Source organism: Salvelinus fontinalis, chromosome 6 (assembly GCF_029448725.1).
Source record: "Salvelinus fontinalis isolate EN_2023a chromosome 6, ASM2944872v1, whole genome shotgun sequence".
Taxonomy (NCBI): domain Eukaryota; kingdom Metazoa; phylum Chordata; class Actinopteri; order Salmoniformes; family Salmonidae; genus Salvelinus; species Salvelinus fontinalis.
Window position 1 is genome coordinate 75,121,185 of NC_074670.1, and position 71,560 is coordinate 75,192,744.

Sequence of the window (71,560 nt, forward strand, 5' to 3'; positions counted from 1 at the left end):
TAACCACTACCCTCTAACCACTACCCTCTAACCACTACCCTCTGGCCACTACCCTCTAACCCCTACCCTCTGACCACTACCCTCTAACCACTACCCTCTGGCCACTACCCTCTGACCACTACCCTCTAACCACTACCCTCTGACCACTACCCTCTAACCACTACCCTCTGGCCACTACCCTCTGGCCACTACCCTCTAACCACTACCCTCTAACCACTACCCTCTGGCCACTACCCTCTAACCACTACCCTCTGGCCACTACCCTCTAACCACTACCCTCTGGCCACTACCCTCTAACCACTACCCTCTGGCCACTACCCTCTAACCACTACCCTCTGGCCACTACCCTCTAACCACTACCCTCTAACCACTACCCTCTGGCCACTACCCTCTAACCACTACCCTCTGACCACTACCCTCTAACCACTACCCTCTAACCACTACCCTCTGGCCACTACCCTCTAACCACTACCCTCTGGCCACTACCCTCTAACCACTACCCTCTGGCCACTACCCTCTAACCACTACCCTCTGGCCACTACCCTCTAACCACTACCCTCTGGCCACTACCCTCTAACCACTACCCTCTGGCCACTACCCTCTAACCACTACCCTCTGGCCACTACCCTCTAACCACTACCCTCTGGCCACTACCCTCTAACCACTACCCTCTAACCACTACCCTCTGGCCACTACCCTCTAACCACTACCCTCTGACCACTACCCTCTAACCACTACCCTCTAACCACTACCCTCTGGCCACTACCCTCTAACCACTACCCTCTAACCACTACCCTCTAAACACTACCCTCTGACCACTACCCTCTAACCACTACCCTCTGGCCACTACCCTCTGACCACTACCCTCTAACCACTACCCTCTAACCACTACCCTCTAACCACTACCCTCTAACCACTACCCTCTAACCACTACCCTCTAACCACTACCCTCTGACCACTACCCTCTAACCACTACCCTCTGACCACTACCCTCTAACCACTACCCTCTGACCACTACCCTCTAACCACTACCCTCTGGCCACTACCCTCTAACCACTACCCTCTGACCACTACCCTCTGACCACTACCCTCTGACCACTACCCTCTAACCACTACCCTCTGACCACTACCCTCTAACCACTACCCTCTAACCACTACCCTCTAACCACTACCCTCTAACCACTACCCTCTGACCACTACCCTCTAACCACTACCCTCTGACCACTACCCTCTGACCACTACCCTCTGACCACTACCCTCTAACCACTACCCTCTGGCCACTACCCTCTGACCACTACCCTCTAACCACTACCCTCTAACCACTACCCTCTGACCACTACCCTCTAACCACTACCCTCTGACCACTACCCTCTGGCCACTACCCTCTGGCCACTACCCTCTGACCACTACCCTCTAACCACTACCCTCTGACCACTACCCTCTGGCCACTACCCTCTGGCCACTACCCTCTAACCACTACCCTCTGACCACTACCCTCTAACCACTACCCTCTGACCACTACCCTCTGACCACTACCCTCTAACCACTACCCTCTAACCACTACCCTCTAACCACTACCCTCTAACCACTACCCTCTAACCACTACCCTCTGGCCACTACCCTCTAACCACTACCCTCTGACCACTACCCTCTAACCACTACCCTCTAACCCCTACCCTCTAACCACTACCCTCTAACCACTACCCTCTAACCACTACCCTCTAACCACTACCCTCTGACCACTACCCTCTAACCACTACCCTCTGACCACTACCCTCTGACCACTACCCTCTGACCACTACCCTCTAACCACTACCCTCTGGCCACTACCCTCTGACCACTACCCTCTAACCACTACCCTCTAACCACTACCCTCTGACCACTACCCTCTAACCACTACCCTCTGACCACTACCCTCTGGCCACTACCCTCTGGCCACTACCCTCTAACCACTACCCTCTAACCACTACCCTCTGACCACTACCCTCTAACCACTACCCTCTAACCACTACCCTCTAACCACTACCCTCTGGCCACTACCCTCTAACCACTACCCTCTAACCACTACCCTCTAACCACTACCCTCTAACCACTACCCTCTGACCACTACCCTCTGACCACTACCCTCTAACCACTACCCTCTGACCACTACCCTCTGACCACTACCCTCTAACCACTACCCTCTAACCACTACCCTCTGGCCACTACCCTCTAACCACTACCCTCTAACCACTACCCTCTAACCACTACCCTCTAACCACTACCCTCTAACCACTACCCTCTAACCACTACCCTCTAACCACTACCCTCTAACCCCTACCCTCTAACCACTACCCTCTGACCACTACCCTCTGACCACTACCCTCTGACCACTACCCTCTAACCACTACCCTCTGACCACTACCCTCTAACCACTACCCTCTAACCACTACCCTCTAACCACTACCCTCTAACCACTACCCTCTAACCACTACCCTCTAACCACTACCCTCTAACCACTACCCTCTGACCACTACCCTCTGACCACTACCCTCTAACCACTACCCTCTGACCACTACCCTCTAACCACTACCCTCTAACCACTACCCTCTGACCACTACCCTCTAACCACTACCCTCTAACCACTACCCTCTAACCACTACCCTCTAACCACTACCCTCTAACCACTACCCTCTAACCACTACCCTCTAACCACTACCCTCTAACCACTACCCTCTAACCCCTACCCTCTAACCACTACCCTCTAACCACTACCCTCTAACCACTACCCTCTGACCACTACCCTCTGACCACTACCCTCTAACCACTACCCTCTAACCACTACCCTCTAACCACTACCCTCTGGCCACTACCCTCTGGCCACTACCCTCTAACCACTACCCTCTGACCACTACCCTCTAACCACTACCCTCTAACCACTACCCTCTAACCACTACCCTCTAACCACTACCCTCTGACCACTACCCTCTAACCACTACCCTCTGGCCACTACCCTCTAACCACTACCCTCTAACCACTACCCTCTGGCCACTACCCTCTAACCACTACCCTCTAACCACTACCCTCTGGCCACTACCCTCTGGCCACTACCCTCTAACCACTACCCTCTGACCACCACCCTCTAACCACTAGGCTACCTGTGCCCGACCGGCTCAATTCGGTTTTATGTAGCAAAATTTACATTGAATAAAAGTAGAGACTCAGAGGTAGAAAATGGTATATCACACACTATTATTGAGTTTGTTTCCCACCTTAAATCACCCGCGGGCCGGACTGCACCACCTATGGCCTGCGGGCGTATGTTTGACACCCCTGAGCTAGGGTGTTGGGGATTGGGGTGAGGATTGGCATAATCTACAGACTGCATCAACACTGTGGAATTAAAATGGCAAGATTCCATAATCTACAGACTGCATCAACACTGTGGAATTAAAATGACAAGATTCCATAATCTACAGACTGCAAAAACACTGTGGAATTAAAATGGCAACACTCCATATGTCACGATCGTGTGGGGGAGAGACGGACCAAAACGCAGCATGTGGAAAATAAGCCATCTTCTTTTTATTTTGAAGAAGGAAAAAACGAAACAAAACACTTACAAACTAACAAAACAATAAACGACCGTGAAGCTATAAACGTAGTGCACACACACAGGCTACAAACGTTCACCATAGACAATTCCCCACAAACAGCTAAAGCCTATGGTTGCCTTAAATATGGCTCCCAATCAGAGACAACAATAACCAGCTGTCTCTAATTGAGACCCAATTCAGGCAACCATAGACTTTCCTAGAACCTACACTCAACCATAGACACAGCTAGACACATTCACTCAACACAAACCCAGACACTACACCCAACACCCCCTTTACCATATAACCACCCTAGACACTACAAAAAACACCTACATTCCCCATATCACACCCTGACCTAACTAAAAATAATTAAGAAAACAAAGAATACTAAGGCCAGGGCGTGACACCATAATCTATAGACTGCAACAACACTGTGGAATTAAAATGGCAACACTCCATAATCTACAGACTGCAACAACACTGTGGAATTAAAATGGCAACACTCCATAATCTACAGACTGCAACAACACTGTGGAATTAAAATGGCAACACTCAATAATCTATAGACTTCAACAACACTGTGGAATTAAAATGGCAACACTCCATAATCTACAGACTGCAACAACACTGTGGAATTAAAATGGCAACACTCCATAATCTCCAGACTGCAACAACAATGTGGAATTAAAATGGCAACACTCCATAATCTATAGACTGCAACAACACTGTGGAATTAAAATGGCAACACTCTATAATCTACAGACTGCAACAACAATGTGGAATTAAAATGGCAACACTCAATAATCTATAGACTTCAACAACACTGTGGAATTAAAATGGCAACACTCTATAATCTACAGACTGCAACAACACTGTGGAATTAAAATGGCAACACTCAATAATCTATAGACTGCATCAACACTGTGGAATTAAAATGGCAACACTCCATAATCTATAGACTGCAATCTCTGTTGCCTGCAGTTACAACAAAATTCTCCATTTGCCTTAAAGGTTGAGTTGGAGCGATTGAAATGCTGTGTAATATCAGGAGCCAATTACATTATCTTAAATGGAGTGGCGAGCCAATCGCATAAGGTATAATTGGAGCAGGAGTCCAGTCTATCAAGGTTACGATTGTCATTACATACAGGTTTCCCCTTGACAAATTAAAGTCACTTTAGTCTATAGGGCTATCAAATGAACCGACCGATGTATTCTAATAGATTATTATAATTGGTAAATGTAATTTATGAGTTACGACACCAATAGTCTGGTATATTATTGATTAGCTCCCATTTGGTTTGGATAGTCCTGATGGCCCATCTGTAGACGTTCTACAGATAGTCATACTATCAATAAACAATCTTTTGATAAGCAACTGCTTGCTAAGGTTACGGTTTGTGTTAGGTTTGAATAAGGGTTACAGTAAGGTTTAGAATGAGGGTTAGGGTAAGGGTTAAATAAAAGGTTGGAAGGTCTTATGCCGACCCAAGTTAAATGAAAGGTTGGAAGGTCTTATGCCGACCCAAGTAAAGAACACATTCTTATTTTCAATGACGGCCTAGGAACGGTGTTTTAACTGCCTTGTTCAGCGGCAGAACGACAGATTTTTACATTGTCAGCTCAGGGATTCGATCTAGCAACCTTTTGGTCCAACGCTCTAACCACTAGGCTACCTGCCGCTGCTTTCATTTAACCTGGGTCGGTATATGACCTTCCAACCTTTCATTTAACCTGGGTCGGTATATGACCTTCCAACCTTTCATTTAACCTGGGTCGGCATATGACCTTCCAACCTTTCATTTAACCTGGGTCGGCATATGACCTTCCAACCTTTCATTTAACCTGGGTCGACATATGACATTATATTTCTGTAGAGATGTCATCAATACCCACCCAGTCTGTTAGGACAGTATCTGTTCTAGTAAATTATATTTCTATAGAGATGTCATCAATACCCACCCAGTCTGTTAGGACAGTATCTGTTCTGTGGGTTCTTCATCTGAGAAGGATCAAGTGTGTCACAAATAGTTCACTACCCTATGGACCCTGGTCAAAAGTAGTGCACTACCCTATGGACCCTGGTCAAAAGTAGTGCACTACCCTATGGACCCTGGTCAAAAGTAGTGCACTACCCTATGGACCCTGGTCAAAAGTAGTGCACTACCCTATGGACCCTGGTCAAAAGTAGTGCACTACCCTATGGGCACTGGTCAAAAGTAGAGCACTACCCATGGGTCCTGGTCAAAAGTAGTGCCCTATAAAGGTAAAAGGTTGCCATTTGGGACAGGAGTTGGGAAAGTGTAAAGCAGAAAAAGCTTACAGATGATCAAACTGCTCAACACACACACACACACACACACACACACACACACACACACACACACACACACACACACAGAGACACACACACACACACACACACACACACACACACACACACACACACACACACACACACACACACACACACACACACACACACACACAGAGACACACACACACACACACACACACACACGCACACGCACACGCACACGCACACGCACACACACACGCACACACACACACACACAGAGACACCAGCCAGGTCGCTCAATATCCACTTCAGACATCCAGAACGTTGTGAGACGCCGTCAAAACCGGCCACTGGGTGGCAACAGTGAGCGCTATTAAAATCAAGTAGGCTTGGGTTTTATTAGGTCGTTGTGGACGGTTGGGGCTTTGTAGTGGGCGTAAGCTCCTACGGTCAACTGTTCCATCCCTGTGGTAGGCAGTTATCCCAAACATTAACCCGTAACTTAATTATTGGGAGTGAATATCTCAACAGTGGAGCTGTTTTCGTTTTAACCCTGTCTTAAAACTTTTAACTTAACCATTTGAAATTAATATCTCAATTTAACTAGCGGAGAGGCACCAGCGAGAGGAGACACTTTGAAATTTGACGTTTGGAGCAACGTGGAGAAATGTCGGAATCGGAGGTCAAATTGGTCAAATCGTGAGATCTTGTTGCACACACACGCAGACACACACACACACCACACATCACACACCACAAACACACACAAACACACACAAACACAGATGATCACTCTGCTACTCAGCCTTCCTCTGAACACTGAACAGCCGCGGGGAAACGGAGGAGACACCCAATCAATTGTTTTTAATGAAAGCATTCAGTTCTAAAGCACAGCAGACACTACCAAGGGAGAGAAATGTTACGGTCAATAAATTAACCTGGGAGATGGCAGAGAGAGATGACATATGGTAACATTAGTTCTGTTGTTGAAGGAGAGCATGCCGGCCGTCCAGGAAGGAGTTATGATTAGGTTGTGTGTGTGTGTGTGTGTGTGTGTGTGTGTGTGTGTGTGTGTGTGTGTGTGTGTGTGTGTGTGTGTGTGTGTGTGTGTGTGTGTGTGTGTGTGTGTGTGTGTGTGTGTGTGCGTGCGTGCGTGCGTGCGTGCGTGCGTGCGTGCGTGTGTGTGTGTGTATTGCTGATGACTCCTCCGATGATAAATTACTAATTTACTGCCTGAAATCAGCCTACGTTTCAGTCAGGTGTTAACAATGAAATCACGTTAGAGAACACTGTGTGTGTGTGTGTGTGTGTGTGTGTGTGTGTGTGTGTGTGTGTGTGTGTGTGTGTGTGTGTGTGTGTGTGTGTGTGTGTGTGTGTGTGTGTGTGTGTGTGTGTGTGTGTGTGTGTGTGTGTGTGTGTGTGTGTGTGTGTGTGTGTATTGCTGATGACTCCTCCGATGATAAATTACTAATTTACTGCCTGAAATCAGCCTACGTTTCAGTCAGGTGTTAACAATGAAATCACGTTAGAGAACACTGTGTGTGTGTGTGTGTGTGTGTGTGTGTGTGTGTGTGTGTGTGTGTGTGTGTGTGTGTGCTTTTGCGTCAGACTGAAACACTAAAAGCGTTTTTGCATACCCTGACCTTGATGTACTTAGGAGAGTGACTTATCAGAGAGCTTTATTGGGAGAAATGCAAATAATGCAGCCCTGACTTGGCAAGCGTCCGGAAAGGCTGTGAGAGAGAGCATAGCTAGAGTAACTGTGCAGGGTTAGAGAGGAGGCTTCTTGGAAAAGGTGATTAATTATACTGTTTGTTTGTTCTTGGGCTCTAGCTCTTCCCTTTCTCTCTCTCCCCTCTCTCTCTCTCTCTCTCTCTCTCCCTTTCCTTCTGTCTCTTCCACTCACTTCACTCTCACTTTTATCTTCGCCCCCTCTCTGACCCTTTCCCTTCATTGATCTCCTTTCTCAGTCTCCCTCCCTCCCTCCCTCCCGCCAGTCCTCCCTACCTCCTCTTCTCCCTTCATCCCTCTCTCCTTTTCTCCCTCTCTCCCCCTCTCCTCTTCTCCCATCCTCCCTCCCTCTCTCCTCTTCTCCCTCCCTCTCCTCTTCTCCCTCCCCTCTTCTCCCTCCCTCCCTCCCTCCCTCCCTCCCTCCCTCCCTCCCTCCCTCCCTTCTAAACATCGTCTCACCATTAATCTGTAGTTGAAGTTAACCTCCGGCCAGGCCAGACCTTTCTATCAAATAGAGCTAACTATTTCAGCCAGTAGCCTCCGGATGGTTTTCATTGCAATTGACCCAGTGTCCTTAGTCTAGGAGGGTTGTCATGGCAATCAATGTTCAGTCTTGTTCAGTGTTGTCACTTTGGCGACACACTTTTCTCAGGCAGCAGAACAAAAGGACTATTATCAGAACAAATTTGAGATGGGTCTTCATTTCACTATTTTTTATTTATTTTCTGTGAATGGACCTCATGGCACAATGGAACCAACCAACTGATTAGTCCCCCAATAGTACAAACCTATCTGGAACTCCACTCTATGAATCTATTATCTGTATTCTAGGAGGTTATTGTTATAGATGTTCTTATCACATCATGAATCTATTATCTGTATTCTAGGAGGTTATTGTTATAGATGTTCTTGAAAGAGAGATATATCTTCACACACATGTGGAGCCCCTCCCTCCCTCCCTCCCTCCCTCCTTCCCTCTCTCCTCTTCTCTCTCTCTCTGTCCTCTAAATAGCCCCTCCACTCTACAAACCTATCATCAGTACATTACCTCATGGCTATCATCAGTACATTACCTCATGGCTATCATCAGTACATTACCTCATGGCTATCATCAGTACATTACCTCATGGCTATCGTCAGTACCATTCCTCATAGCTATTGTCAGTACATTTCCTCATATATAGTCAGTACATTTCCTCATGGCTATCAGCAGTACATTACCTCATAGCTATCATCAATACATTTCCTCGTGGCTGTCGTCAGTACATTACCTCATGGATATCATCAGCATATTACCTCATGGTTATCATCAATACATTACCTCATGGCTATCATCAATACATTACCTCATGGTTATCATCAATATATTACCTCATGGCTATCATCAGTACATTACCTCATGGCTATCATCAGTACATTACCTCATGGCTATCATCAATACATTACCTCATGGTTATCATCAATATATTACCTCATGGCTATCATCAATACATTACCTCATGGCTATCATCAATACATTACCTCATGGTTATCATCAATATATTACCTCATGGCTATCATCAATACATTACCTCATGGCTATCATCAATACATTACCTCATGGCTATCATCAATACATTACCTCATGGCTATCATCAGTACATTACCTCATGGTTATCATCAATATATTACCTCATGGCTATCATCAGTACATTACCTCATGGCTATCATCAGTACATTACCTCATGGCTATCATCAATACATTACCTCATGGTTATCATCAATATATTACCTCATGGCTATCATCAATACATTACCTCATGGCTATCATCAATACATTACCTCATGGTTATCATCAATATATTACCTCATGGCTATCATCAATACATTACCTCATGGCTATCATCAATACATTACCTCATGGCTATCATCAATACATTACCTCATGGCTATCATCAGTACATTACCTCATGGTTATCATCAATACATTACCTCATGGCTATCCTTCAATGCCAGTTGCAACTTACTGATGAGAGGGTGCACATCATCCACACACAGACATATACCCACACAGACATCATCCACACACAGACATATACCCACACAGACATATACCCTCACAAACATATACACACAAACACTGACAGTTGAAGTCGAAAGTTTACGTACACCTTAGCCAAGTACATTTAATCTCAGTTTTTCACAATTCCTGACATTTAATCCTAGTAACAATTCCCTCTCTTAGGTCAGTTAGGATCACCACTTTATTTTAAGATTGTGAAATGTCAGAATAATAGAAGAGAGAATGATTTATTTCAGCTTTTATTTATTTCTTCACATTCCCAGTGGGTCAAAAGTTTACATACACTCAATTAGTATTTGGTAGAATTGCCTTTAAATTGTTTAACTTGGGTCAAACGTTTTGGGTCGCCTTCAACAAGCTTCCCACAGTAAGTTGGATGAAGTTAGGCCCATTCCTCCTGACAGAGCTGGTGTAACTAAGTCAGGTTTGTAGGCCTCCTTGCTTGCACATGCTTTTTCAGTTCTGCACACAACTTTTCTATAGGAATGAGGTCAGGGCTTTGTGATGGCCACTCCAATACCTTGATTTGTTGTCCTTAAGCCATTTTGGAAGTGTGCTTGGGTCATTGTCCATTTGGAAGACCCATTTGCGACCAAGCTTTAACTTCCTGACTGATGTTTTGAGATGTTGCTTCAATATATCCACATAATTTTCCTCCTCATGATAACATCTATTTTGTGAAGTGCACCAGTCCCTCCTGCAGCAAGGCACCCCCACAACATGATGCTGCGATCCCCGTGCTTCACGGTTGGGATGGTGTTCTTCGGCTTGCAAGCCTCTCCTTTTTTCCTCCAAACATAACGATGGTCATTATGGCCAAACAGTTCCATTTTAGTTTCAACAGACCAGAGGACATTTCTCCAAAAAGTACGATCTTTGTCCCCATGTGCAGTTGCAAACCGTAGTCTGGCTTTTTTATGGAGGTGGCTTCTTCCTTGCTGAGCGGCCTTTCAGGTTATGTCGATGTAGGACTCGTTTTACTGTGGATATAGATACTTTTGTACCTGGTTCCTCCAGCATCTTCACAAGGTCCTTGGCTGTGGTTCTGGGATTGATTTGCATTTTTTGCACCAAAGTACGCTCATCTCTAGGAGACAGAACGCGTCTCCTTCCTGAGCGGTATGACGGCTGCGTGGTCCCATGGTGTTTATACTTGCGTACTATCGTTTGTACAGATGAATGTGATACCTTCAGGCGTTTGGAAATTGCTCCCAAGGACGATCCAGACTTGTCTACAATTTTTTTCTGAGATCTTGGCTGATTTATTTTGATTTTCCCATGATGTCAAGCAAAGAGACACAAGGTTTGAAGGTAGGCCTTGAAATAGATCCACAGGTACACCTCCAATTGACTTAAATTATGTCAATTAGCCAATTAGAAACTTCTAAAGCCATGACATAATTTTCTGGACTTGTCCAAGCTGTTTAAATGCACAGTCAATTTAGTGACCCATTGGACCCATTGGAATTGACCCATTGGAATTGTGACCCATTGGAATTGACGCATTGGAATTGTGACCCAATTGGAATTGTGATACAAGTGAAATAATCTGTCTGTAAACAATTGTTGGAAAAACTACTTGCGTCATGCACAAAGTAGATGTCCTAACCGACTTGCCAAAACTATAGTTTGTTAACAAGACATTTGTGGAGTGGTTGAAAAATGAGTTTTAATGGCTCTAACCTAACACGGAACCCAAACTGTGCACCAACGTGCGCCATCGTGCATAAATGTATTTTGTCCCCCCACACCAAACGCGATCATTACACACAGGTTAAAATATCAAAACAAACTCTGAATCAATTATATTCATTTGGGAACAGTTCAAAAAGCATTAAACATGTATGGCAATTTAGCTAGTTAGCTTGCACTTGCTAGCTAATTTGTCCTATTTAGCTAGCTTGCTGTTGCTAGCTAATTTGTCCTGGGATATAAACATTGAGTTGTTATTTTACCTGAAATGCACAAGGGTCCTCTACTCCTACAATTAGTACACACGTAAAACAGTCAATCGAATTGTTTCTAGTCATCTCTCCTCCTTCCAGGCTTTATCTTCTCCTGACTTTATAACGCGATTGGCAACTTTCATAAATTAGGTGCATTACCGCCACTGACCTTGTTCGTCTTTCAGTCACCCACGTGGGTATAACTAATGAGGAGATAGCACGTAGGTACCTGCTTCTATAAACCAATGAGGAGATGGGAGAGGCGGGACTTGCAGCACAATCTGCGTCAGAAATAGAACTGACTTCTTGTTTTGGCCTTGGCAACACAGATGCTCATTAGCACGCGCGAGCGGTGTGGGTGCAATAATTGAATAACAAAGATTCCTACATTTATTTTGCAACGCTCGTGCACACAACGCGAGCGGTGTAGTCAGCCTGTAAGTGTACATAATCTTCTGACTTCAACTGTATCTGTTAGGTGTATTCCTGATGGGCAGATGTATTTGTTTTGTGTTTACCTGATGGGCAGATGTATTTGTTAGGTGTTTACCTGATGGGTAGATGTATTTGTTAGGTGTATTCCTGATGGGTAGATGTATCAGTATTCCTATTTAAAGTCTATTATGAAGTGGAGAGTTTGTGTGTGTATACATGAACTTTTAGAATTGTTTGGGGAGCTACTCTCAGGTGGGCTGGTAGAACCGATCGACCTGTTGGAGACCTCTGTTGTGGACCTCTCTTGGAGACCACTGTTGGAGACCTCTATTGTAGACCTCTATTGTAGACCAAATTAGTGTCTCCAAGTGTGTGTGTGTGTGTGTGTGTGTGTGTGTGTGTGTGTGTGTGTGTGTGTGTGTGTGTGTGTGTGCATTAGTGCTTGTTTATGTGGGTGGGGGTTTGTGTGTACTGTACACATTTGATGATGTTTGTTAATGAACTGCTGTTCATTAACTCTGGGTGCAGATTGCTGCGTCAGCCTTTAGTCTGCTTGTTAAGTATCTTTGAATAAGTGATTATATGGAAAGATAACGAGTTGGAGAGATCGATGTTGAAATGGAGAGGAAGGAGGTGGAGGTGAGAACATTAGCATAAAAGTCCCGAGAGAAACTGTCAGCAGGGGGTTTCGGTGTGGGGTCGGTGTTTCGGTGTGGGGTCGGTGTTTCGGTGTGGGGTCGGGTCGGTGTTTCGGTGTGGGGTCGGGTCGGTGTTTCGGTGTGGGGTCGGTGTTTCGGTGTGGGGTCGGGTCGGTGTTTCGGTGTGGGGTCGGTGTTTCGGTGTGGGGTCGTGTCGGTGTTTCGGTGTGGGGTCGGGTCGGTGTTTCGGTGTGGGGTCGGTGTTTCGGTGTGGGGTCGGTGTTTCGGTGTGGGGTCGGGTCGGGGTTTCGGTGTGGGGTCGGTGTTTCGGTGTGGGGTTGGTGTTTCGTTGTGGGGTCGGTGTTTCGGTGTGGGGTCGGTGTTTCGGTGTGGGGTCGGTGTTTCGGTGTGGGGTCGGTGTTTCGGTGTGGGGTCGGGGTTTCGGTGTGGGGTCGGTGTTTCGGTGTGGGGTTGGTGTTTCGTTGTGGGGTCGGTGTTTCGGTGTGGGGTCTCTGTTTCGGTGTGGGGTTGGTGTTTCGGTGTGGGGTCGGGTCGGGTCGGGGTTTCGGTGTGGGGTCGGTGTTTCGGTGTGGGGTCGGTGTTTCGTTGTGGGGTCGGTGTTTCGGTGTGGGGTTGGTGTTTCGGTGTGGGGTCGTTGTTTCGGTGTGGGGTCGGTGTTTCTGTGTGGGGTCGGGGTTTCGGTGTGGGGTCGGGGTTTCTGTTTGGGGTCGGGGTTTCGGTGTGGGGTCGGTGTTTCGGTGTGGGGTCGGGGTTTCGGTGTGGGGTCGGGGTTTCGGTGTGGGGTCGGTGTTTCGGTGTGGGGTCGGTGTTTCGGTGTGGGGTCGGTGTTTCGGTGTGGGGTTGGTGTTTCTGTGTGGGGTCGGGGTTTCGGTGTGGGTGGAGGGGTGGCGGCTGGGGGAAACATAAAGTGTGGACAGAGATTTTAGAATGTTTCCAGGGATTTATGAAAACATTTGGGGTCAGTTAGTGGTTGAGGTTCTGATGAGTTAGTCAGCTTTGTGTGCTTTGTGTGCTTTGTGTGTGTGTGTGTGCGCGTGCGCGTGCGTACGTATATGCGTGCGTGCGTGCGTGCGTGCGTGCGTGCGTGCGTGTGTGTGTGTGTGTGTGTGTGTGTGTGTGAAGATGCTGGCTGGTTGTACATGCATGGTGAAGGAGTGCTGGGGACTGCAGTACTGCCATGCTGCAGAAAGACTTCTCAGTGCTCTCAAGCAGAACTGAAGCAGCACTATCTCTCTCTCTCTCTCTGCTCTGAACTGGAGGAGGAGGAGGAGGAGGAGGAGGAGGAGGAGGAGGAGGAGGAGGAGGAAGTTGATGAGGACGTGAAGGACGACATGGAGAAGGAAGGAGGAGGAAATGAGGAAGAGGAGGAGTACATGAGGAAGAGGAGGAAAAGAAAGAGAAGGAGGAGGGGAGGAAGAAGATGAGGAAGAGGAGGAGCAGGAAGAGGAGGTGCAGGAGGAAGAAGACGATGAGAATGAGGAGGAGGGGAAGGAGGAAGAGAAGGTATAGGAGTACAGGGAGGTGGTGAAGGAGGAAAAGGAGCGGGAGATTGAGGACGTAAAGGACGAGGAAGACGAGGAGGTAAAGGACGAGGAAGATGAGGAGGTAAAGGATGAGGAAGATGAGGAATGAGGATGCAGAGAAGGAGCAGGAAGATGAGGTAAAAGATGAGGAAGAGGAGAAGGAGAAGAGGGGAGAAGGAGTAGGAGGAGTTAGAGGAGGAAGGCGTAAGGATGAAGGAGATAGATGAGGATAAGGAGAAGAGGAGGAGGAGGAGGAATAGGATAAGGAGAAGAGGAGGACCGGGAGGTTTTGACCCTTGAGTCCTTGGTTCTGTCTCTTCTGTCATTGCCTTTTTGTTTCTCTGCTGATGTCATTCTCTCTGAAGTGCTAATGTGAACAACTTCGCCTCCGTCAGCCTTTCTCTTCCTATGTCCTCCCTCCTCTCCCTCACAATCCCCCTCCTATGTCCTCCCTCCTCTCCCTCACAATCCCCTTCCTATGTCCTCCCTCCTCTCCCTCACAATCCCCTTCCTACATCTTCCCTCCTACATCCTCCCTCCTCTCCCTCACAATCCCCTTCCTACATCCTCCCTCCTCTCCCTCACAATCCCCTTCCTACATGCTCCCTCCTTTCCCTCACAATTCCCTTCCTATTTCCTCCCTCCTTTCCCTCACAACCCCCTTCCTACATCCTCCCTCCTCTCCCTCACAATCCCCTTCCTACATGCTCCCTCCTTTCCCTCACAATTCCCTTCCTATGTCCTCCCTCCTTTCCCTCACAACCCCCTTCCTACATCCTCCCTCCTCTCCCTCACAATCCCCTTCCTACATCCTCCCTCCTCTCCTTCACAATCCCCTTCCTACATCCTCCCTCCTCTCCCTCACAATCCCCTTCCTACATGCTCCCTCTTCTCCCTCACAATCCCCTTCCTACATGCTCCATCCTCTCCCTCACAATGCCCTTCCTACATCCTCCCTTCTCTCCCTCACAATCCCCTGGATGAGATCTCTCTCTCCCTCTATCACTCTCTCTCATCTTCTCCCTCTCTCTCTCTCTTGTCTCCCCCCCACTCTCTCTCTCTCTCTCTGTTGCTCTCTCTCTCATCTTCTCCTCTCCCCCCCCCCTCTCTCTCTCTCTCTCTCTCTCTCTCTCTCTCTCTCTCTCTCTCTCTCTCTCGTCTTCTCCATCTCTCTCTCTCTAACTCTCTCTTGTCTTCTTCCCCTCTCTCAGTAACTCTCTCTCTCGTCTTCTCCCCCCCCCCCCCCCTCTCTCTCTCTCTCTCTCTCTCTCTCTCTCTCTCTCTCTCTCTCTCTCGTCTTCTCCCCCCTCTCTCTCTCTCTCTCTCTCGCTCCCCCCCCCTTTGTTTTCTCCCCATCTATCTCTCCTGTTTCTCCTCTCTCTCTCTCCCTCGTCTCTGTCATGTCTTTCTTTTCTCCTTCAGCCCTCAGACGTGCACAGCATAGTCATCAGTGACGTCAGTTTTCTTCTCTCCTGGTTTTATAGTCAGATGGGGGTCAGAGAGTGCGGCAGGTAGCCTAGCGGTTAGAATGTTGGGCCAGTAAGTAAAAGGTCGCTGGTTTGAATATCTGAGCCAACATGGTGAAAAATGTGCGTTTAAGCGAGGCACTTAACCCTAGTTTGCTCAAAGAGCACTGTACTACTATGGCTGACCCTGTAAAACAACACATTGCACTGCACCTATTTGGTGTATGTGACCTTTGCACTTTTTGAGAGTGATAAGGTCACAGAAAGTACTCAGGAACACTTCCATGCCACATCGTTACTTCTCTGCCCTTCCTGTATCAGTGTTTGCTTAACTTTTCATAGACACCAAATAACAACTACCAATGTGATATGTTGTATGTATGTACATTGTTCAGTCCCGTTTGTTGAGGCAATAGCAGATGTCTCTGTCTGGAGTTACTTTACATACCCTGTGGGTGTCATAGTGGTACTACTGGGAAACAGTGCCACCATGCATTGACACTGGCACACACACGCACGCACACACGCACACACCCACACACACTGTTCTTTAAAGGCTCCACATCCTTGGAGGAGAGAGGACAATGGACATTTCTGTGATTAACAGACTCTGTAAAGAATTGGTCCTCTGACATTCTGTTTTATCTGTGACAACCAATCAAACATGTACATACTCAGAGAGGACTGGCCAATCACAAACATGTACATACTCAGAGAGGACTGGCCAATCACAAACATGTACATACTCAGAGAGGACTGGCCAATCACAAACATGTACATACTCAGAGAGGACTGGCCAATCACAAACATGTACATATTCAGAGAGGACTGGCCAATCACAAACATGTACATAATTAGAGAGGACTGGCCAATCACAAACATGTAAATATTCAGAGAGGACTGGCCAATCACAAACATGTACATACTCAGAGAGGACTGGCCAATCACAAACATGTACATACTCAGAGAAAACTGGCCAATCACAAACATGTACATATTCAGAGAGGACTGGCCAATCACAAACATGTACATACTCAGAGAGGACTGGCCAATCACAAACATGTACATACTCAGAGAGGACTGGCCAATCACAAACATGTACATATTCAGAGAGGACTGGCCAATCACAAACATGTACATACTCAGAGAGGACTGGCCAATCACAAACACGTACATATTCAGAGAGGACTGGCCAATCACAAACACGTACATATTCAGAGAGGACTGGCCAATCACAAACATGTACATACTCAGAGAGGACTGGCCAATCACAAACATGTACATATTCAGAGAGGACTGGCCAATCACAAACATGTACATACTCAGAGAGGACTGGCCAATCACAAACATGTACATATTCAGAGAGGACTGGCCAATCACAAACATGTACATACTCAGAGAGGACTGGCCAATCACAAACACGTACATATTCAGAGAGGACTGGCCAATCACAAACACGTACATATTCAGAGAGGACTGGCCAATCACAAACACGTACATATTCAGAGAGGACTGGCCAATCACAAACATGTACATATTCAGAGAGGACTGGACAATCACAAACATGTACATACTCAGAGAGGACTGGCCAATCACAAAGATGTACATAATCAGAGAGGACTGGCCAATCACAAACATGTACATAATTAGAGAGGACTGGCCAATCACAAACATGTACATAATCAGAGAGGACTGGCCAATCACAAACATGTACATAATCAGAGAGGACTGGCCAATCACAAACATGTACATAATTAGAGAGGACTGGCCAATCACAAACATGTACATAATCAGAGAGGACTGGCCAATCACAAACATGTACATAATCAGAGAGGACTGGCCTATCACAAACATGTACATATTCAGAGAGGACTAAATTTACCTAAATTATTATGATATAATTCATCCACGTAAACCAAATTTGCAGTTTAGTTGACAAGGTTTTGGGGATAGTCTTTCTGTCTACATGAAGTGAATGGAAAACAAACACGCACTACACAGACATACAGAGGCAATATTACTGGAAATGTCTTGGCAGAAATTGTGTTAACTAGTGGGTGAGATAATGTCAATGTGGATTTGATTGGATTGTAGCCGGGAGCTTGAGTTGTCTGATAAAATGTGAGACTTGTTCATGACAGTTTGCAGTGGAATGGAACAGGTGAAAAATACATGAACTTTTAGAATTGTTTGGGGAGCTTCTCTCAGGTGGGCTGGTAGAACCGATCGACCTGTTGGAGACCTCTGTTGTGGACCTCTCTTGGAGACCACTGTTGGAGACCTCTATTGTAGACCAAATTAGTGTCCCCAGGTGTGTGTGTGTAGTCTAGGTGTTGTGTGGTCTTATTCAGCAGTAGACTAGGTGTTGTGTGGTCTGATTCATTAGTAGACTAGGTGTTGTGTGGTCTGATTCAGCAGTAGTCTAGGTGTTGTGTGGTCTGATTCAGTAGTAGACTAGGTGTTGTGTTGTATTATTCAGCAGTAGACTAGGTGTTGTGTGGTCTGATTCATTAGTAGACTAGGTGGTGTGTGGTCTGATTCAGCAGTAGACTAGGTGGTGTGTGGTCTGATTCAGCAGTAGACTAGCTGGTGTGTGGTCTGATTCAGCAGTAGACAAGGTGTTGTGTGGTCTGATTCGGCAGTAGACTAGGTGTTGTGTGGTCTGATTCAGCAGTAGACTAGGTGGTGTGTGGTCTGATTCAGCAGTAGACTAGGTGGTGTGAGGTCTGATTCAGCAGTAGACTAGGTGGTGTGTGGTCTGATTCAGCAGTAGACTAGGTGTTGTGTGGTCTGATTCAGCAGTAGACTAGGTGGTGTGTGGTCTGATTCAGCAGTAGACTAGGTGGTGGTGGTCTGATTCAGCAGTAGACTAGGTGGTGTGTGGTCTGATTCAGCAGTAGACTAGGTGTTGTGTGGTCTGATTCAGCAGTAGACTAGGTGGTGTGTGGTCTGATTCAGCAGTAGGCTAGGTGTTGTGTGGTCTGATTCAGCAGTACACTAGGTGTTGTGTGGTCTGATTCAGCAGTAGACTAGGTGGTGGTGGTCTGATTCAGCAGTAGACTAGGTGTTGTGTGGTCTGATCAGCAGTAGACTAGGTGGTGGTTGTCTGATTCCGCAGTAGACTAGGTGTTGTGTGGTCTGATTCATTAGTAGACTAGGTGGTGTGTGGTCTGATTCAGCAGTAGACTAGGTGTTGTGTGGTCTGATACAGCAGTAGACTAGGTGTTGTGTGGTCTGATTCAGCAGTAGACTAGGTGTTGTGTGGTCTGATTCAGCAGTAGTCTAGGTGTTGTGTGGTCTGATTCAGCAGTAGACTAGGTGGTGTGTGGTCTGATTCGGCAGTAGACTAGGTGGTGTGTGGTCTGATTTAGCAGTAGGCTAGGTGGTGCTGGTCTGATTCAGCAGTAGACTAGGTGGTGTGTGGTCTGATTCAGCAGTAGACTAGGTGGTGCTGGTCTGATTCAGCAGTAGACTAGGTGTTGTGTGGTCTGATTCAGCAGTAGACTAGGTGTTTTGTGGTCTGATTCAGCAGTAGTCTAGGTGTTGTGTTCTGATTCAGCAGTAGACTAGGTGGTGTGTGGTCTGATTCGGCAGTAGACTAAGTGGTGTGTGGTCTGATTCAGCAGTAGGCTAGGTGGTGTGTGGTCTGATTCAGCAGTAGACTAGGTGGTGTGTGGTCTGATTCAGCAGTAGTCTAGGTGTTGTGTGGTCTGATTCAGCAGTAGACTAAGTGGTGTGTGGTCTGAATCAGCAGTAGACTAGGTGGTGTGTGGTCTGATTCGGCAGTAGACTAGGTGGTGTGTGATCTGATTCAACAGTAGTCTAGGTGGTGTGTGGTCTGATTCAGCAGTAGACTAGGTGGTGCTGGTGGTCTGATTCAGCAGTAGACTAGGTGGTGTGTGGTCTGATTCAGCAGTAGACTAGGTGTTGTGTGGTCTGATTCAGCAGTAGACTAGATGGTGTGTGGTCTGATTCAGCAGTAGACTAGGTGGTGCTGGTGGTCTGATTCAGCAGTAGTCTAGGTGGTGTGTGGTCTGATTCAGCAGTAGACTAGGTGTAGTGTGGTCTGATTCAACAGTAGGTTAGATGTTGTGTGGTCTGTTTCAGCATTAGGCTAGGTGTTGTGTGGTCTGATTCAGCAGTAGACTAGGTGTTGTGTGGTCTGATTCAGCAGTAGTCTAGGTGTTGTGTGGTCTGATTCAGCAGTAGGCTAGGTGGTGTGTGGTCTGATTCAGCAGTAGACTAGGTGGTGAGTGGTCTGACTCAGCAGTAGTCTAGGTGTTGTGTGGTCTGATTCAGCAGTAGACTAGGTGTTGTGTGGTCTGATTCAGCAGTAGACTAGGTGGTGTGTGGTCTGATTCGGCAGTAGACTAAGTGGTGTGTGGTCTGAATCAGCAGTAGACTAGGTGGTGTGTGGTCTGAATCAGCAGTAGACTAGGTGGTGTGTGGTCTCATTCAGCAGTAGACTAGGTGTTGTGTGGTCTGATTCAGCAGTAGACTAGGTGGTGTGTGGTCTGATTCAGCAGTAGGCTAGGTGTTGTGTGGTCTGATTCGGCAGTAGACTAGGTGGTGTGTGGTCTGATTCAGCAGTAGGCTAGGTGTTGTGTGGTCTGATTCGGCAGTAGACTAGGTGGTGTGTGGTCTGATTCAACAGTAGTCTAGGTGGTGTGTGGTCTGATTCAGCAGTAGACAAAGTGGTGCTGGTGGTCTGATTCAGCAGTAGACTAGGTGTTGTGTGGTCTGATTCAGCAGTAGACTAGATGGTGTGTGGTCTGATTCAGCAGTAGACTAGGTGGTGCTGGTGGTCTGATTCAGCAGTAGTCTAGGTGGTGTGTGGTCTGATTCAGCAGTAGACTAGGTGTTGTGTGGTCTGATTCAGCAGTAGACTAGGTGTTGGAAGGTCTGATTCAGCAGTAGACTAGGTGGTGCTGGTGGTCTGATTCAGCAGTAGTCTAGGTGGTGTGTGGTCTGATTCAGCAGTAGACTAGGTGGTGCTGGTGGTCTGATTCAGCAGTAGTCTAGGTGGTTTGTGGTCTGATTCAGCAGTAGACTAGGTGTTGTGTGGTCTGATTCAGCAGTAGACTAGGTGTTGGGAGGTCTGATTCAGCAGTAGACTAGGTGTTGTGTGGTCTGATTCAGCAGTAGACTAGGTGTTGTGTGGTCTGATTCAGCAGTAGACTAGGTGTTGTGTGGTCTGATTCAGCAGTAGGCTAGGTGGTGTGTGGTCTGATTCAGCAGTAGACTAGGTGGTGTGTGGTCTGATTCAGCATTAGACTAGGTGTTGTGTGGTCTGATTCAGCAGTAGACTAGGTGTTGGGAGGTCTGATTCAGCAGTAGACTAGGTGGTGCTGGTGGTCTGATTCAGCAGTAGTCTAGGTGGTGTGTGGTCTGATTCAGCAGTAGACTAGGTGGTGCTGGTGGTCTGATTCAGCAGTAGTCTAGGTGGTGTGTGGTCTGATTCAGCAGTAGACTAGGTGGTGTGTGGTCTGATTCAGCAGTAGACTAGGTGGTGTGAGGTCTGATTCAGCAGTAGACTAGGTGGTGTGTGGTCTGATTCAGCAGTAGACTAGGTGTTGTGTGGTCTGATTCAGCAGTAGACTAGGTGGTGTGTGGTCTGATTCAGCAGTAGACTAGGTGGTGGTGGTCTGATTCAGCAGTAGACTAGGTGGTGTGTGGTCTGATTCAGCAGTAGACTAGGTGTTGTGTGGTCTGATTCAGCAGTAGACTAGGTGGTGTGTGGTCTGATTCAGCAGTAGGCTAGGTGTTGTGTGGTCTGATTCAGCAGTACACTAGGTGTTGTGTGGTCTGATTCAGCAGTAGACTAGGTGGTGGTGGTCTGATTCAGCAGTAGACTAGGTGTTGTGTGGTCTGATCAGCAGTAGACTAGGTGGTGGTTGTCTGATTCCGCAGTAGACTAGGTGTTGTGTGGTCTGATTCATTAGTAGACTAGGTGGTGTGTGGTCTGATTCAGCAGTAGACTAGGTGTTGTGTGGTCTGATACAGCAGTAGACTAGGTGTTGTGTGGTCTGATTCAGCAGTAGACTAGGTGTTGTGTGGTCTGATTCAGCAGTAGTCTAGGTGTTGTGTGGTCTGATTCAGCAGTAGACTAGGTGGTGTGTGGTCTGATTCGGCAGTAGACTAGGTGGTGTGTGGTCTGATTTAGCAGTAGGCTAGGTGGTGCTGGTCTGATTCAGCAGTAGACTAGGTGGTGTGTGGTCTGATTCAGCAGTAGACTAGGTGGTGCTGGTCTGATTCAGCAGTAGACTAGGTGTTGTGTGGTCTGATTCAGCAGTAGACTAGGTGTTTTGTGGTCTGATTCAGCAGTAGTCTAGGTGTTGTGTTCTGATTCAGCAGTAGACTAGGTGGTGTGTGGTCTGATTCGGCAGTAGACTAAGTGGTGTGTGGTCTGATTCAGCAGTAGGCTAGGTGGTGTGTGGTCTGATTCAGCAGTAGACTAGGTGGTGTGTGGTCTGATTCAGCAGTAGTCTAGGTGTTGTGTGGTCTGATTCAGCAGTAGACTAAGTGGTGTGTGGTCTGAATCAGCAGTAGACTAGGTGGTGTGTGGTCTGATTCGGCAGTAGACTAGGTGGTGTGTGATCTGATTCAACAGTAGTCTAGGTGGTGTGTGGTCTGATTCAGCAGTAGACTAGGTGGTGCTGGTGGTCTGATTCAGCAGTAGACTAGGTGGTGTGTGGTCTGATTCAGCAGTAGACTAGGTGTTGTGTGGTCTGATTCAGCAGTAGACTAGATGGTGTGTGGTCTGATTCAGCAGTAGACTAGGTGGTGCTGGTGGTCTGATTCAGCAGTAGTCTAGGTGGTGTGTGGTCTGATTCAGCAGTAGACTAGGTGTAGTGTGGTCTGATTCAACAGTAGGTTAGATGTTGTGTGGTCTGTTTCAGCATTAGGCTAGGTGTTGTGTGGTCTGATTCAGCAGTAGACTAGGTGTTGTGTGGTCTGATTCAGCAGTAGTCTAGGTGTTGTGTGGTCTGATTCAGCAGTAGGCTAGGTGGTGTGTGGTCTGATTCAGCAGTAGACTAGGTGGTGAGTGGTCTGACTCAGCAGTAGTCTAGGTGTTGTGTGGTCTGATTCAGCAGTAGACTAGGTGTTGTGTGGTCTGATTCAGCAGTAGACTAGGTGGTGTGTGGTCTGATTCGGCAGTAGACTAAGTGGTGTGTGGTCTGAATCAGCAGTAGACTAGGTGGTGTGTGGTCTGAATCAGCAGTAGACTAGGTGGTGTGTGGTCTCATTCAGCAGTAGACTAGGTGTTGTGTGGTCTGATTCAGCAGTAGACTAGGTGGTGTGTGGTCTGATTCAGCAGTAGGCTAGGTGTTGTGTGGTCTGATTCGGCAGTAGACTAGGTGGTGTGTGGTCTGATTCAGCAGTAGGCTAGGTGTTGTGTGGTCTGATTCGGCAGTAGACTAGGTGGTGTGTGGTCTGATTCAACAGTAGTCTAGGTGGTGTGTGGTCTGATTCAGCAGTAGACAAAGTGGTGCTGGTGGTCTGATTCAGCAGTAGACTAGGTGTTGTGTGGTCTGATTCAGCAGTAGACTAGATGGTGTGTGGTCTGATTCAGCAGTAGACTAGGTGGTGCTGGTGGTCTGATTCAGCAGTAGTCTAGGTGGTGTGTGGTCTGATTCAGCAGTAGACTAGGTGTTGTGTGGTCTGATTCAGCAGTAGACTAGGTGTTGGAAGGTCTGATTCAGCAGTAGACTAGGTGGTGCTGGTGGTCTGATTCAGCAGTAGTCTAGGTGGTGTGTGGTCTGATTCAGCAGTAGACTAGGTGGTGCTGGTGGTCTGATTCAGCAGTAGTCTAGGTGGTTTGTGGTCTGATTCAGCAGTAGACTAGGTGTTGTGTGGTCTGATTCAGCAGTAGACTAGGTGTTGGGAGGTCTGATTCAGCAGTAGACTAGGTGTTGTGTGGTCTGATTCAGCAGTAGACTAGGTGTTGTGTGGTCTGATTCAGCAGTAGACTAGGTGTTGTGTGGTCTGATTCAGCAGTAGGCTAGGTGGTGTGTGGTCTGATTCAGCAGTAGACTAGGTGGTGTGTGGTCTGATTCAGCATTAGACTAGGTGTTGTGTGGTCTGATTCAGCAGTAGACTAGGTGTTGGGAGGTCTGATTCAGCAGTAGACTAGGTGGTGCTGGTGGTCTGATTCAGCAGTAGTCTAGGTGGTGTGTGGTCTGATTCAGCAGTAGACTAGGTGGTGCTGGTGGTCTGATTCAGCAGTAGTCTAGGTGGTGTGTGGTCTGATTCAGCAGTAGACTAGGTGTTGTGTGGTCTGATTCAGCAGTAGACTAGGTGTTGGGAGGTCTGATTCAGCAATAGACTAGGTGTTGTGTGGTCTGATTCAGCAGTAGACTAGGTGTTGTGTGGTCTGATTCAGCAGTAGACTAGGTGTTGGAAGGTCTGATTCAGCAGTAGGCTAGGTGGTGTGTGGTCTGATTCAGCAGTAGACTAGGTGGTGTGTGGTCTGATTCAGCAGTAGACTAGGTGTTGTGTGGTCTGATTCAGCAGTAGACCTGGTGTTGTGTGGTCTGATTCGGCAGTAGACTAGGTGGTGTGTGGTCTGATTCAGCAGTAGACTAGGTGTTGTGTGGTCTGATTCAACATTAGACTAGGTGTTGTGTGGTCTGATTCAGCATTAGACTAGGTGTTGTGTGGTCTGATTCAACAGTAGGTTAGGTGTAGTGTGGTCTGATTCAACAGTAGGTTAGGTGTTTTGTGGTCTGATTCAGCATTAGGCTAGGTGTTGTGTGGTCTGATTCAGCAGTAGACTAGGTTTTGTATGGTCTGATTCAGCAGTAGTCTAGGTGTTGTGTGGTCTGATTCAGCAGTAGACTAGGTGTTGTGTGGTCTGATTCAGCAGTAGTCTAGGTGTTGTGTGGTCTGATTCAGCAGTAGGCTAGGTGGTGTGTGGTCTGATTCAGCAGTAGACTAGGTGGTGTGTGGTCTGATTCAGCAGTAGTCTAGGTGTTGTGTGGTCTGATTCAGCAGTAGACTAGGTGTTGTGTGGTCTGATTCAGCAGTAGACTAGGTGTTGTGTTGTCTGATTCAGCAGTAGACTAGGTGGTGTGTGGTCTGATTCAGCAGTAGACTAGGTGGTGTGTGGTCTGATTCAGCAGTAGACTAGGTGGTGTGTGGTCTGATTCAGCAGTAGACTAGGTGTTGTGTTGTCTGATTCAGCAGTAGACTAGGTGTTGTGTGGTCTGATTCAGCAGTAGACTAGGTGGTGGTGGTCTGATTCAGCAGTAGTCTAGGTGTTGTGTGGTCTGATTCAGCAGTAGACTAGGTGGTGTGTGGTCTGATTCAGCAGTAGACTAGGTGTTGTGTGGTCTGATTCAGCAGTAGACTAGGTGTTGTGTGGTCTGATTCAGCAGTAGACTAGGTGGTGGTGGTGTTCTGTGTTTTGTTGATGATCCATATTACTACTTGTTTAATAATTTCTCTCATGTATCTTCCTCCTTTAACTACAGATGGTGTGACAAACAGACCATCAACTATTTTAATAATCTCATATACCCACACACACCTGCTAGCTACACACATGTGCCAGCTACACACACACACACACCCTCCAGCTACACACACACCTGCCAGCTACACACACACCTGCCAGCTACACACACACACCCTCCAGCTACACACACACCTGCCAGCTACACACACACTTGCCAGCTACACACACCTGCCAGCTACACACACACCTGCCAGCTACACACACACCTGCCAGCTACACACACACCTGCCAGCTACACACACACCTGCCAGCTACACACACACCTGCCAGCTACACACACACCTGCCAGCTACACACACACCTGCCAGCTACACACACACCTGCCAGCTACACACACACCTGCCAGCTACACACACCCGCCAGCTACTGTGGTTATATTCTTTCTCCCATCCTTCCCCTGAATGGCTCAAATGAAGGTATCTATTTTGGAGCTTAGTTTGCCATGTCATGTCTTAGATTTCTCTGTCTACAGGTCCACATGATGAGTGTCTGTGGATGTTGTGGACGGATGGGAGCTGTACTGCTCCTATCAATGTCGTGACTCATTTAGGCTTGTTTTCTCAGCGCAGGAAGTCTCAAGCTGCTCATTACAATCAGTGTTAACAGTCCCGGTTCATCCTGGTCTCCCGTTGAGTGTGTGTGTGTCAGAACCCCTCAGATCAGTCCCAGTCTCCTATTGAGAACAACAGGGATCGTTTTGTAGATTGAATATGGATTGATTGTGATTGCATGGGTTATGCATGAGTCTGATAATACATTTCCTGAAAATACTTAAAATAGCGGCTTTGTGTTTTGCAAACGCTGTCAAGACGTTTTAGGCATAGTTAGCTGTGCTGGTTCCCTCAGGGTAAAGAGATGCAACCTGTTCAACAGATAGTCTAGTAACAAACAGAGTTTTGTTTAGTCACAATTTGTTGTCGTCTCCAAGGAGAAATGATGTCTGGAGTAAAAACAAGAGGTGAAGCGTGACTATGAAGAATTTCGACCCTGACTTTAGTCTCTTTATTGTGTTGTCCCTGTCAGGTTTTAAAAGGTACACACTGTGTGCATATGTATTTGCTGAACTGTCAAGTAAGCAATCAATCAATCACCCTGCCACCCTGCCACCCTGCCATCGTGCCACCGTGCCACCATGCCACCCGGCCACCCTGCCACCATGCCAACCTGCCACCCTGCCACCCTGCGACCGTGCCACCCTGCCACCGTGCCACCGTGTCACCTTACCACCATGGCACCGCGCCACCCTGCCACCCTGCCATCGTGCCACCATGCCACCATGCCACCATGCCACCATGCCACCCTGCCATCGTGCCACCATGCCACATGTCACCTTGCCACCATGCCACCCTGCCACCGTGTCACCTTGCCACCATGCCACCATGCCACCGCGCCACCCTGCCACCCTGCCATCGTGCCACCATGCCACCCTGCCACCGTACCACCGTGCCACCGTGCCACCGTGCCACCGTGCCACCCTGCCACCATGCCACCCTGCCATCATGCCACCCTGCCACTGTGCAACCCTGCCATCATGCCATCGTGCCACCGTGCCACCCTGCCACCATGCCACCCTGCCATCATGCCACCCTGCCTAGTACTTCACCACACTTCCCCCCTGAGTTGACCAGTTACCCATCAGAGATGATGTTCCTAGACATTCCTCACTGTACAGGCTAGTATGGCTCCCTCTCCAGTCACATCACCTCCCAAGTCTGCTCAACATCCTCGACCCTGCAGATAAGGGGGAAAAAACACGAGACAGACAGAACGACTTTGTAAAGTGATGACAGGTGAGAGTGCGCTCTGGTTTTAGATTGTCAGGTAGATTGTCAGGTAGATTGTCAGGTAGAGTGTCAGGTAGATTGTCAGGTAGATTGTCAGGTAGATTATCAGGTAGAAGTCCCAGGTCAGATCAGAATGGTGAGTGATGACAGGTAGATTGTCAGGTAGATGTCCCAGGTCAGATCAGAATAATGAGTGATGACAGGTAGATTGTCAGGTAGATTATCAGGTAGATTTTCGGGTAGATTGTCAGATAGATTGTCAGGTAGATTGTCAGGTAGGTTATCAGGTAGAAGTCCCAAGTCAGATCATAATGATGAGTGATGACAGGTAGATTGTCAGGTAGATTGTCAGGTAGATTATCAGGTAGATTATCAGGTAGATTGTCAGGTAGATTGTCAGGTAGATTGTCAGGTAGATTGTCAGGTAGATTGTCAGGTAGATTATCAGGTAGAAGTCCCAGGTCAGATCAGAATAATGAGTGATGACAGGTAGATTGTCAGGTAGATTGTCAGGTAGATTATCAGGTAGATTATCAGGTAGATTGTCAGGTAGATTGTCAGGTAGATTGTCAGGTAGATTGTCAGGTAGATTATCAGGTAGAAGTCCCAAGTCAGATCAGAATCCTGAGTGATGACAGGTAGATTGTCAGGTAGATTGTCAGGTAGATTGTCAGGTAGATTATCAGGTAGAAGTCCCAGGTCAGATCAGAATGGTGAGTGATGACAGGTGAGAGTGTCCTCTGGTTTCAGATTGTCAGGTAGATTGTCAGGTAGATTGTCAGGTAGATTGTCAGGTAGATTATCAGGTAGAAGTCCCAGGTCAGATCAGAATGGTGAGTGATGACAGGTGAGAGTGTGCTCTGGTTTCAGATTGTCAGGTAGATTGCCAGGTAGATTGTCAGGTAGATTGTCAGATAGATTATCAGGTAGAAGTCCCTGGTCAGATCAGAATGGTGAGTGATGACAGGTGAGAGTGTCCTCTGGTTTCAGATTGTCAGGTAGATTGTCAGGTAGATTGTCAGGTAGATTGTCAGGTAGATTGTCAGGTAGATTGTCAGGTAGAAGTCCCAGGTCAGATCAGAATGACGAGTGATGACAGGTAGATTGTCAGGTAGTTTATCAGGTAGATTATCAGGTAGATTGTCAGGTAGATTGTCAGGTAGTTTATCAGGTAGAAGTCCCAGGTCAGATCAGAATGATGAGTGATGACAGGTAGATTGTCAGGTAGATTGTCAGGTAGATTATCAGGTAGATTGTCAGGTAGATTGTCAGTTAGATTATCAGGTAGAAGTCCCAGGTCAGATCAGAATGATGAGTGATGACAGGTAGATTGTCAGGTAGATTGTCGGGTAGATTGTCTGGTAGATTGTCAGGTAGATTGTCAGGTAGATTGTCAGGTAGTTTATCAGGTAGAAGTCCCAGGTCAGATCAGAATGATGAGTGATGACAGGTAGATTGTCAGGTAGATTGTCAGGTAGATTATCAGGTAGATTGTCAGGTAGATTGTCAGTTAGATTATCAGGTAGAAGTCCCAGGTCAGATCAGAATGATGAGTGATGACAGGTAGATTGTCAGGTAGATTGTCGGGTAGATTGTCTGGTAGATTGTCAGGTAGATTGTCAGGTAGATTGCCAGGTAGATTGTCAGGTAGATTGTCGGGTAGATTGTCAGGTAGATGTCCCAGGTCAGATCAGATGGATGTAGGTTCTAACATCCTTGACAAAGTAGTTCTACCTCCAGGTTTCCTGTCTCCACCGTTGCCATGGTTTCCCCCTGGGAGGAAAGGATGTCATCAACTCACTGACTCCACAACCACTAGTAGAGTCTGAAAACTAACCTGAGGTGTTTCACTTTGTATAGTTATTCCTGCTCTTCTCTCCCTCGCTCTCTCGCTGTCTCTCTCCCTATCTATCTCGCGCATGCTCTATCTCTCTCTTGCTATCTCTCTCTTTCCCTTGCAGTGCGTACTGGGAGTTTTTTGGAGTTTGAGTGTTTGGTGTGGAGGGCTTTGTCCTAACTTCTTTTCTTGATTCTGTCCTTGGTCTTTCCTTTCAAATTGTATTTTCTATGGTGGAGGGTTAACTTCTTTGGGACAGGGGGGCAGTATTGAGTAGCTTGGATAAAAAGGTGCCCAGAGTAAACTGCCTGCTACTCAGTCTTAAAAACTAGAATATGCATATAATTAGTAGATTTGGATAGAAAACACTCTGAAGTTTCTAAAATTTTTGAATGATGTCTGTGAGTATAACACAACTCATATGGCAGGCAAAAACCTGAGAATAAATCCAACCAGGAAGTGGGAAATCTGAGGTTTGTAGTTTTTCAAATCTTTGCCTATCCAAGATACAGTGGAAATGCCGGAAGCCTTCGGCTGAGTAGCCGGGAAATCACAGAGTCGGCCGGGAGGTGGGCCTGGCTCAGGGATAACTTCGGGGCTGGGTCACTCGGTGGCAGCTAGCTAGCTGTGATGATCAGGAGAAATGGTCCAGGGTTTACGGCAGGAATCCGGCGTTGTAGTGGAGAAAACAGTCCGATGCTGGCAGGTATTATCCAGGCTAAAATTAAATAAAAAGCGTCTGGTGTCGGTGCAGAAGAAAAGGCTGTTAGCAGTGGCTAACAATGGCTAAATAGCTAGTAGCTAATTAGCTGGCTAGCTTCTGATGGTTAGCTTCTGATGGAGGTTCTGGCTATAAGGTCTAAAAATAGAGGATCCGTATCACATTGGGTGAGGCGGGTTACAGGAAGATATATTTAAATTAAAAATGGAAAAGATATTGAGAATAAATAGAAATGTATTCAAAAAAATACGAAAACTACAAAGTACACGAGAGGATGGCAAACCACGTCTGCACTGCTACGCCATCTTGGATTCAAGATGTAATGAGATGCAGACAGCAGAGGCTGGGCCTAGTCATGCCAGGGATGGTGGTGTAGATGAGGCTGGGCCTAGTCATGCCAGAGATGGTGGTGTAGATGAGGCTGGGCCTAGTCATGCCAGGGTGGTGGTGTAGATGAGGCTGGGCCTAGTCATGCCAGAGATGGTGGTGTAGATGAGGCTGGGCCTAGTCAGGCTAGAGATGGTGGAATAGCTGAGGCTGGGTCTAGTCATGCTATGGATGGTGGTGTAGCTGAGGCTGGTTCTAGTCAGACTAGAGATGGTGGGGTAGCTGAGGCTGGGCCTAGTCCTGCTATGGATGGTGGTGTAGATGAGGTTGTGTCTCGTCATGCTATGGATGGTGGTGTAGATGAGGCTGGGCCTAGTCATGCTTTGGAGGGTGGTGTAGATGATGCTGGGTTTAGTCAGGTTATTCTAGTGGATGAGGAGAGTATAGTGGAGAAGTGTAAGAGACTAAGGGGGGGAGGGTGTCAAGAAGAAATGGAAAAAGGGGCAGACGAAAAGAGGTGGGAGGGGAGAAGCTGGTGTGGTCAAAGGCACCATGGAACCTTTGCCTGGTGCTGGGGGGGAGGCCCTGACCAGAGAGGAAGGGCAGGTGGTCAGGATGGGAGATGAAGATGAGGAGGAAAGTGAGTCAGAGGACGAGGATGATGAGGAGTTTTTTTCCCCAGACTCCTCTTCAATGGGTCCGGAGCTGACAGCCAGTCAAGCAGAGGGGTCAAAGTATACTTTGAGGGAACTGACAAGGTTCCTGAATGAGACCAAGGGAAAAAAGTTAATCTTGAGGCTTTTTTTCTGATGCGAGAAAGTTTGTAAGATCAGTACAACATGCAATGGAAAATGAGAGGCGTAGTGTCCTCTCACCCAAGAAACAGTTTAGGTTGAGGAAGTGGATCACAACAGTGTGTAAAGGTCGACCTTCAGACACTGTTTAGATGTAGAGTTTCTTTATGGCACTGGGGCTTTTTGAGCTTTGCTATTGGTCTCTTTCTTTGCTGGCTTTTCTCCCACTTCTTATGGAGACTCTTCGGGTAGGTTCGTTTACTATAAATGGCGCCAGAGATGCGGGAAAGAGGAGTGTGTTGGGTGAATATGTAAAACAGAAAATGTACATGTGTGTTTCTGCAGGAGACTCATAGTGATGTGGTGAATGAAGTTCATTGGTGGCTCTGGTGGAAAGGGGCAAGTGTGTTGAGCAATGGGATACATATTAGCGCATGGGTGGCAGTCCTTTTTGTAAAGGGTCTGTCTGTAAAAATGTGCTCCTCAAAGGAGGTGTGTAGGGGTAGGCTGCTTGTTGTAAAAGCAGAAATTAACAACATGCGTGTTGTCTTTATAAATGTGTATGCACCTAACACGAAGAGAGATTTGGAGTCGTAGACAGGAACTCTCACAGGTAGCGCCTGAGGAGACGCTGGTGGTTGGCGGGGACTGGAACTGTACAATGGATTTTATGAAAGACAGAAATGGGGAAGAGCCTCATTCAGAGTCAGTGGGAGTGTTAAGGGACATCATTAACCATTTCGACCTAGTGGATGTTTGGAGAACTAAACATCCCAACACAAGACAGTATACATGGGTGAAGGTTTTTGGGGCTAGGGTGAGTGCAGCCAGAATTGATTGTTTTTACATGTCCAGGAATCTGAGCAATAGGCTGTTGGGCGCTACCATTCTATTCTCCCGTGGGGTTTTACATGTCCAGGAATCAGAGCAATAGGCTGTTGGGCGCTACCATTCTCCCGTGGGGTTTTACATGTCCAGGAATCAGAGCAATAGGCTGTTGGGCGCTACCATTCTCCCGTGGGGTTTTACATGTCCAGGAATCAGAGCAATAGGCTGTTGGGCGCTACCATTCTCCCGTGGGGTTTTACATGTCCAGGAATCAGAGCAATAGGCTGTTGGGCGCTACCATTCTCCCGTGGGGTTTTACATGTCCAGGAATCAGAGCAATAGGCTGTTGGGCGCTACCATTCTCCCGGTGGGGATTTCGGATCACCACATAATCATGGCTCCGCTGTCTATTTCACCACGCCCTCGGCATGCATCCTATTGGAAGATTAATGTAAAGCTCTTTCAAAATGCTACTTTTTGCTCAGGTTACAAGATTTTTGGGAAAGATGGAGGCAGCGAAGAGAGGAGTATGAGTCTCTGGGTCAATGGTGGGATGTGGGGAAAGTCCAAATTCGGCTTTTCTGTCAACAGTATAAATCTCTCTCATCCTCAGAGGCTTGGAGAGTACTGGGGGAAATCGAGCATTGTATTAGTGAGATAGAGGTAGAGATGATGGGGCAAGGCAATGTAGGCCTTCAGGCTAATTTATTTGAATTACCAGTTTTATCCACGTTAAAGCAAAGGGAGCACTTGTAAGAGCTAGGTTCTCAATGCTCAAGGAAATGGATGGTCCCAGCTCCTTCCTCTTTGGTTTGGAAAGACAGAGCAGTGTAGCCAAGGGTATGCATTGTCTACGGCTGACTGATGGGGGGGGGGGGGGGGGGGGGGTGACCTCTGTGGTGAGGGAGATGCGGGAGCAGACTGTGGAGTTTTATACTGAGTTGTATAGGGCAGAAATGTGTGATCCTATGTGTGCTCAGGTCTTGTTTTCAGAACTCCCTCTCTGGCAAAGAGGGATGAAATGGACATTCCTCTGTTGTCCCATGAACTGGCAGAGGCCACTTCCGGGTTAGATTTTCTCAGGTTTTCGCCTGCAGAATCAGTTTTGTTATACTCACAGACAATATTTTGACAGTTTTGGAAACTTTGGAGTGTTTTCTATCCTAATCTGTAAATTATATGCATAATCTACGATCTGGACCTGAGAAATAGTCTGTTCACCTTGGGAACGTTATTTAAAAAATAAAAATAAATCTGAGCCCTAGCGAAAATTAAGGTAAGGAATATTAGGAGCCTAACAGGAGTGAAGGCACATCAGTGCCAGGGGATATGTTGGGCGGAGAGTATGGTGGGTTTTAGACGGAGGGTGCTCTACAAACTCCCCAGTACCAAAGAGGTCAGGGGACCTCCAGTGGAAGGTTCTTCATGGAGCCCTGGCCACTAACAGCTGGTTGGCACGGGTTGAACCGGGAATTGGGCAGGGCTGTCCTTTCTGCGTTATGAGAGAAATGGTGATTCATGTGTTTTCTGTGTGCGCCAGGTTAATGCCATTAATGTCTCTGTTGGAATGTCTGTGTGAGAGGTTGGGGGTGGTTTTTACTGTTGGGATGTTTATAATGGGGTACAGGTATTCAAATATGGAAAAGGCCAAATGTGTGTTGTTGAATTTTCTGTGTGCTCAGGCAAAGTTGTCTATTTGGCTAACGAGGAGGAACAGGGTCAAAGGTGGGGGATAACAGACCCTTTACTATTGTTTAATGGGATGGTCTCTGTGCGCCTTAGGGTGGAATTTGAGTTCTGTAAAATGATAAAATGTGTGGAGATGTTTCAGGAGATATGGTGTGTTGGGGGGCTGTCTGTATAGCTGGGAAGATGTTTAGGATATACTGATGTAGATATGGTGTGTTGGGGGGCTGTCTGTATAGCTGGGGAAGATGTTTAGGATATACTGATGTAGATATGGTGTGTTGGGGGGCTGTCTGTATAGCTGGGGAAGATGTTTAGGATATACTGATGTAGATATGGTGTGTTGGGGGGCTGTCTGTATAGCTGGGGAAGATGTTTAGGATATACTGATGTAGATATGGTGTGTTGGGGGGCTGTCTGTATAGCTGGGGAAGATGTTTAGGATATAATGATGTAGATATGGTGTGTTGGGGGGCTGTCTGTATAGCTGGGGAAGATGTTTAGGATATACTGATGTAGATATGGTGTGTTGGGGGGCTGTCTGTATAGCTGGGGAAGATGTTTAGGATATACTGATGTAGATATGGTGTGTTGGGGGGCTGTCTGTATAGCTGGGGAAGATGTTTAGGATATACTGATGTAGATATGGTGTGTTGGGGGGCTGTCTGTATAGCTGGGGAAGATGTTTAGGATATACTGATGTAGATATGGTGTGTTGGGGGGCTGTCTGTATAGCTGGGGAAGATGTTTAGGATATACTGATGTAGATATGGTGTGTTGGGGGGCTGTCTGTATAGCTGGGGAAGATGTTTAGGATATACTGATGTAGATATGGTGTGTTGGGGGGGCTGTCTGTATAGCTGGGAAGATGTTTAGGATATACTGATGTAGATATGGTGTGTTGGGGGGCTGTCTGTATAGCTGGGGAAGATGTTTAGGATATACTGATGTAGATATGGTGTGTTGGGGGGGCTGTCTGTATAGCTGGGGAAGATGTTTAGGATATAGTGATGTAGATATGATGTGTTGGGGGGCTGTCTGTATAGCTGGGGAAGATGTTTAGGATATACTGATGTAGATATGGTGTGTTGGGGGGGCTGTCTGTATAGCTGGGAAGATGTTTAGGATATACTGATGTAGATATGGTGTGTTGGTGGGCTGTCTGTATAGCTGGGGAAGATGTTTAGGATATACGGTTGTAGAAGTGGTGAGTTTTTTGGGGTTATTGTGATATGTTGTGTTCTGTTTCATGGGGTAGGGGGAAAGGTGAGTATGGTACATGAATGCAGTACAGGATATATTTTGGTGTTATATTTTAAGAGGAGGTGATGAGGTTTTAATGAAATTAGATTGTTTCATTGAAGAGACAAAAAGTCAAAAGTCTCTCTCTTTCACTCTCTTTTTCTCTCTCTCTCTCTCTCTCTCTCTCTCTCTCTCTCTCTCTCTCTCTCTCTCTCTCTCTCTCTCTCTTTCTCTCTCTCTCTCTCTCTCGCTATCTCTATCTCTCGCTCTCTCTCTCTCCATCGCTCTTTCACTTTCTCTCACTCTCTCGCTCTCTCTCTCGCTCCCTCCCTCTCTCTCTTGCTATCCCCCTCTCTCTCGCTCTTTCTCTCACTCTCTCGCTCTCTTTCTCTGTCTCTCCGCCCCCTCTTTCTCTCCCAGACCAATTCTCCTCTCCCCTACTCCTCTCACTCTGTTCCAGCAGTTGAGATTACATACTTAAAGCTGGGTTTTATATGCTATTTCCACTCTATGAAGAATAATACTTTTAAATTGTGAAAATTATTATAATGCCCTTTTAGTGTAAGAGCTATTTTTTTTTTTACTTTTGGAATTTCAGCTTGTTTTGGTGGGATGATGTTTTGGCCTGCCTGGTGACATCGCCATAAGTTAATAGACCAATAACAAAGAGAGTTCCAAACCTCTCTGCCAATGACTAGTTTTCAGGTTACATATCCCTCCCATTAGGCCTCTCACTTAGACCACTCCCAGACAGTCCTAGCTAAATACTTGCTTGAGAAATTGCTTTTTGCTAAGAAGCTATTTTTGTTTCTTTTGACCATTTTAATTTAAAATATTCCCAGTAAGGCACTTAATTGTTAACCAGAAATGATTTGATATTGAGATGGAAATGGCTGCATTGGACTGGCGGTGCCAGTTAGGCTGGGAGGGGAGGCTGGCTGGTTGATGCACTGTAACAGCTGCTGATGGTGGTGGATGTAGGCCCCTGCACCGCAGACCCAGTCCCAGGGAGCCTCCAGATTGGATGTGTTTCAGGCTGCTCATGCCTGTATCCTCAGGATGAAGCTCCATCTTGGATGGTAGTGCAAAAGCAATTAACAACCTGCCTGTCATTAATGAGAACGTTTTACCATTAGCTACAGGCAGTATGTGACTTTGTATGTATAAAAGCTGAAATCTATAGTACAGTATACAGTAAGAACACAAGAGAATACAGGATGAAATTATTCATTTATTGTGTGTTTTTTAACAATATAACACAAAGCTATGAAGTCAGTCAGTTTTACTTTAAATGTCAATGTATCTATATTGTTTGGCTAACCTTGTTACAGCCCCCCGTCCCCCCAGTGTAGTGGTGTATTATAGGCTAACTGGTATTCTAGCTGGTACTCTCCCTGTGTGTGTGTGTGTGTGTGTGTGTGTGTGTGTGTGTGTGTGTGTGTGTGTGTGTGTGTGTGTGTGTGTGTGTGTGTGTGTGTGTGTGTGTGTGTGTGTGTGTGTGTGTGTGCCAGTGTGCGTCTGTCTCTCTCTTTTTGCTGAGATTTCTGTAGTCTGCCTTCCACCCATTGATTTAGTATGCCCAGTGATGGATTGCTTTAATAAAGGTAGGTGCCGTACCCCCCAAAAATGAGCAGGATTGATTAGCAACATCTGCATTTTGCTGGATAAACAGAGCAAGAGCCAGGAAGACCTGCTAAATAATGAAGCCCCACAATACCGTTTTTTTACTCTCTCTCTCAATTTCAATTCAATTTAAGGGATTTATTGGCATTGGAAACAAATGTGTACATTGCCAAAGCAAGTGAAAAAGAAAATAAACAAAAGTGAAGTAAACAACAAAAATCGACAGTAAACATTACACTCACAAAAGTTCCAAAAGAATAAAGACAATTAAAACATCAATATGTCTATTTACTGTGTTGTAATGATTTGCAAATAGTTAAAGAACAAAATATAGGTTGAATTTGCAATAGTGTTTGTTCTTCACTGGTTGCCCTTTTCTTGTGGCAACAGGTCACACATCTTGCTGCTGTGATTGCACGCTATGGTATTTCACCCAGTAGATATGGGAGTTTTTCAAAGTTTTATTTTTTTTTCAAATTCTTTGTGGGTCTGTGTAATCTGAGGGAAATATAGAGGCGGGGGGCAATGCAAATAGTCTGGGTAACCATTTGATTAGATGTTCAGGAGTCTTATGGCTTTGGGGTAGAAGCTGTTAAAAAGCCTCTTGGACATTGCCTTGTTGCTCTGGTACCCCTTGCCGTGCGGTACCCGAGAGAACAGTCTATGACTAGGTTGGCTGGAGTCTTTTGACAATTTTTACGGCCTTCCTCTGACACTGCCTAGTAAAGTCGTCCTGGATGGCAGAAAGCTTAAACCCAGTAATGTACTGGGCCATACGCACTACCCTCTGTCTTGCCTTGCGGTCGGAGGCCGAGCAGTTGCCATTCACCACAGTGAAGGCGTAGGCTCAGGTTTTCTGGGTCTCTGTGTTTTTGGTTGAACAGGTTTCTCAATTTCTTTCTTAGGTTTTTGCATTCTTCATCAGACGATTTGTTATTGTTGTTAATTTGTGGGAGGGAATGCTGTCACCTCCAGGTAGGTGTTTGTCCCCCAGTGTGCTGAGGATTCTTGTCCAGTTCCGGCATTTAGGTCACCACAGACTACTACATGTCCCTGGTCCTGGAAATGGTTGATCTCCCTCTCTGGGATGGAGAAGCAGTCATCGTTGAAGTATGGGGATTCTATTGGGGGGATATAGGTAGTACACACGAGGACATTTTTATCTGATGAGATCATTTCCTTATTATATTATAGCCAGATGTAAAATGTTCCTGTTTTGACTAATTTAATAGAGTGGGTTAGGTCTGCTCTATACTAAAATAGCATACCCCCTGAGTCTCTTCCCTGTTTCACAGGAAACATAGTTTCATAGTTTGGTGGATAGGACTACCAACTCTCTGTAACCTAGAGGGCAACCAGTGGGTCCGTCTCCTCTTTACCAGGTGTCTTGTAGGATGACAATGTCTGGCATGTTCGTCGTATTGAGGAGACCAAGGCACAGCGTGATATGAATACATTCTTCTTTTAATAAAGGAACACTGAACAAAGACGAACGTGCCGCTAAATAGAACGAGTGCTGACATGCAACTCCACATAGACAAATACCCACAAAACCTAAATGGAAAATGGCAACCTAAATAGGATCCCCAATCAGAGACAACGATAAACAGCTGCCTCTGATTGGGAACCAATTCAGGCCACCATAAACCTACATTACCTAGACATAAAAAAAATCCCCATAGATAAACAAAAACCCTAGACAAGACAAAAACACACATACCCACCCTTGTCACACCCTGACCTGCCCAAAATAATACGGAAAATATAGAAAACTAAGGTCAGGGCGTGACAATGTCTGTATTTCCAATTTCTTTGATGAAGTCCGGGTTCCTACTCTTTAGGCCAAAGGCAGATGACCTCAGACCTTGTATATTCCAGGATGAGATAGTAAAAGCTTTGTGTTCCATAGTGTCTAGTGTTGTTTTTGTGTGGTTTAGGCCCGGACCATCACAGTAGGTGCGAGCAGAGCATGTTGAACATCTAATACATACCTCTAAGGTTGCAGGATGGGGCTTGGGTGGGTGTAATAGTGGGGGTTGGGCCTGGTGCAGGATGGGGCTTGGGTGGGTGTAATAGTGGGGGTTGGGCCTGTTGCTCTGCTCACGGCCTGGGCATATGTTCTGCTATCATGTTGAGGTCCTTGCCGCAGGGGAGGGGGAGGGGGAGGGGGGGGGGATCATGGGGAAGCAGAAGGGCCATAGGTCTGATAGGTCTGGGGGAGCCTATATAGGGTGTGGCCAGGGTTTGCTTGGGGTGGTCTTGGCCGGTTGGTGTGTGGCTGGTGATGCTGTGGTCTGGGTGTAGGTCCTCTTGGCGTGGGTTCTCTCAGTGCAGGTCTTGGAAGGTGTCTCGCTGGTCTGGGCCGGGGGTCCGTTGCTCTATTGCTCCAGTGTGAGGTGCTGAGGCTGCGGTTGAGGTTGACATCCTTCAGAGTCCTGGCAAAAGTTGGGATTGCTGCCTTGTAGAGGTGGACCTGGTCGTAAAAGCTGTTCAAGTCTAGGGTGGAGTGGTGGGCCAGGTAGACATGAGGTTTTGAGGCACAGTCCTGGGAAATGCTTGCGTTCACGCGTTGTATGCTGAACGTCTTTTCGTGGTAGCAGGGTGGAGATAACCACTTGTGTATTGGGAAAAGTGGAAGAAACTTTTTCAACCACCCTTCGCTGCTGGGCCTTCAGGTCATTTGTGTCCGTGTGAATTATAATGTGGCTATGGGACCCTAGTCGGTCCAGGACATGTCTAGTGTTTGGAGTTGAGCCACTGTGTTTGGAAAAAAGTTTATCCTCTTGAATGTTTTTGCCATTTGAGTCAATGAGGAGCACAGTCTCCGGCTTTTGTATGTCCTCAGTGTATGTGGGGGGGATTGTCAGGAGAGCTATTAGGGGAGCTGACAGGGGGGCTGTTAGAAAGGGGTGGGGTCCGTTGGGTTGGTGGGTCATGTGTTGTCTGTCCCATTGTGGTGTCGAGGTTGTGGTCTGGTTCTGAGGTGGGCTGTTCTGCTGGCTTCTCTGGGGGAAGTGTCCTGCTCTCTGTCACACCTCAGCTTTGTCACCTCCTCCTTCAGTGCCATGTGTGCCTCTTTAAGTTCTCTCACCTCAGTCCGTAGAGCAGCCAGCTCTCTCAGACAGCCATCCAGTTCCACCATCCGCACTCCGGGTCTTGTTGGGGGGTGTTGTTCTGGTCTGTTTTGTGGGTTTGTTCTGTCTGGAGTGTGTGGACCAGCTCTCTGAGCTCCACCATCTCTCTCTCCAGCTCTGTGAATTTATCCCTCTCAATGATGTTGGAGCAGTGCAGTTGTGGAACCTGGGTGTGTTCAGTGCTGGGGTGGGGGGGGGGGGTGACTATCCTCCTCTGCAGAACAGGTTGAAGAGGTGTGATCAGACTCACTCAGGATGGGGGAGTCATCACAGAGTCCTTTTCCTGCTGTGCTCTCTCTTTGATCCGGTAAAAGTCCTTCTGGAACTGCATGAGGATGTCCTGCACCATTACTGTCCCAGACTTGTACAGGTTGAAGAGGTGTGATCAGACTCACTCAGGATGGGGGAGTCATCACAGAGAGCTTTTCCTGCTGTGCTCTCTCTTTGATCCTGTAAAAGTCCTTCTGGAACTGCATGAGGATGCCCTGCACCATTACTGTCCCAGACTTGTACAGGTTGACAGAGGTGCGATCAGACTCACTCAGGATGGGGGAGTCATCACAGAGAGCTTTTCCTGTTGTGCTCTCTCTTTGATCCTGTAAAAGTCCTTCTGGAACTGCATGAGGATGCCCTGCACCATTACTGTCCCAGACTTGTACAGGTTGAAGAGGTGTGATCAGACTCACTCAGGATGGGGGAGTCATCACAGAGAGCTTTTCCTGCTGTGCTCTCTCTTTGATCCGGTAAAAGTCCTTCTGGAACTGCATGAGGATGCCCTGCACCATTACTGTCCCAGACTTGTACACCTTGAAAGAGGTTGCTTACATTTCTTCAACGTCTAATATTCGGAGTTTCCAGCCTGGGCCAAAACCCTCTCTCTTAACTTAGGGGTAGTGTGCTGTTATAGCACTGTGCTTAGATTCTCCTCTTTGTAGCAGTCAGCAAATAGTGTCTCTGGACCGTCCTTGAGGAGTTTTTTTAACTTATTCCGTGCAGTGTTATTTTTAATATCCATGGGCTACTGTATTATAATGACCTTGGCACAGGGATAAGCCATGGGGGATTCAAAGGCCTCTGCATTTGGGTTGGGGGGGCTGTGAAACTCTCCTGCCATTGCTGGGTTTAAGAATTTTCACACCTCTCACTTCAGACTTTAGTAATTGAAGTTGCAGCCAGGTCAGTTCTGTCCTAGCAGCTTGGTAGCTTAGTGGCCTTATTAATTAAGCTTAATATATCAAAATTACCTAGAGATTATTGCCTTATATGTTTTGGCTTCAGAAGAAGGTTCAGACTGAACATTACTCACTCAGTTTTGTGTTGGATGGTATTTCCAGGTTCCACTGTGTTTCTTCAGCAGGTTTTCTTTTGTTCTAAGTTTTTTCTTGGTAGTCCTTGATGAGGGCTCCCGAGTGGTGCAGAAGTCTAAGGCACTGCATCTCAGTGCTAGAGGCATCACTACAAACCCTGGTTCAATTCCAGGCTGTATCACTACCATCCGTGATTGGGAGTACCATAGGGGGTGCACAATTGGCCCAGCGTCGTCCGGGTTAGGGTTTGGCTGGTGTAGGCTGTCATTGTAAATGAGAATTTGTTCTTATTAACTGACCTGTCTAGTTAAATAGAGGTTAAATAATATTTTAAAAGGAATAGTCCATTCAGGTAATTTTGTCCAAAATCAAGGTTTTATCCAACTCTAATTCTCTCTCTCTCTCTCTCTCTCTCTCTCTCTCTCTCTCTCTCTCTCTCTCTCTCTCTCTCTCTCTCTCTCTCTCTCTCTCTCTCTCTCTCTCTCTCTCTCTCTCTCTCTCTCTCTCTATCCTTTTGCTGCGACAGTACTGGTCAAATTAAAATCCTACAGGTCCAATAACTTCTACTGCTACTCCTAGTGTTGTTGAATGTGCAGCTCATTGGGAAAAGTTGACTAAACTCTGCTACTCCTAGTGCTGTTGAATGTGCAGCTTGTTGGGAAAAGTTGACTAAACTCTGCTACTCCTAGTGCTCTGGGTGGAAGCAGTGGCATTACAATATTAATGAAGCTTGTTACATAACACATCACAGGGCCTAGACCAGCTCCCCTCAGACAAACTGCTCTGATACTAATAACGTCTGTTCTGTTGTGAGAGAAGTGTGTTCCTCCTCTTCTATCATAGAACCTCTGCTGGTGCCAGCTTGGTGAGAACAAGAAGAAGCACGTCCCATCAGTAGGCCTACAGTGTTTCTCTTGTTAGTTATCATTGAGAGGTTTCAGGTTTATTATCGGAGAGGAGGTGGTTATTGAGTTGTTACTCTCTCCTTTCCCTCTCTTTGTTCTTTTGTTTTAACAAGTTATTTAGTGTTCCATCTCAATCAGAGGTGCTTATCCTCTCTCTCCCACATGCCTCCTCTCCATGTTTGACTCTCTCCGTGTTTGACTCTCTCCGTGTTTGACTCTCTCCGTGTTTGACTCTCTCCATGTTTGACTCTCTCCATGTTTGACTCTGTCCATGTTTGACTCTCTCCATGTTTGACTCTGTCCATGTTTGACTCTCTCCATGTTAGACTCTGTCCATGTTTGACTCTCTCCATATTTGACTCTCTCCATGTTTGACTCTGTCCTTGTTTGACTCTCTCCATGTTTGACTCTCTCCATGTTTGACTCTCTCCATGTTAGACTCTGTCCATGTTTGACTCTCTCCATGTTTGACTCTCTCCATGATTGACTCTCCATGTTTGACTCTCTCCATGTTAGACTCTGTCCATGTTTGACTCTCTCCATGTCTGACTCTGTCCATGTTTGACTCTGTCCATGTTTGACTCTCTCCATGTTTGGCTCTGTCCATGTTTGACTCTTTCCATGTTTGACTCTTTCCATGTTTGACTCTGTCCATGTTTGACTCTGTGAGGGGGGAGTGAGGGGGTGAGGATCCATGAGATGTGATGAGTGAGTGGGTGAGGAGTCATGAGATTTGATGAGTGAGTGGGTGAGGAGTAATGAGATGTGATGGGTGAGGGGATGAGGCATCATGAGATGTGATGGGTGATGGAGTGAGGCGTCATGAGATGTGATTGGTGAGGTCGTGACCAGAGCCCTGTAGGCGCAGGTATAGTACCCCTCATAAGCCTGCTGTGGTAATCGTCTCCGGGACAGTCTGATCTGTGGTAATCGTCTCTGGGACAGACTGATCTGTGGTAATCGTCTCTGGGACAGTGTGATCTGTGGTAATCGTCTCCGGGACAGTCTGATCTGTGGTAATCGTCCCTGGGACAGTCTGATCTGTGGTAAATGTCTCCGGGACAGTCTGATCTGTGGTAAATGTCTACGGGACAATCTGACCTGTGGTAACCGTCTCTGGGACAGTCTGATCTGTGGTAATCGTCTCTGGGACAGTGATCTGTGGTAATCGTCTCCGGGACAGTCTGATCTGTGGTAATCGTCCCTGGGACAGTCTGATCTGTGGTAAATGTCTCCGGGACAGTCTGATCTGTGGTAATCGTCTCCGGGACAGTCTGATCTGTGGTAATCGTCCCTGGGACAGTCTGATCTGTGGTAAATGTCTCCGGGACAGTCTGATCTGTGGTAAATGTCTACGGGACAGTCTGATCTGTGGTAATCGTCTCTGGGACAGACTGATCTGCTGTAATCGTCCCTGGGACAGTCTGATCTGTGGTAATCGTCTCTGGGACAGTCTGATCTGTTGTAATCGTCTCTGGGACAGACTGATCTGTGGTAATCGTCTCCGGGACAGTCTGATCTGTGGTAATCATCTCCGGGACAGTCTGATATGTGGTAATCGTCTCTGGGACAGTCTATTCGGTGGTAATCATCTCTGGGACAGTCTGATCTGTCGTAATCATCTCTGGGACAGTCAGATCTGGGAGCTGATGGCACCAAGCTCCCATTGGGGCTTTGTCACTAACATTGCAGAGAAGTGAACTCTGTCTGTCACTCTCTCACACACTGCATCCCTCTCTCCCCTTCTCCTTCTCTCTCCCTCTGTTGGCATTTTACCTCAGTGTATCCCTGCTGAAGATGAAAAGGCAGAATAAGGTTGTGGCCGGCTACTTTAAAGGCCTCTCAATGAGGGTCAGTGATTACCATTAATTCAATCCGGGGGACTTGTTAGTATCACCCTGACGTTTTTTTTCCAGACAAAATGAAGCGATCCTATCAGTTATCAATCGTAATGAGCTGTACTACTCAACCGCCAGCCAGAACACAGAGGATGCATTCCAAATCACACCCTGTTCCCTAAAAAGAATAGTGTGCCATTTGGCACGCACTACAGACAACTAGCTAGGCAACATGGCAGCCCCGTGAAATAACAACATCTTGTTTGGTCCTGTGCCACCATGTTACACAAGACCATAGACATAGAATCCATAGAATGGCTTTCCCCATTCAAATCAATGATTTTGCAATTACATCTACTTATTCTACTTCTATAGGCCATATAAACAAATCTGATGCAGTGTTTTGCAGCATGCCTTGTTTTGTTCAGGTCACAATACAACACCTGAGTGGTTGGTTGAGTCAAGCAATGCTACTTTACTGGTGTTGCTGTAAAAAGTCTAGCACTCTTCTGTGCTTTGAGTTTACACCTGCCGAGACAGCCCAGTTAGCCTAGTGGGTTACACCAAAACAAACAGCGTAAAGACCAAAACAAACAGCGTAAAGACCAAAACAAACAGCGTAAAGACCAAAACAAACAGCGTAAAGACCAAAACAAACAGCGTAAAGACCAAAACAAACAGCGTAAATACCAAAACAAACAGCGTTAAGACCAAAACAAACAGCGTTAAGACCAAAACAAACAGCGTTAAGACCAAAACAAACAGCGTTAAGACCAAAACAAACAGCGTTAAGACCAAAACAAACAGCGTTAAGACCAAAACAAACAGCGTTAAGACCAAAACAAACAGCGTTAAGACCAAAACAAACAGCGTTAAGACCAAAACAAACAGCGTTAAGACCAAAACAAACAAGTTAATCTACTTACTACTACCTTACCTGGATAAGAACACCTGAGAAAATCCTAAACGGATTTAATCTTGTTTATTAATGACTTGATACCTTAAAAGTTACATCCATCATAAGTTGATTGAAGGAATATAAAATCAGTTGATTGAAGGAATATACTATTTTTTATTTTGCACCATTAACCATCAAAATCATTTTCATTGATCCAGTCCTTTTTCTTATTTTGACTGTTTCCAACATTTTCATAAAGTTATTATCACACGACCCACTACAGCAATGGTCACTTAGCATATATTTTTTCCGTACTTGTAGATTGCATCGTGTATGTCACAAATTGCACCCTATTCCCTTTATATGGGGCGGCAGGGTAGCCTGGTGGTTAGAGCGTTGGACTAGTAACCGGAAGGTTGCAAGTTCAAATCCCCGAGCTGACAAAGTACAAATCTGTCGTTCTGCCCCTGAACAGGCAGTTAACCCACTGTTCCTAGGCCGTCATTGAAAATAAGAATTTGTTCTTAACTGACTTGCCTAGTTAAATAAAGGTAAAAAAAATAAATAAAAAAATAAATAAAAAATACTGCACTACTTTTGACCAGGGCCCATAGGGTAGTGCACTATTTAGAGAATACGGTGGTGCTTTTTGGGACGCATCCATGTCTTTCACGATGGTTTCTGCCCACGAATGTCTTCCTCATTAAGTATGCAGCATCCGTAGGGTCTAAATTTAAATAATTCACAACAAGCACAATCTCCATTTCGTTCACTTTTTATGAGTGTAACAGCTGTGATCTTTATCTCTCTCTTGTATTGTGTAATAAAGAAAAGAAGGCCAGCCAATGGGCCCAGTTTATCTGTAGTATATTCTGATAAAAGATAAAGGGATGGCGCGATAGATGTGCAGGTCTCTGTGTTCTTGATGGCTGTAGATTGCGCTTTTGTCTCAATATCAGACTGAGCATTTTGCAATTAAACATCACAACAATGACAAAAACAGTAGCAAATACAATAAATATAAGTACCTGACTAAAGACAGAAAGAAGCACATTCGAAGTGCAAGACAACAGTATGTTGATGGCTGTAGATTCGTGATGTGTCCGTTAGCATGGAAATAACATTGAATTAGCAGGGAGCTAACGTGACCATTACAATTAGAGCATGCTAGCTAACTCGCTCCTACAGCAATACCATCCTATTAGTGCATGATAGCTAACTCACTCTTACAGCAATAACATCCTATTAGAGCATGCTAGCTAACTCACTCTTACAGCAATAACATACAAAAGCACGTCCCAGGATGCCCCCCAATATCTAACAGGTACCGTACACCTATACACACACAACAGGACATGTTCATATTGAACTCATACACATTGTAAATATGACAATAGAATACAGTATTTCAGAACGTGACGTACCGCTTGCATTTCAGTATCAGTCTGAGAGGAATTTACGTTCCCCATCTCCCACTATTTTCAAGCATGATCAATGGCTTACCACCTTATTCATATGTAAATTCAACCAACCAATTGGAACACATACACATTGAATACATATGTGCGCAGTGTCACGTGGAAACATCAACAACCCTGTTAGTGCCCTTGTCGGCAGGCAGTTTGAAAGACAGAGTAGTCTCCTAACTCCCTCTCCTTGTCTCCTGCTCTGTTTTCATCATAAACTAACTCGATACTGGTTTTCTTCATCACACTTATTTTTTATCTGCTTTTAGTCACAGCTCGGGAAATATCACCTCTTTGTTACAGACTGTTTTCCCACTCTGTCTTTCTCCGTTTTCACGATTGTAGGAGTTATGTATGAAATTGCTGTTTGCTTTCTGCAAGCATTATTGAATTGTAGCTACTCAGTGATTCTTGATGGCGTTTATTAAAGCACATGTATGACCTTTCAGTTAATTACAAGGACAAAATCCCAAGCGGCAACACGGAGGTATAGAAAAACCTGCCAACAAACAGAACAAAGAAGCAACTCAAAACAAGTCACTGACAGCTACAGGAGCCAGCAACAGCATTCGCCTCCTTCCCAAATGGCACCCTATTCCCTATGTAGTGCACTACTTTAGACCAGTGCCCTATTCCCTATATAGTGCCCTGGTCAAAGATTGCTGCATAAATAGATTAATAGGGCCCCACCACCCGGCACAGACCAAGGCCCCACCACCCGGCACAGACCAAGGCCCCACCACCCACCACAGACCAAGGCCCCACCACCCACCACAGACCGAGGCCCCACCACCCACCACAGACCAAGGCCCCACCACCCGGCACAGACTCAGGCCCTACCACCTAGCCACAGAAACAGGCCCCACCACCCACCACAGAAACAGGCCCTACCGCCAGCCACAGAAACAGGCGCCACCACCCATCACAGACCAAGGCCCCACCACCTACCACAGACCAAGGCCCCACCACCCGGCACAGACCAAGGCCCCACCACAGACCCAGGCTCTACCGCCAGCCACAGAAACAGGCCCCACCACCCATCACAGACCAAGGCCCCACCACCTACCACAGACCATGGCGCCACTACCCGGCACAGACCAAGGCCCCACCACCCACCACAGACCCATGCCCTACCACCTAGCCACAGAAACAGGTCCCACCACCCACCACAGACCCAGGCCCTACCACCTAGCCACAGAAACAGGCCCTACCACCCACCACAGACCAAGGCCCCACCACCCGGCACAGACCAAGGCCCCACCACAGACCCAGGCTCTACCGCCAGCCACAGAAACCGGCCCCACCACCCACCACAGACCAAGGCCCCACCACCTACCACAGACCAAGGCGCCACTACCCGGCACAGACCAAGGCCCCACCACCCACCACAGACCCAGGCCCCACCACCCACCACAGACCCAGGCCCTACAACCTAGCCACAGACCAAGGCCCCACCACCCGGCACAGACCAAGGCCCCACCACCCGGCACAGACCAAGGCCCCACCACAGACCCAGGCTCTACCGTCAGCCACAGAAACAGGCCCCACCACGCACCACAGAAACAGGCCCCACCACCTACCACAGACCAAGGCGCCACTACCCGGCACAGACCCATGCCCCACCACACACCACAGACCCATGCCCTACCACCTAGCCACAGAAACAGGCCCCACCACCCACCACAGACCAAGGCCCCACCACCCGGAACAGACCAAGGTCCCACCACCCACCACAGATCAAGTCCGCACCACCCGGCACAGACCAAGGCCCCACCACCCGCCACAGACCCAGGCCCCACCACCCACCACAGACCAAGGCTCCACCACCCACCACAGACCAAGGCTCCACCACCCGCCACAGACCCAGGCCCCACCACAGACCAAGGCCTCACCCCCCGGCACAGACCAAGGCCCCACCACCCACCACAGACCAAGGCCCCACCCCCCACCACAGACCCAGTCTCTACCGCCAACCACAGAAACAGGCCCCATCACCCACCACAGACCAAAGCCCCAACACCCACCACAGAACCAAGCCCCACCACCCACCACAGAATGATCCACTGCTCTCATCTCTAACTATAATGTTATTCAAAGTTTGGGCCTGGAGAGCAGGAAGGTTTAACAGTGTGGACCAGGAGAGAAGGAATGTTTAACAGTGTGGACCTGGAGAGAAGGAAGGTTTAACAGTGTGGACCAGGAGAGAAGGAAGGTTTAACAGTGTGGGCCTGGAGAGAAGGAAGAGACAGAGAGCTGTCTTATTTCAACCTCCGACCCTAAAATCAATCAATCCTTTATTAAATCACCCTAGAAACAGCGCTGTGTAATCACATGGAACAGTGTTCCTCCTCTTCTCCACCTTATGAACAGCACTGTGTAATCACATCCTAACAGCTTTCCACCTCTGTCCCGTTACATTCTTATTAAACTGAGCTATTGTAAAACATATTTTTAGATTTTGCTATACTGAAGGTGTTCTTTCTACTCACATTACCTTCAGAGAATGGTGGTTTTGATGTCTCTGATGAGTTAATGTCTTTATATTGAGGATTTCACACTGTTAGCTAGCAGAGAAGTGCTAACCCATTTTCTGCTTTGATAGCTGAACACAATGGTCATGCCCAAACAAAGTATTCAAACCCCTTATTCTATATTTTGCTGTGTTACAGCCTGAATTAAAAAAGAATGTAATATATGTTTTTCTCACTCACCTACATACAATACCCCATAATGACAAAGTACTTTTTTTGTTGAAATGTTTGCAAATGTTTTGAAAATAAATTACAGAAATATCAAATTTACATAAGTATTCACACCCCTGAGTCAATACTTTGTAGAAGGACATTTGGTGGCGATTACAGCTTTGAGTCATCTTGAGTATGTCTGAATAAGCTTTGAGTCATCTTGGGTATGTCTGAATCAGCTTTGAGTCATCTTGGGTATGTCTGTATCAGCTTTGAGTCATCATGGGTATGTCTTAATCAGCTTTGAGTCGTCTTGGGTATGTCTGAATCAGCTTTGAGTCATCATGGGTATGTCTGAATCAGCTTTGAGTTGTCTTGGGTATGTCTGTATCAGCTTTGAGTCATCATGGGTATGTCTGAATCAGCTTTGAGTCGTCTTGGGTATGTCTGTATCAGCTTTGAGTCATCATGGGTATGTCTGAATCAGCTTTGAGTCGTCTTGGGTATGTCTGTATCAGCTTTGAGTCATCATGGGTATGTCTGAATCAGCTTTGAGTCATCTTGGGTATGTCTGAATCAGCTTTGAGTCGTCTTGGGTATGTCTGTATCAGCTTTGAGTCATCATGGGTATGTCTGAATCAGCTTTGAGTCGTCTTGGGGATGTTTGAATCAGTTTTGCACATCACATTTGATGATTTTCTCACATTCTTCTTCGCAGATTTTCTCAAGCTCTGTTAAGTTAGATGGGAACTATGAGTACATTTCCTTATGTTCTATCGCAAGTTCAATGATGTCAGAGGGGGAAACAAAGTGTTAATCGTTTTTCAGTAACGTCTTTGTTGTTGTAATGTCTCCAGTTTCCCAAATGAAGGAGTCTGCATGACTCTATTTCTGATCAAGAGTACCTTAATAAGAAAATAACGGTTTCTCAATTGTTACCTTTTGAATACGGTGTTCACTCTTAGAAAACAGATGCCACCTAGAAACCTGAAGGGTTGTTTGGCTGTCTCCATGGGAGAACCAATGGGAGAACACTTTCTGGTTCCATGAAGAACTCTTCTGGGTTCAGGTAGAACCCTTTTGGGTTCAATGTAGACCCGTTTCCAGAGGGTTCTACACGGAACCCAAAGGGTTCTACCTGGAACCAAAAAGTGTTCTCATAAGGGGACAGACGAAGAACCTTTTTGGAACCCTTTTTTCTAAGAGTGTAGGTGAAACAGCAACGCTATCGTCTTCATCTGAAGGTCAATGTCTTAATGCTAGACCCACTAATCACACACTAATGATGCTGCATGGTCTTTAAAGGTTTCTTTCCCTAACCTTCTATTTAGTCTCTCTGCGTTGCATTGCTTTCAGACAGCAGCATTACTCTGTCTGTCTGAGAATGTTTCTCCCTCCAACAGTAGAAAAAACATCATATGGCTCTCAAATCCCCCCAAAATTACTATTGCAGTATTACACATCCCCCTTAATGCAATTTCTGAAAATGTCTCGCTCTCTCGCTCTTGCTCTCACTCTGTCTCTGTCTCGCTCTCTGTCTCGCTCTCGCTCTCGCTCTGTCTCTGTCTCTGTCTCGCTCTCTTTCTCTCTCTCGCTCTCTCTCTGTCTCTGTCAATTCAATTCAATTCAATTCAAGGGGCTTTATTGGCATGGGAAACATGTGTTAACATTGCCAAAGCAAGTGAGGTAGCAATACACAAAAGTGAAACAAACAATACAAATTAACAGTAAACATTACACATACAGAAGTTTCAAAACAATAAAGACATTACAAATGTCATATTATATATATATACAGTGTTGTAGCAATGTACGAATGGTTAAAGCACACAGGTTAAAATAAATAGGCATAAATATGGGTTGTATTTACAATGGTGTTTGTTCTTCACTGGTTGCCCTTTTCTTGTGACAACAGGTCACAAATCTTGCTGCTGTGATGGCACACTGTGGAATTTCACCCAGTAGATATGGGAGTTTATCAAAATTGGATTTGTTTTCGAATTCTTTGTGGAACTGTGTAATCTGAGGGAAATATGTGTCTCTAATATGGTCATACATTGGGCAGGAGGTTAGAAAGAGCAGCTCAGTTTCCACCTCATTTTGTGGACAGTGAGCACATAGCCTGTCTTCTCTTGAGAGCCATGTCTGCCTACGGCGGCCTTTCTCAATAGCAAGGCTATGCTCACTGAGTCTACATAGTCAAAGCTTTCCTTAAGTTTGGGTCAGTCACAGTGGTCAGGTATTCTGCCACTGTGTACTCTCTGTTTAGGGCCAAATAGCATTCTAGTTTGCTCTGTTTTTTTGTTAATTCTTTCCAATGTGTCAAGTAATTATCTTTTTGTTTTCTCATGATTTGGTTGGGTCTAATTGCGCTGTTGTCCTGGGGCTCTGTGGGGTGTGTTTGTGTTTGTGAACAGAGCCCCAGGACCAGCTTGCTTAGGGGACTCTTCTCCAGGTTCATCTCTCTGTAGGTGATGGCTTTGTTATGGAAGGTTTGGGAATCGCTTCCTTTTAGGTGGTTGTAGAATTTAACGGCTCTTTTCTGGATTTTGATAATTAGTGGGTATCGGCCTAATTCTGCTCTGCATGCATTATTTGGTGTTCTACGTTGTACACGGAGGATATTTTTGCAGAATTCTGTGTGCAGAGTCTCAATTTGGTGTTTGCCCCATTTTGTGAAATCTTCGTTGGTGAGCGGACCCCAGACCTCACAACCATAAAGGGCAATGGGCTCTATGACAGATTCAAGTATTTTTAGCCAGATCCTAATTGGTATGTTGAAATTTATGTTCCTTTTGATGGCATAGAATGCCCTTCTTGCCTTGTCTCTCAGATCGTTCACATCTTTGTGGAAGTTACCTGTGGCGCTGATGTTTAGGCCGAGGTATGTATAGTTTTTTGTGTGCTCTAGGGCAACGGTGTCTAGATGGAATTTGTGGTCCTGGCGACTGGACCTTTTTTGGAACACCATTATTTTGGTCTTACTGAGATTTACTGTCAGGGCCCAGGTCTGACAGAATCTGTGCAGAAGATCTAGGTGCTGCTGTAGGCCCTCCTTGGTTGGTGACAGAAGCACCAGATCATCAGCAAACAGTAGACATTTGACTTCGGATTCTAGTAGGGTGAGACCGGGTGCTGCAGACTGTTCTAGTTCCAGCGCTGTCTCTCTCTCTGACACTCGCTCTGTCTCTGTCTCTCTCTCTGACTCTCGCTCTCGCTCTGTCTCTGTCTCTGTCTCGCTCTCTGTCTCTCTCTCGCTCTCGCTCTGTCTCTGTCTCTGTCTCTGACTCTCGCTCTGACTCTGTCTCTGTCTCGCTCTCTGTCTCTGTCTCGCTCTCTGTCTCTCTCTCGCTCTCACTCTCTCTCTGTCTCTCTCTGACTCTCGCTCCCGCTCTGTCTCTCTCTCTGTCTCTCTCTCGCTCTCACTCTCTCTCTGTCTCTGTCTCTCTCTCTGTCTCTCTCTGACTTTCGCTCTCGCTCTGTCTCTGTCTCTCTCTCTGTCTCTCTCTGACTCTCGCTCTCTCTCTGACTCTGACTCTCTCTCTGTCTCTCTCTGACTCTCGCTCTCTCTCTGACTCTGACTCTCTCTCCATATCTCTCAATCCAATTCAAGGGGCTTTATTGGCACGGGAAACATATGTTTAAATTGCCAAAGCAAGTGAAATTGACAAACAAAAGTTAAATAAACAATACAAAGTGAACAGTAGACATCACACTCACACAAGTTCCAAAAGAATAAAGACATTTCAAATGTCATATTTTGTCTATATACAGTGTTGTAACGATGTGCAAATAGCTAAAGTACACAAGTGTATTTACAATGGTGTTTGTTCTTCACTGGTTGCCCTTTTCATATGGCAACAGGTCACATCTTGCTGCTGTGATGCACAATGTGGTATTTCACCCAATAGATATGGGAGTTTCTCAAAATTGGATTTGTTTTCAAATTCTTTGTGTGTTTGTGTAATCTGAGGGAAATATGTGTCTCTAATATGGTCATACATTTGGCAGGATGTTAGGAAGTGCAGCTCCGTTTCCACCTCATTTTGTGGGTAGTGTGCACATGGTCTGCCTAAGGTGACCTTTCTCAATAGCAAGGCATTGCTCACTGAGTCTGTACATAGTCAAAACTTTCCTTCATTTTGGGTCGGTCAAAGTGGTCAAGTATTCTGCCACTGTGTACTCTCTGTTTAGGGCCAAAATGTGTTATAACTCAGTTATAAATTCCTCTGTCCTAGTTAAAAACAAGTTATCATCCAATTGGCTATTAATTGCATTTCCAATATCCTTGCCCATGTAGAAATTCAGTAAGAGTAATGTATATGCCAATTATCTGATGGTCTGTGCCAAAACCCTCCCTCTTTGCATAGGGGTAGGGTGCTTTTGTAGCACTGTGCCATGCCAGGGTATGGTCTGCCATGGTCTGTGTGGAAAAATAAGTTGCTTACGTTCCCTTCTTTGTAGCAGTCAGCAAATAGTGTCTCTTTAGGAGCTTCTTTTTGTACTTGTACTTGTACTTGCAGTGTTATTTCTAATATCCAAGGGGTACTGTACTGTGATGACATCTTCATAAGGATACTCCATGGCGCAGGGGGCTTCAAAGGCCTCTGCATTTGGGTGGGAGAAGCTGTAAAACTCTGCTGCCATTGTTAGGCTCAAGAGTTTTCACACTTCTCACTTCACACTTCAGTACTAATTGAAGTTGCAGCCAGGTCAGTTCTGTCCTAGCAGCTTGGTAGCTTAGTAGGCTTATTTATTAAGCTTTATATAACACAATTACCTAGAGATGATTGTGTTTTACTTTTTGGCTTCAGAAGTAGGTTCAGACTGAACATTACTCACTCAGTTTCCTCTGTGTTTCTTCTGCAGGTTTTGATTTGTTAGAAGTTTTTTCTTCATAGTGCTTGGTAGTAAGAATCCATTCAGGTAATTTTGTCCAAAATCAAGGTTTTTGTATGGATTTTTTTGTAAGGTTTCGATGTAGATGGTAGTATCCTGTATAAGTCCTTGCCAAAAGGACATTTATCCAACTATAATTCTATTTTTTTCAGAAGAACTCAGGAGCCCATGAACTCATTAACAGTTCTCTCGCTCTCACTCTCTCTCCCTCTCGCTCCCCTCTCTTTCTCTCCACCCTCTTTCCCCCCTCTCCATCCCCCCACTCTTTCTCTAGGGCCTGTGTGTGTATTCCAGTCTTCAGCCTGTGATTGGTGCAGACATTCTTGCCATCTTGGCTCTTCTATTGATCGGGTCTCTGTTGAATAGAAACCTGTCAACCATACAGAGGAAAGTAAGTGTTTCTGCTGTTATGGTCATTGAAGGAAACGACAAGATACTTGAAAATATGCTGCTGATGCCTCCACTTGAAAAAGCCATTCAGGATACAGAGCAGCTAGGTAGACAAACTACACACATACACACACACACCCACACACACACACACACACACACACACACACACACACACACACACACACACACACACACACACACACACACACACACACACACACACACACACACACACACACACTGTACACACACACACACACACACACACACTGTACACACATGCGTACACACACACACACACACACACACACACACACACACACACACACACACACACACACACACACACACACACACACACACACACACACTGTACACACACGCATACACACACACACTTACCCCACCAGACATGCCACCAGGGGTCTTTTCACAGACCCCAAATCTAGAACAAATTCAAGAAAGTGTACAGTATTATATAGTCATTACTACATGGAAATCCTTTCCATCTCATATTGCTCAAATGAATCCGGTTTAAAAAAACAGATAATGCAACACCTCACTGTCACGACTCCCACCGAAGATGGCTCCCCTTCTTGTTCGGGTGGCGCTCGGCGGTCGTCGTCGCCGGTCTACTAGCCGCCACCGATCCCTTTTTCCTTTTCTGTTGGTTTGGTCTTATTAGTTGCACCTGTTCCTTATTGTGTTTCTTGATTTTTGTCTATTTAAGCCTGTTAGGCCCACCTAGGTTTGTGCGGGATTGTTTTTCTGTTATGTTGTGGATGTTCGTTTGTATTCTGTTTTCCCGGACATTTTGGGTCCTGTGTATGGGCCGGTCAGTTGCGCCTTGTGTTTGTGGCGTGACCGTTTTTTCCGGGAATAAAATGTACATTTATTTGAACCCTCTGCTCTCTGCGCCTGACTCCAACCCACTGTTCCTCAAGGACTCTGACACTCACGACACAATGCCTCTCCCCTTTTGGACTCAGGTAGTTTGTGTTGGTATGTATTGATTTGTAGACTACGTGTGCCTTTAAAAATGTTTTGTGTACAGTAGTTCTGTCCTTGCTGTTCTTGCCTATTCATGTTCTGTATTATGTCATGTTTCGTGTTTGTTTGTGGACCCCCAGGAAGAGTAGCTGCTGCTTCTGCAACAGCTAATGGAGATCCTAATAAAATATCAAATACCTGTTAGCAAAGGTGTCAGCTAGAGATGACGTGTAGGACCTTGTAGGGATGTATAGATTTGTATGATGTCTACTTTGATGCTAATTATCTGAGAGTAAATAGAGACTAATATATTGATAAACGTCACCTTGTCCGAGAGAGATTTACATGGTTATCAAAACATCACGCCGGGGTAAGGCTACACGAAACACAGCCCTTATTATAAGTGTTTCTAAAGTCCCCTATTGGAAAAAATGAATGGTGGAAAAAAGATTGGAACCATTTCCCTATTTGACCGCTAGGTTTTATGGATATTATGACACCTCCACTGTGGGGCTCTGTAGGGTGCCATTTGGGACTCATGATAAGGGCCCCTCATCAACTCCACTCAGTGTAAATGTACCGAAAACATTTGAGTCTTTCACACCATCATCCCCATGAATTCTCTAAAGCAAGCAGTGTTTCCCAACTCCAGTCCTCCAGTAGCCCCAACAGTACACATTTTCTTGTGGGAGCCCTTGACAAACGCACCTCATTCAGCTCATTGAGTGCCTGATGATTATTTGACGAGTTGAATCGGGTGTGCTTTTCCAAGGGTTACAATAAAAACGTGTACTGTTGGGGACCAGCTCAAGGACCAGGGTTACGAGACACTGCTCTAAAGCACCCTTCTCACAGACAGACAGACAGACAGACAGACAGACAGACAGACAGACAGACAGACAGACAGACAGACAGACAGACAGACAGACAGACAGACAGACAGACAGACAGACAGACAGACAGTACCTGAATGCTATTTCTACCAATAGGCTGCTGAACGTACACAACAGTTCAGTTCAGTACAGTACACACTGTAGGTGGTTTTACAGCTTATTTTCTTTAAGTATGGACACTTGTCTGATGTGTGTGTGTTATACTGGATGTAAGAGGCTAGGAGAGAGGATGATAGTGATGTAGTTTACTGTGAATCATTACAAATGATGTGTGTGTGTTTGTGTGTGTGTGTGTGTGTGTGTGTGTGTGTGTGTGTGTGTGTGTGTGTGTGTGTGTGTGTGTGTGTGTGTGTGTGTGTGTGTGTGTGTGTGTGTGTGTGTGTGTGTGTGTGTGTGTGTGTGTGTGTGTGTGTGTGTGCGTGTCTAGCTAGTGGCAAATTAGAGCAGAAAGTCTTACACTGAGCGTTTGATGAATGCTCAAAGGAATTTAGAGGTAGTTTTACACACCTAGGCAGCAAAAATAATCCTTTTTACTTTTGCAGTTGTAATTAGGCTCTTATGAAGTTTTTACATTTTTTTACATTTTTGTGGCGGCGTGTGTGTGTGTGTGTGTGTGTGTGTGTGTGTGTGTGTGTGTGTGTGTGTGTGTGTGTGTGTGTGTGTGTGTGTGTGTGTGTGTGTGTGTGTGTGTGTGTGTGTGTGTGTGTGTGTGTGTGTGTGTGTGTGTGTGTGTGTGTGTGTGTGTGTGTGTGTGTGTGTGTGTGTGTGTGTGTGCGCGCGTGTGTATGGGAGCGTTTGGGGGCGACAGAAACTTCTGACTTGCTGTTCAAAGCGTTTGCCTCATCCTTCCTCTCTGAGGTTCTGCTACAGTAATGAGTTAGCTAGGCCTCATCCTTCCTCTCTGAGGTTCTGCTACAGTAATGAGTTAGCTAGGCCTCATCCTTCCTCTCTGAGGTTCTACTACAGTAATGAGTTAGCTAGACCTCATCCTTCCTCTCTGAGGTTCTGCTACAGTAATTAGTTAGCTAGACTTTATCCTTCCTCTCTGAGGTTCTGCTACAGTAATGAGTTAGCTAGGCCTCATCCTTCCTCTCTGAGGTTCTGCTACAGTAATGAGTTAGCTAGGCCTCATCCTTCCTCTCTGAGGTTCTGCTACAGTAATGAGTTAGCTAGACCTCATCCTTCCTCTCTGAGGTTCTGCTACAGTAATGAGTTAGCTAGGCCTCATCCTTCCTCTCTGAGGTTCTGCTACAGTAATGAGTTAGCTAGGCCTCATCCTTCCTCTCTGAGGTTCTGCTACAGTAATGAGTTAGCTAGGCCTCATCCTTCCTCTCTGAGGTTCTGCTACAGTAATGAGTTAGCTAGGCCTCATCCTTCCTCTCTGAGGTTCTGCTACAGTAATGAGTTAGCTAGGCCTCATCCTTCCTCTCTGAGGTTCTGCTACAGTAATGAGTTAGCTAGGCCTCATCCTTCCTCTATGAGGTTCTGCTACAGTAATGAGTTAGCTAGGCCTCATCCTTCCTCTCTGAGGTTCTGCTACAGTAATGAGTTAGCTAGGCCTCATCCTTCCTCTCTGAGGTTCTGCTACAGTAATGAGTTAGCTAGGCCCCATCCTTCCTCTCTGAGGTTCTGCTACAGTAATGAGTTAGCTAGGCCTCATCCTTCCTCTCTGAGGTTCTGCTACAGTAATGAGTTAGCTAGAAGTTATCCTTCCTCTCTGAGGTTCTGCTACAGTAATGAGTTAGCTAGAAGTTATCCTTCCTCTCTGAGGTTCTGCTACAGTAATGAGTTAGCTAGAAGTTATCCTTCCTCTCTGAGGTTCTGCTACAGTAATGAGTTAGCTAGGCCTCATCCTTCCTCTCTGAGGTTCTTCTACAGTAATGAGTTAGCTAGACCTCATCCTTCATCTCTGAGGTTCTGCTACAGTAATGAGTTAGCTAGGCCTCATCCTTCCTCTCTGAGGTTCTGCTACAGTAATGAGTTAGCTAGACTTTATCCTTCCTCTCTGAGGTTCTGCTACAGTAATGAGTTAGCTAGGCCTCATCCTTCCTCTCTGAGGTTCTGCTACAGTAATGAGTTAGCTAGACTTTATCCTTCCTCTCTGAGGTTCTGCTACATTAATGAGTTAGCTAGGCCTCATCCTTCCTCTCTGAGGTCCTATTACAGTAATGAGTTAGCTAGACTTTATCCTTCCTCTCTGAGGTTCTGCTACATTAATGAGTTAGCTAGACTTCATCCTTCCTCTCTGAGGTTCTGCTACAGTAATGAGTTAGATAGACTTTATCCTTTCTCTCTGAGGTTCTGCTACAGTAATAAGTTAGCTAGACTTTATCCTTCCTCTCTGAGGTTCTGCTACAGTAATGAGTTAGCTAGGCCTCATCCTTCCTCTCTGAGGTTCTGCTACAGTAATGAGTTAGCTAGACTTTATCCTTCCTCTCTGAGGTTCTGCTACAGTAATGAGTTAGCTAGGTCTCATCCTTCCTCTCTGAGTTTCTGCTACAGTAATGAGTTAGCTAGGCCTCATCCTTCCTCTCTGAGTTTCTGCTACAGTAATGAGTTAGCTAGGCCTCATCCTTCCTCTCTGAGGTTCTGCTACAGTAATGAGTTAGCTAGGCCTCATCCTTCCTCTCTGAGTTTCTGCTACAGTAATGAGTTAGCTAGGCCTCATCCTTCCTCTCTGAGGTTCTGCTACAGTAATGAGTTAGCTAGGCCTCATCCTTCCTCTCTGAGGTTCTGCTACAGTAATGAGTTAGCTAGGCCTCATCCTTCCTCTCTGAGGTTCTGCTACAGTAATGAGATAGCTAGGCCTCATCCTTCCTCTCTGAGGTTCTGCTACAGTAATGAGTTAGCTAGACCTCATCCTTCCTCTCTGAGGTTCTGCTACAGTAATGAGTTAGCTAGACTTTATCCTTCCTCTCTGAGGTTCTGCTACAGTAATGAGTTAGCTAGGTCTCATCCTTCCTCTCTGAGGTTCTGCTACAGTAATGAGTTAGCTAGGCCTCATCCTTCCTCTCTGAGGTTCTGCTACAGTAATGAGTTAGCTAGGCCTCATCATTCCTCTCTGAGGTTCTGCTACAGTAATGAGTTAGCTAGGCCTCATCCTTCCTCTCTGAGGTTCTGCTACAGTAATGAGTTAGCTAGGCCTCATCCTTCCTCTCTGAGGTTCTGCTACAGTAATGAGTTAGCTAGGTCTCATCCTTCCTCTCTGAGGTTCTGCTACAGTAATGAGTTAGCTAGGCCTCATCCTTCCTCTCTGAGGTTCTGCTACAGTAATGAGTTAGCTAGGCCTCATCCTTCCTCTCTGAGGTTCTGCTACAGTAATGAGTTAGCTAGGCCTCATCCTTCCTCTCTGAGGTTCTGCTACAGTAATGAGTTAGCTAGGCCTCATCCTTCCTCTCTGAGGTTCTGCTACAGTAATGAGTTAGCTAGAAGTTATCCTTCCTCTCTGAGGTTCTGCTACAGTAATGAGTTAGCTAGAAGTTATCCTTCCTCTCTGAGGTTCTGGTACAGTAATGAGTTAGCTTGGCCTCATCCTTCCTCTCTGAGGTTCTGCTACAGTAATGAGTTAGCTAGACTTTATCCTTCCTCTCTGAGGTTCTGCTACAGTAATGAGTTAGCTAGGCCTCATCCTTCCTCTCTGAGGTTCTGCTACAGTAATGAGTTAGCTAGGCCTCATCCTTCCTCTCTGAGGTTCTGCTACAGTAATGAGTTAGCTAGGCCTCATCCTTCCTCTCTGAGGTTCTGCTACAGTAATGAGTTAGCTAGGCCTCATCCTTCCTCTCTGAGGTTCTGCTACAGTAATGAGTTAGCTAGGCCTCATCCTTCCTCTCTGAGGTTCTGCTACAGTAATGAGTTAGCTAGGCCTCATCCTTCCTCTATGAGGTTCTGCTACAGTAATGAGTTAGCTAGGCCTCATCCTTCCTCTCTGAGGTTCTGCTACAGTAATGAGTTAGCTAGGCCTCATCCTTCCTCTCTGAGGTTCTGCTACAGTAATGAGTTAGCTAGGCCCCATCCTTCCTCTCTGAGGTTCTGCTACAGTAATGAGTTAGCTAGGCCTCATCCTTCCTCTCTGAGGTTCTGCTACAGTAATGAGTTAGCTAGAAGTTATCCTTCCTCTCTGAGGTTCTGCTACAGTAATGAGTTAGCTAGAAGTTATCCTTCCTCTCTGAGGTTCTGCTACAGTAATGAGTTAGCTAGAAGTTATCCTTCCTCTCTGAGGTTCTGCTACAGTAATGAGTTAGCTAGGCCTCATCCTTCCTCTCTGAGGTTCTTCTACAGTAATGAGTTAGCTAGACCTCATCCTTCATCTCTGAGGTTCTGCTACAGTAATGAGTTAGCTAGGCCTCATCCTTCCTCTCTGAGGTTCTGCTACAGTAATGAGTTAGCTAGACTTTATCCTTCCTCTCTGAGGTTCTGCTACAGTAATGAGTTAGCTAGACTTTATCCTTCCTCTCTGAGGTTCTGCTACAGTAATGAGTTAGCTAGACTTTATCCTTCCTCTCTGAGGTTCTGCTACATTAATGAGTTAGCTAGGCCTCATCCTTCCTCTCTGAGGTTCTATTACAGTAATGAGTTAGCTAGACTTTATCCTTCCTCTCTGAGGTTCTGCTACATTAATGAGTTAGCTAGACTTCATCCTTCCTCTCTGAGGTTCTGCTACAGTAATGAGTTAGATAGACTTTATCCTTTCTCTCTGAGGTTCTGCTACAGTAATAAGTTAGCTAGACTTTATCCTTCCTCTCTGAGGTTCTGCTACAGTAATGAGTTAGCTAGGCCTCATCCTTCCTCTCTGAGGTTCTGCTACAGTAATGAGTTAGCTAGACTTTATCCTTCCTCTCTGAGGTTCTGCTACAGTAATGAGTTAGCTAGGTCTCATCCTTCCTCTCTGAGTTTCTGCTACAGTAATGAGTTAGCTAGGCCTCATCCTTCCTCTCTGAGTTTCTGCTACAGTAATGAGTTAGCTAGGCCTCATCCTTCCTCTCTGAGGTTCTGCTACAGTAATGAGTTAGCTAGGCCTCATCCTTCCTCTCTGAGTTTCTGCTACAGTAATGAGTTAGCTAGGCCTCATCCTTCCTCTCTGAGGTTCTGCTACAGTAATGAGTTAGCTAGGCCTCATCCTTCCTCTCTGAGGTTCTGCTACAGTAATGAGTTAGCTAGGCCTCATCCTTCCTCTCTGAGGTTCTGCTACAGTAATGAGATAGCTAGGCCTCATCCTTCCTCTCTGAGGTTCTGCTACAGTAATGAGTTAGCTAGACCTCATCCTTCCTCTCTGAGGTTCTGCTACAGTAATGAGTTAGCTAGACTTTATCCTTCCTCTCTGAGGTTCTGCTACAGTAATGAGTTAGCTAGGTCTCATCCTTCCTCTCTGAGGTTCTGCTACAGTAATGAGTTAGCTAGGCCTCATCCTTCCTCTCTGAGGTTCTGCTACAGTAATGAGTTAGCTAGGCCTCATCATTCCTCTCTGAGGTTCTGCTACAGTAATGAGTTAGCTAGGCCTCATCCTTCCTCTCTGAGGTTCTGCTACAGTAATGAGTTAGCTAGGCCTCATCCTTCCTCTCTGAGGTTCTGCTACAGTAATGAGTTAGCTAGGCCTCATCCTTCCTCTCTGAGGTTCTGCTACAGTAATGAGTTAGCTAGGCCTCATCCTTCCTCTCTGAGGTTCTGCTACAGTAATGAGTTAGCTAGGCCTCATCCTTCCTCTCTGAGGTTCTGCTACAGTAATGAGTTAGCTAGGCCTCATCCTTCCTCTCTGAGTTTCTGCTACAGTAATGAGTTAGCTAGAAGTTATCCTTCCTCTCTGAGGTTCTGCTACAGTAATGAGTTAGCTAGAAGTTATCCTTCCTCTCTGAGGTTCTGGTACAGTAATGAGTTAGCTTGGCCTCATCCTTCCTCTCTGAGGTTCTGCTACAGTAATGAGTTAGCTAGACTTTATCCTTCCTCTCTGAGGTTCTGCTACAGTAATGAGTTAGCTAGGCCTCATCCTTCCTCTCTGAGGTTCTGCTACAGTAATGAGTTAGCTAGGCCTCATCCTTCCTCTCTGAGTTTCTGCTACAGTAATGAGTTAGCTAGGCCTCATCCTTCCTCTCTGAGGTTCTGCTACAGTAATGAGTTAGCTAGGCCTCATCCTTCCTCTCTGAGGTTCTGCTACAGTAATGAGTTAGCTAGGCCTCATCCTTCCTCTCTGAGGTTCTGCTACAGTAATGAGTTAGCTAGGCCTCATCCTTCCTCTCTGAGTTTCTGCTACAGTAATGAGTTAGCTAGAAGTTATCCTTCCTCTCTGAGGTTCTGCTACAGTAATGAGTTAGCTAGAAGTTATCCTTCCTCTCTGAGGTTCTGCTACAGTAATGAGTTAGCTTGGCCTCATCCTTCCTCTCTGAGGTTCTGCTACAGTAATGAGTTAGCTAGACTTTATCCTTCCTCTCTGAGGTTCTGCTACAGTAATGAGTTAGCTAGGTCTCATCCTTCCTCTCTGAGTTTCTGCTACAGTAATGAGTTAGCTAGGCCTCATGCTTCCTCTCTGAGGTTCTGCTACAGTAATGAGTTAGCTAGACTTTATCCTTCCTCTCTGAGGTTCTGCTACAGTAATGAGTTAGCTAGACTTTATCCTTCCTCTCTGAGGTTCTGCTACAGTAATGAGTTAGCTAGGCCTCATCCTTCCTCTCTGAGGTTCTGCTACAGTAATGAGTTAGCTAGAAGTTATCCTTCCTCTCTGAGGTTCTGCTACAGTAATGAGTTAGCTAGACTTTATCCTTCCTCTCTGAGGTTCTGCTACAGTAATGAGTTAGCTAGGCCTCATCCTTCCTCTCTGAGGTTCTGCTACAGTAATGAGTTAGCTAGACCTCATCCTTCATCTCTGAGGTTCTGCTACAGTAATGAGTTAGCTAGGCCTCATCCTTCATCTCCGAGGTTCTGCTACAGTAATGAGTTAGCTAGGCCTCATCCTTCCTCTCTGAGGTTCTGCTACAGTAATGAGTTAGCTAGGCCTCATCCTTCCTCTCTGAGGTTCTGCTACAGTAATGAGTTAGCTAGACTTTATCCTTCCTCTCTGAGGTTCTGCTACAGTAATGAGTTAGCTAGGCCTCATCCTTCCTCTCTGAGGTTCTGCTACAGTAATGAGTTAGCTAGACTTCATCCTTCCTCTCTGAGGTTCTGCTACAGTAATGAGTTAGCTAGACTTTATCCTTCCTCTCTGAGGTTCTGCTACATTAATGAGTTAGCTAGGCCTCATCCTTCCTCTCTGAGGTTCTGCTACAGTAATGAGTTAGCTAGACTTTATCCTTCCTCTCTGAGGTTCTGCTACATTAATGAGTTAGCTAGACTTCATCCTTCCTCTCTGAAGTTCTGCTACAGTAATGAGTTAGCTAGGTCTCATCCTTCCTCTCTGAGTTTCTGCTACAGTAATGAGTTAGCTAGGCCTCATCCTTCCTCTCTGAGGTTCTGCTACAGTAATGAGTTAGCTAGGCCTCATCCTTCCTCTCTGAGTTTCTGCTACAGTAATGAGTTAGCTAGGCCTCATCCTTCCTCTCTGAGTTTCTGCTACAGTAATGAGTTAGCTAGGCCTCATCCTTCCTCTCTGAGGTTCTGCTACCGTAATGAGTTAGCTAGGCCTCATCCTTCCTCTCTGAGTTTCTGCTACAGTAATGAGTTAGCTAGGCCTCATCCTTCCTCACTGAGGTTCTGCTACAGTAATGAGTTAGCTAGGCCTCATCCTTCCTCTCTGAGGTTCTGCTACAGTAATGAGTTAGCTAGGCCTCATCCTTCCTCTCTGAGGTTCTGCTACAGTAATGAGTTAGCTAGACCTCATCCTTCCTCTTTGAGTTTCTGCTACAGTAATGAGTTAGCTAGGCCTCATCCTTCCTCTCTGAGGTTCTGCTACAGTATTGGTTATTTGTGTCTGTGCTGGTATGTATTGTCAAATTTAGGGAAAACAACTGGCACTGCTCTGTCACTGCTGTCAATTAGGAGGAGGAAACATCCGTAAATTAGTGTAGGGATCTGTCCACACACACACACACACACACACACACACACACACACACACACACACACACACACACACACACACACACACACACACACACACACACACACACACACACACACACACACACACATCTGATGTACCATTATTATTGCTGAAGCTAATGAATCCAAGACTGTGAGAAGTCTTCCTGTATTCTGATGTACAGTAGAAGTCGGAAGTTTACATACACCTTAGCCAAATGTTGTCATTGCAGGAAATCTCAACACTGTTTGTTACAGGGAAGACATCCTCTTCCCTCATTTGGTACCCTTCCTGCAGGCTCATCCTGACATGACCCTCCAGCATGACAATGCCACTAGCCATACTGCTTGTTTTGTGCGTAAGTTCCTGCAAGACAGGAATATCAGTGTTCTCCCATGGCCAGCGAAGACCCCGGATCTCAATCCCATTGAGCACGTCTGGGACCTGTTGGATCGGAGGGTGAGGGCTAGGGCCATTCCCCCCAGAAATGTCTGGGAACTTGCAGGTGCCTTGGTGGAATAGTGGGGTAACATCTCACAGCAAGAACTGGCAAATCTGGTGCAGTCCAAGAGGAGGAGATGCACTGCAGTAATTAATGTGGTTTATGTCTGTTGTTGAACCCTATGTTTATACAAATATTTACACATATTACGTTTGCTGAAAATAAATGCAGTTGACAGTGAGAGGACGTTTTTTTGTTGTTGCTGAGTTTAGTTATAGTATATGTAGTACACTCCCTGTATACAGTATGGCTTGTACCTCAGCTTCATACTAGTTACAGTGTAAGTTCTTCAGCGCCTGTACATATCAGGTAGTTTCAGTGTATGTTCTACAGAAACTCTACACTTATCTCCACCCTTACACTATATAGCACATCTGTACCTTAGCTCCTGTGCTCTTTAATATTGGAGATGCCTGCCTGCAGGGTAGCAGTGCTATCTGGACTTTACCGCTCTACCACTGTCTCTTTAATTAGGTTTTGATGTGTGATTGATGGAGAGGCCTGCCAGGCCTGAATTTTAAAACAGGAATGGTGCTCCTCATCACGTCTGTGTCCACATGCCTCCCTATTCGTTACATGGTTTTATTACTTTTTGATTGGGCCCAGGTCAAAAGTAGTGCACTATATAAGGAATATGGTGCCACATTGGATGTAGCCAAGGTGTCAGGGAGTAGAGGGAGGGAACCCATCTCTATGTCCATTCTGTTGATTTGCAAAGCCTCAGTTTTACTGAGTGGTGGGGTAGTAGTAGTGGGGTGGGGATTGTTTACTGAGGGGTGGGTTAGTAGTGGTGGGGTGGGGTGGGGATGTTTACTGAGGGGTGGGGTAGCGAGGTGGGGATTGTTTTACTGAGGGGTGGGGTAGTGAGGTGGTGACTGTTTGCTGAGGGGTGGGGTAGTGAGGTGGGGATTGTTTACTGAGGGGTGGGGTAGTGAGGTGGGGATTGTTTTACTGAGCGGTGGGGTAGTAGTGAGTAGTAGTGAGGGGTGGGGTAGTGAGGATTGTTTTACTGAGGGGTGGGGTAGCGAGGTGGGGATTGTTTACTGAGGGGTGGGGTAGTGAGGTGTGGATTTTTTTACTGAGGGGTGGGGTAGTGAGGAGGGGGTGTTTTACTGAGGGGTGGGGTAGTGAGGTGGGGATTGTTTTACTGAGGGGTGGGGTAGCGAGGTGGGGATTGTTTTACTGAGGGGTGGGGTAGTGAGGATTGTTTAATGAGGGGTGGGGTAGTGAGGTGGTGATTGTTTTACTGAGGGGTGGGGTAGTGAGGTGGGGATTGTTTTACTGAGGGGTGGGGTAGTGAGGATTGTTTACTGAGGGGTGGGGTAGTGAGGATTGTTTTACTGAGGGGTGGGGTAGCGAGGATTGTTTCCTGAGGGGTGGGGTAGTGAGGTGGGGATTGTTTCCTGAGGGGTGGGGTAGTAGTAGTGGGTGGGTGGGATTGTTTACTGAGGGGTCGGGTAATGAGGTGGGGATTGTTTACTGAGGGGTGGGGTAGTGAGGATTGTTTACTGAGGGGTGGGGTAGTAGTAGCGAGGTGGTGATTGTTTTACTGAGGGGTGGAGTAGTGAGGTGGGGATTGTTTTACTGAGGGGTGGGGTAGTGAGGTGGGGATTGTTTACTGAGGGGTGGGGTAGTGAGGTGGGGATTGTTTGCTGAGGGGTGGGGTAGTGAGGTGGGGATTGTTTTACTGAGGGGTGGGGTAGTGAGGTGGGGATTGTTTACTGAGGGGTGGGGTAGTGAGGTGGGGATTGTTTACTGATGGGTGGGGTAGTGAGGTGGGGATTGTTTTACTGAGGGGTGGGGTAGCGAGTTGGGGATTGTTTTACTGAGGGGGGTAGTGAGGTGGGGATTGTTTTACTGAGGGGGGGGGTAGTGAGGTGGGGATTGTTTACTGAGGGGTGGGGTAGTGAGGTGGGGATGGTTTTGCTGAGGGGTGGGGTAGCGAGTTGGGGATTGTTTTACTGAGGGGGGTAGTGAGGTGGGGATTGTTTTACTGAGGGGGGGGGTAGTGAGGTGGGGATTGTTTACTGAGGGGTGGGGTAGTGAGGTGGGGATGGTTTTGCTGAGGGGTGGGGTAGTAGTAGTGGGGTGGGGATTCTTTACTGAGGGGTGGGGTAGTGAGGTGGGGATTGTTTTACTGAGGGGTGGGGTAGTGAGGTGGGGGTGTTTTACTGAGGGGTGGGGTAGTGAGGTGGGGGTGTTTTACTGAGGGGTGGGGTAGTGAGGTGGGATTGTTTTACTGAGGGGTGGGGTAGCGAGGTGGGGATTTTTTTCCTGAGCGGTGGGGTAGTAGTAGTGAGGTGGGGATTGTTTACTGAGGGGTGGGGTAGTGAGGATTGTTTTACTGAGGGATGGGGTAGTGAGGATTGTTTACTGAGGGGTGGGGTAGTGAGGATTGTTTTACTGAGGGATGGGGTAGTGAGGTGTGGATTTTTTTACTGAGGGGTGGGGTAGTGAGGTGGGGATTGTTTTACTGAGGGGTGGGGTAGCGAGGTGGGGATTGTTTTACTGAGGGGTGGGGTAGTGAGGTGGGGATTGTTTTACTGAGGGGTGGGGTAGTGAGGTGGGGATTGTTTTACTGAGGGGAGGGGTAGCGAGGTGGGCATTGTTTACTGAGGGGTGGGGTAGTGAGGTGGGGATTGTTTTACTGAGGGGTGGGGTAGTGAGATGGGGATTGTTTTACTCAGGGGTGGGGTAGCGAGGTGGGGATTGTTTTACTGAGGGGTGGGGTAGTGAGGATTGTTTAATGAGGGGTGGGGTAGTGAGGTGGGGATTGTTTTACTGAGGGGTGGGGTAGTGAGGTGGGGATTGTTTTACTGAGGGGTGGGGTAGTGAGGATTGTTTACTGAGGGGTGGGGTAGTGAGGATTGTTTTACTGAGGGGTGGGGTAGCGAGGATTGTTTCCTGAGGGGTGGGGTAGTGAGGTGGGGATTGTTTACTGAGGGGTGGGGTAGTGAGGTGGGGATGGTTTTGCTGAGGGGTGGGGTAGTAGTAGTGGGGTGGGGATTGTTTTACGAGGGGTGGGGTAGTGAGGTGGGGGTGTTTTACTGAGGGGTGGGGTAGTGAGGTGGGGGTGTTTTACGAGGGGTGGGGTAGTGAGGTGGGGGTGTTTTACTGAGGGGTGGGGTAGTGAGGTGGGGGTGTTTTACTGAGGGGTGGGGTAGTGAGGTGGGATTGTTTTACTGAGGGGTGGGGTAGTGAGGTGGGGATTGTTTTACTGAGGGGTGGGGTAGTGAGGTGGGGATTGTTTTACGAGGGGTTGGGTAGTGAGGTGGGGGTGTTTTACTGAGGGGTGGGGTAGTGAGGTGGGGATTGTTTTACTGAGGGGTGGGGTAGTGAGGTGGGGATTGTTTTACGAGGGGTGGGGTAGTGAGGTGGGGGTGTTTTACTGAGGGGTGGGGTAGTGAGGTGGGGGTGTTTTACTGAGGGGTGGGGTAGTGAGGTGGGATTGTTTTACTGAGGGGTGGGGTAGCGAGGTGGGGATTGTTTTACTGAGCGGTGGGGTAGTAGTAGTGAGGTGGGGATTGTTTACTGAGGGGTGGGGTAGTGAGGATTGTTTTACTGAGGGATGGGGTAGTGAGGATTGTTTACTGAGGGGTGGGGTAGTGAGGATTGTTTTACTGAGGGATGGGGTAGTGAGGTGTGGATTTTTTTACTGAGGGGTGGGGTAGTGAGGTGGGGATTGTTTTACTGAGGGGTGGGGTAGCGAGGTGCGGATTGTTTTACTGAGGGGTGGGGTAGCGAGGTGGGGATTGTTTTACTGAGGGGTGGGGTAGTGAGGTGGGGATTGTTTTACTGAGGGGTGGGGTAGCGAGGTGGGCATTGTTTACTGAGGGATGGGGTAGTGAGGTGGGGATTGTTTTACTGAGGGGTGGGGTAGTGAGGTGGGGATTGTTTTACTGAGGGGTGGGGTAGCGAGGTGGGGATTGTTTTACTGAGGGGTGGGGTAGTGAGGATTGTTTAATGAGGGGTGGGGTAGTGAGGTGGGGATTGTTTTACTGAGGGGTGGGGTAGTGAGGTGGGGATTGTTTTACTGAGGGGTGGGGTAGTGAGGATTGTTTACTGAGGGGTGGGGTAGTGAGGATTGTTTTACTGAGGGGTGGGGTAGCGAGGATTGTTTCCTGAGGGGTGGGGTAGTGAGGTGGGGATTGTTTCCTGAGGGGTGGGGTAGTAGTAGTGGGGGGTGGGATTGTTTACTGAGGGGTCGGGTAATGAGGTGGGGATTGTTTACTGAGGGGTGGGGTAGTGAGGATTGTTTACTGAGGGGTGGGGTAGTAGTAGCGAGGTGGTGATTGTTTTACTGAGGGGTGGAGTAGTGAGGTGGGGATTGTTTTACTGAGGGGTGGGGTAGTGAGGTGGGGATTGTTTACTGAGGGGTGGGGTAGTGAGGTGGGGATTGTTTACTGAGGGGGGGGTAGTGAGGTGGGGATTGTTTTGCTGAGGGGTGGGGTAGTAGTAGTGGGGTGGGGATTGTTTACTGAGGGGTGGGGTAGTGAGGTGGGGATTGTTTTACTGAGGGGTGGGGTAGTGAGGTGCGGATTGTTTTACTGAGGGGTGGGGTAGCGAGGTGGGCATTGTTTACTGAGGGGTGGGGTAGTGAGGTGGGGATTGTTTTACTGAGGGGTGGGGTAGTGAGGTGGGGATTGTTTTACTGAGGGGTGGGGTAGCGAGGTGGGGATTGTTTTACTGAGGGGTGGGGTAGTGAGGATTGTTTAATGAGGGGTGGGGTAGTGAGGTGGGGATTGTTTTACTGAGGGGTGGGGTAGTGAGGTGGGGATTGTTTTACTGAGGGGTGGGGTAGTGAGGATTGTTTTACTGAGGGGTGGGGTAGCGAGGATTGTTTCCTGAGGGGTGGGGTAGTGAGGTGGGGATTGTTTACTGAGGGGTGGGGTAGTGAGGTAGGGATGGTTTTGCTGAGGGGTGGGGTAGTAGTAGTGGGGTGGGGATTCTTTACTGAGGGGTGGGGTAGTGAGGTGGGGATTGTTTTACTGAGGGGTGGGGTAGTGAGGTGGGGGTGTTTTACTGAGGGGTGGGGTAGTGAGGTGTGGATTTTTTTACTGAGGGGTGGGGTAGTGAGGTGGGGATTGTTTTACTGAGGGGTGGGGTAGCGAGGTGGGGATTGTTTTACTGAGGGGTGGGGTAGCGAGGTGGGGATTGTTTTACTGAGGGGTGGGGTAGTGAGGTGGGGATTGTTTTACTGAGGGGTGGGGTAGCGAGGTGGGCATTGTTTACTGAGGGATGGGGTAGTGAGGTGGGGATTGTTTTACTGAGGGGTGGGGTAGTGAGGTGGGGATTGTTTTACTGAGGGGTGGGGTAGCGAGGTGGGGATTGTTTTGCTGAGGGGTGGGGTAGTAGTAGTGGGGTGGGGATTCTTTACTGAGGGGTGGGGTAGTGAGGTGGGGATTGTTTTACTGAGGGGTGGGGTAGTGAGGTGGGGGTGTTTTACTGAGGGGTGGGGTAGTGAGGTGGGGGTGTTTTACTGAGGGGTGGGGTAGTGAGGTGGGATTGTTTTACTGAGGGGTGGGGTAGCGAGGTGGGGATTTTTTTCCTGAGCGGTGGGGTAGTAGTAGTGAGGTGGGGATTGTTTACTGAGGGGTGGGGTAGTGAGAATTGTTTTACTGAGGGATGGGGTAGTGAGGATTGTTTACTGAGGGGTGGGGTAGTGAGGATTGTTTTACTGAGGGATGGGGTAGTGAGGTGTGGATTTTTTTACTGAGGGGTGGGGTAGTGAGGTGGGGATTGTTTTACTGAGGGGTGGGGTAGCGAGGTGGGGATTGTTTTACTGAGGGGTGGGGTAGTGAGGTGGGGATTGTTTTACTGAGGGGTGGGGTAGTGAGGTGGGGATTGTTTTACTGAGGGGAGGGGTAGCGAGGTGGGCATTGTTTACTGAGGGGTGGGGTAGTGAGGTGGGGATTGTTTTACTGAGGGGTGGGGTAGTGAGATGGGGATTGTTTTACTCAGGGGTGGGGTAGCGAGGTGGGGATTGTTTTACTGAGGGGTGGGGTAGTGAGGATTGTTTAATGAGGGGTGGGGTAGTGAGGTGGGGATTGTTTTACTGAGGGGTGGGGTAGTGAGCTGGGGATTGTTTTACTGAGGGGTGGGGTAGTGAGGATTGTTTACTGAGGGGTGGGGTAGTGAGGATTGTTTTACTGAGGGGTGGGGTAGCGAGGATTGTTTCCTGAGGGGTGGGGTAGTGAGGTGGGGATTGTTTACTGAGGGGTGGGGTAGTGAGGTGGGGATGGTTTTGCTGAGGGGTGGGGTAGTAGTAGTGGGGTGGGGATTGTTTTACGAGGGGTGGGGTAGTGAGGTGGGGGTGTTTTACTGAGGGGTGGGGAAGTGAGATGGGGGTGTTTTACGAGGGGTGGGGTAGTGAGGTGGGGGTGTTTTACTGAGGGGTGGGGTAGTGAGGTGGGGGTGTTTTACTGAGGGGTGGGGTAGTGAGGTGGGATTGTTTTACTGAGGGGTGGGGTAGTGAGGTGGGGATTGTTTTACTGAGGGGTGGGGTAGTGAGGTGGGGATTGTTTTACGAGGGGTGGGGTAGTGAGGTGGGGGTGTTTTACTGAGGGGTGGGGTAGTGAGGTGGGGATTGTTTTACTGAGGGGTGGGGTAGTGAGGTGGGGATTGTTTTACGAGGGGTGGGGTAGTGAGGTGGGGGTGTTTTACTGAGGGGTGGGGTAGTGAGGTGGGGGTGTTTTACTGAGGGGTGGGGTAGTGAGGTGGGATTGTTTTACTGAGGGGTGGGGTAGCGAGGTGGGGATTGTTTTACTGAGCGGTGGGGTAGTAGTAGTGAGGTGGGGATTGTTTACTGAGGGGTGGGGTAGTGAGGATTGTTTTACTGAGGGATGGGGTAGTGAGGATTGTTTACTGAGGGGTGGGGTAGTGAGGATTGTTTTACTGAGGGATGGGGTAGTGAGGTGTGGATTTTTTTACTGAGGGGTGGGGTAGTGAGGTGGGGATTGTTTTACTGAGGGGTGGGGTAGCGAGGTGGGGATTGTTTTACTGAGGGGTGGGGTAGCGAGGTGGGGATTGTTTTACTGAGGGGTGGGGTAGTGAGGTGGGGATTGTTTTACTGAGGGGTGGGGTAGCGAGGTGGGCATTGTTTACTGAGGGATGGGGTAGTGAGGTGGGGATTGTTTTACTGAGGGGTGGGGTAGTGAGGTGGGGATTGTTTTACTGAGGGGTGGGGTAGCGAGGTGGGGATTGTTTTACTGAGGGGTGGGGTAGTGAGGATTGTTTAATGAGGGGTGGGGTAGTGAGGTGGGGATTGTTTTACTGAGGGGTGGGGTAGTGAGGTGGGGATTGTTTTACTGAGGGGTGGGGTAGTGAGGATTGTTTACTGAGGGGTGGGGTAGTGAGGATTGTTTTACTGAGGGGTGGGGTAGCGAGGATTGTTTCCTGAGGGGTGGGGTAGTGAGGTGGGGATTGTTTCCTGAGGGGTGGGGTAGTAGTAGTGGGGGGTGGGATTGTTTACTGAGGGGTCGGGTAATGAGGTGGGGATTGTTTACTGAGGGGTGGGGTAGTGAGGATTGTTTACTGAGGGATGGGGTAGTAGTAGCGAGGTGGTGATTGTTTTACTGAGGGGTGGAGT

General features: G+C 47.0%; 2 protein-coding genes across 2 annotated transcripts; both read left to right on the plus strand.

Moving 5' to 3' along the window:
* The first annotated feature begins 26,348 nt into the window (after positions 1-26,348).
* Positions 26,349-26,840, plus strand: LOC129858666 (cornifin-B-like). The gene has a single exon (XM_055927965.1). It carries the CDS (start codon positions 26,349-26,351, stop codon positions 26,838-26,840), a length of 492 nt encoding a protein of 163 aa, XP_055783940.1.
* A 3,597-nt stretch (positions 26,841-30,437) lies between these two features.
* Positions 30,438-47,685, plus strand: LOC129858667 (basic salivary proline-rich protein 1-like). Its single transcript, XM_055927966.1, has 2 exons — positions 30,438-30,619; positions 46,251-47,685. Exons 1-2 carry the CDS (start codon positions 30,438-30,440, stop codon positions 47,683-47,685), a joined length of 1,617 nt encoding a protein of 538 aa, XP_055783941.1.
* The last annotated feature ends 23,875 nt before the right edge of the window (positions 47,686-71,560 follow it).

What these genes read in the sequence shown, in the direction of transcription:
- LOC129858667 (XM_055927966.1), top strand. Translation starts at nt 30,438, where the DNA reads ATGGAACCTTTGCCTGGTGCTGGGGGGGAGGCCCTGACCAGAGAGGAA. An exon ending in AGTCAAGCAGAGGGGTCAAA is followed by an intron (nt 30,620 to 46,250) that starts GTATACTTTGAG and finishes TTCCCTATATAG; the next exon opens with TGCCCTGGTCAAAGATTGCT.
- LOC129858666 (XM_055927965.1), top strand. Translation starts at nt 26,349, where the DNA reads ATGCCACCCGGCCACCCTGCCACCATGCCAACCTGCCACCCTGCCACC.